The sequence below is a fragment of the Sarcophilus harrisii genome, chromosome 1 (genome assembly GCF_902635505.1).
Source record: "Sarcophilus harrisii chromosome 1, mSarHar1.11, whole genome shotgun sequence".
In the NCBI taxonomy this organism is placed as follows: domain Eukaryota; kingdom Metazoa; phylum Chordata; class Mammalia; order Dasyuromorphia; family Dasyuridae; genus Sarcophilus; species Sarcophilus harrisii.
This window is the reverse complement of record NC_045426.1, coordinates 99,347,437-99,419,525: the sequence shown is the minus strand read 5'-3', so window position 1 is coordinate 99,419,525 and position 72,089 is coordinate 99,347,437. Positions and strand designations below refer to the sequence as shown.

At 36.3% G+C, this 72,089-nt stretch overlaps 1 protein-coding gene across 4 annotated transcripts; it reads right to left on the bottom strand.

Moving 5' to 3' along the window:
- Positions 1-11,757: 11,757 nt before the first annotated feature.
- Positions 11,758-17,855, bottom strand: KLF4 (Kruppel like factor 4). 4 transcript variants are annotated; one of them, XM_031961343.1, is made up of 5 exons: positions 17,234-17,855; positions 16,857-16,977; positions 14,437-15,493; positions 14,173-14,337; positions 11,758-12,813 (listed from the first exon to the last, which is right to left on the bottom strand). In XM_031961343.1, exons 1-5 carry the CDS (start codon positions 17,236-17,238, stop codon positions 12,638-12,640), a joined length of 1,524 nt encoding a protein of 507 aa, XP_031817203.1. In that variant the 5' UTR covers positions 17,239-17,855; the 3' UTR covers positions 11,758-12,637. The 4 variants fall into 4 exon arrangements, with proteins under 4 accessions (XP_031817203.1, XP_012398839.1, XP_031817207.1 ...); XM_012543385.2 differs by having other exon boundaries at positions 14,173-15,493; XM_031961347.1 differs by lacking the exon at positions 14,173-14,337.
- Between the last annotated feature and the right edge of the window lie 54,234 nt (positions 17,856-72,089).

Below are 72,089 nucleotides of genomic sequence, written 5' to 3'. Positions count from 1 at the left end.
CAGGGGGGCAGCATGGTATAGAGTTAAGATGTGCAACTACAGACTAGTCTCTGCTCACCCAAAAGAATGACTGTATGACCTTAAGCAAGTCACTTAACTTATTGGAGTTTCCATCACTTCCTACATCAAGTAAAACAATAGATTGAATAATGATGGTTAAAGTGCAGGTCAAATTTAAAATTCTGTTATTCTATGACTTAAAATGACTCTCAAAGTCATTTATTTGTTCATGCCTAATGGAGTCATAGAGTCAGGCACAAGTGAACAAAGCTCTGAAAAGAATGACCCAAAACCAGATCTTACTTTAGATAGGAATCTAGTATCTAGGAAGTGGTAATTAGTCTTTAGTTTTTGACACTAAGTGTGGAATATTGGCAAAGCATTGTCAGAGACTACAAAGAGAGGAAGGAAGCAGTATTTTCTAGTTTTTAAAGCAAGTAAGATAACAGGGATCTACACCCTAAGGAGCAATACTTTGCAGGGTGCTTAAGGAGAAAATGGTCTGAGTAACTATTTTAAAGCATGGAATTGGGAATAGGAAAATTTAAACTTAGATCCATTCACTAAGGTTGAGAAAAAATTAGAATAAAAGAAAATTGAAATAACATTATCACCAAATGGATGTTATCAGTCATTGAATTCAAGGTATTGCTTCAGCTTGAAGCTCTCTACAATTTCTCCATCTTTAAATTGCTGCGTATAACTGCCTGTCCAAATTATAAGTGTTGGTAGATTTAAGTAATGTAAAATGCTGAGCTCCATAGATGAGAAGTCGCACATAAGGACATTTAAGATTTATTGATTGAGAGATTATGTATTATTAATCCATAGTCATTCTTCCTATCCCCCAATTTAAAGATCTCTCATGCACACAGATGGGAATGTTATGAGGAATCTTCTCAATCTCCTTTCTTCAACTTTTAGTCAAAATGAAATCTCAAGAATTTTTTTTTTTCTTAACAGCATGACAAATCTCACGACTGTTTAAGTTAAAAAAAAAAAAAAAAAAAAAAAAAAAAAAAAAAAGCTGAGTCAGGCCAATCTGGCACATACAGCTTTACATGTCATCACAGACATCAATTATAAATTTTGCTTTAAAAGAAAACCAAAATACCCTAGGGAGGTTAGACTAGGAGAGGTCCCCCTCACCCTCAATTGTGCCTGCAGCAGTTTCCCTTCCCTTCACAGGTTCTCCCTTCCCCCACATAAGTAGGTTCCAGGTTAGCGTCCCCTGTGGATTAATAATTGAACATATCAAAGGCTAGAGGAAAAAAGAAAGAGAAAGGGAGACTTTCTAGGAGGTTCATTTTGTTATCGAGGCTCCAAGATGGAAATGGAAGAGTTAAAAGGAAACCTATGTGCCCTAAATCAGGCAATCTGAGGGATTGTCTCCTTACATGCAACTTTTCTTCCAGGTTTTTGTGTTTCAAATATGGGAACCTTGACAAAGCAAATGTTAGTTGAAAACTGTTTACCAAAGGAAAGGTAGTTAAACATCTTGTACAGATGACACTATTATTATCACAAATTTAAAATAAATTTTTGAAGCCTTTTCAATTCACAATTGAAGACTGGTAGAAGTTGTATTAGTAACAAAATAATATTGAAATGCTTTTCTGTTCCCTTTTCCCTACCCTCTGTCCTACTCCACCACTGACATAACATTACTTTATTCCAATCCAGCAAAGAATTGAAAAAATAACATCAATTCTGATTAAGGAAATAAGGATTTTTAAAAAGTTATTTGCTGGTTGCCCACAGATGACTGACTCAGTATTTCTGAAACTCTGATAGGCCTTAACTTTCACTAAAAAAACTAATCCTATCACACTTCCTTAATCAGAGCAAACATTCAGCAGAGAAGTTTATCAATGTCTTAACATACAATATCAATTGTGTATCAGAACAGGAAAATGAAAATAAAGGAGCAGAACTATAAACCTGGATGAGGTCATGCATTTCCAAATGCAAATTGAGAACCAAACATTAAACAATAGGGATCTACTAATCCTTTTACAAAGGCACGAATTGCAAATCAGACTCCCTAGCCAGGGTGGCTTTGACTAACAAAGTGTATAATGCAAAGGATCCCTGAGGCCAAAAGCCTCCCTGGTTTCCACAAACTCCCGCACTTGGTAGCCATGTTAAGTCAGACACACTCCCGAGCCATAAAGTTAATAGTATTTGCAAACCTGCCTAGATTGGCGTGTGTGGTTTGACTCTTTGCTCTAAGCTAGAGCCACCAAGGGGTCTTTTTCATTGGAATCCAGCCCCATTATAAGCAGAATCCTTCTTTTAATTTTTTTGCACCTTAACAGACCACACTATTTCATGGATTATGACTAAATTCTCAAATGTGGGACTTCCATAACAAGGTCCTGCAAGCCTTAATACATACAAGATACGCAAATTGAATGTATTCAAAATAATACTCAATCAAGAAAATTATATATATATATATGTATGTACATATATATACATACATATATATATATCTATATATAAATTAAAGGCATTTCGGGTTACAGCTAGGTGGTTAAGTCTTGCACATAAAAGTCCTTGCTCAAGAAAGGGAATTTTTTTTTAATCTAATAAAGATGCTGATTTTTAAAAAAACTTTATGTATCCCAGGTGGGAAGGCTGAAGTAAACACAAATTGCATATAAACAATGAATTTAATGCATGTGAATTTATATATATACATATGTAAATATAATAAGATCTAATATTTATAATATACTTTAACATTTATAAAGGGGTTTTAAATTTATGTTTATTTCATCTAATCCTTAATCCTAAATAGGGACTTTTATTACTATTTTACAAATGAGGAGGCTGAGGCTAAGAAACTAAGTGGTTTATCCAGATCAGATTTTGATCAATAGTATCTGTGTCCAGATTTGAACACAGGGTTTCCTTATTCCAAGGCCACTGCTTTAATTACTATACCACCCAGGCTCTGCATACTCATATGTGTACCTACTTTTTTTATTTTGGACCGGATGTGTGATTTCATTGGTATAGAGAGTTCCCAGTGAGAAAACTTCCTCTAACTGTGAAGATTGGTACCTACTCTATAATTTAGTCCTAAAGAGTTGCCTGGAGCCCTGAAAGAAAATATGTGATTTACCCAGCGTCCAGAGCCACACACAACATTATTATGTATCAGAGATGGTAACTGAATTCATGTCTTTTTGATTCTGGGACTGGCTTTTTAAACAATGCCAAGGCAAGTTGTGTGTGTGTGTGTATGTGTGTGTGTGTGTGTGTGTGTGTGTGTGTGTAAAACTCCCTCCCTTCCTTCCGCTCTCTCTCTCTCTCTCTCTCCCCTACACAGTGTTTTTTCCATACATACAAATTCATACATATTATTATGTAATGATAGCTAGTATTTATAATAGTATTTTAAGGCTTACAAAGGGCTATACATATGTTTCTCTCATAAGATCCTTAAAACAATCCTGAAAAGTAGGTACTTTTATTATTCCCATTTTGTAGATGAGGAAACTGAGTCTGGATAGCCTCAGGATCTGTGTGGTTATCTATCTCTATGTGTTCATATTTCAGTGGTCAATTATTTCACTAATGTGTATACCACTTTGTTCTTCAGGGTCCCCTCTCCTCACATTACCCCCATATAGGTCAGAGTTTCTCTATGCTTTTGTAAATAATCTTTATGAGTTGATAACAAGAAGAAAAAAGAAAGAAAAACCCATCACTTGTTTGGCTGTCCCTGCTGATGCCCTTCTTCAAACATAAATAGGTTTATCCTTGCACTGAAGTCAACTAGCCTGGCTGAACTTAAAGCCCTTACCATTTGGTAAGGCGTTGCCAGCTGGCATAGCTTTCAGGAGCCCCAGGTAGCTACCCGTGTCTTGATGGAATGAGTGATAGAGCATCAGAATAGGATGTTAGGACACAGTGGCATCCAACAATCTCCAGTTTGTTTTCCATATAGTCATAATGTATATGTGTATGAAGATATACATGTATGCACACATAGATATATACATTCAAATAAGTATGCTCAGACTGTAAACCTAGAGGATCTGAACATGCTTTGGGAGTTTTACTATTGATCTGGTACCTCAGAGAACTATTTGTGTGTCCACACATGTATAATTACCTACCTGGTTATCTAATTTGATAAGATGGGAAGGCAGTGTTTGGAAGCTGCCCCATATATTTAGGTGGGATAATTTTTGCTGATAATATTGGATCGCATGTACCCAATCTACAACATGCAGTCATTTGCAAATTCCAGGTTCTGCTTTGGCAAAATAATGTCAGAAGTCCAAAGGATGCTATCATTAATGGAAAGAAAGGGGTCCAAGTTCAAGATTTATGAGAAGGGAAGTAGGGCAACCTGCTGTTGTGTGGTTTCCTAACCTCTGACCTGTACATAGCTATTACCTTGCAAACACTAACTGATCTAAGGGAGTCAGTCACTTTCTCTTTGTAAGGCCAGATTCTTTATAATCATTGCTAGTGTATCTTTCTGCAAGGCTTTGAAGTGTAATTATTCACATTGAAGGCATCCTCATTTCCAAGATACTTGTGCCCTCTGCCTAGAAAGAATAGTCTCTGCTTCAGGAAAGTGAAAAACGAGTTTCTAAATTCCCAAATGTTATTTGCAATTATAATCAGTATCCGGAGACTTTTGCAAATTTGAAGACCAGAAAAAGAAAAAAAGAATGATTCTCAAGCTTTGACTACCTTCTATTTACTATCCTCACCATTCCCAACCCATGTACATTCACAAAATTCAGGAAAGGATTAGCAGTCATTTTGGCTTCTGAAGCCTCAAGTAAAAGATGGTTGGTTTGGTATGAGTACCCTCAATTAATTACCAATTCATGTCAGATATGGTAGATGGAACCCTGACCAAACACAGAAAACTTGGGAAATGGCTTCATAATGTATTAAATGAGTCTGTCATCATATACAATATTCCACCTCCATGGTGTTTCATTCTACAAAGGAAGGAAGGAAGGAAGTGTATCGTTTCTTCTCCAAGGTCAAATTCAATCATTATCCTTCCATAGATAATTCTTAGTTGTGTGGCTCTAGAAAAGTATCTTAACATCTCACAGACTCAGTTTCCTTTTCTAATAGTACATACCTAACAGGTTTGTCATGAAAATCAAATGAAGAAAAATATACAATGTAAACTTTGAAGCTTTATATGAATGTTACTACTATTATTTTTGTAATGTAGTATTCTTTCCAGTTTACATAGTTGCAGTCATTATGTAGATTATTTTCCTAATGCTGCTTTTCATTTGGCAGTTCATTCCTCTTTGTAGTCTTCACATTTTTTTTTCTTACAATGTAATATTCTATTCTATCACATTCATTTATCACAGTTTATTATAGTCCTTCTCAAATGGATGGAGGACAATTGACTTTGTTTCCAGTTCTCTGTGACTCAGAACTGCTCTGAATACTTTAGTGTATATGGGACCCATCTTTGTCTTTGGTTTCATTGCATATGTCTATTAATGGGGTCTCAGGATCAAAGGAGATGGACATTTTAGACATGTTATTAACCCAATTCCAAATTGCTTTCCAGAATAATTGGTCTAATTCCCCGATCCACTAACATTATGTTAGTGTGCTTATTTTTCCAGATTCTCCAGTATTGATCACTGACCATTAGTGAGACATGCATTTTTATCATTATTATTTTTCAATTTTAAGTAGGAAGAAAAACATTTTTAAGCTTGATATGCATTAAACTCTAAACTATGTCTCTTTAAACTTTACTGTCATTTTTGTTAATGTGAATAGCATTTTAAAATACAGCTATGATCTGTTTGCCCTTTCTTGGATTTTGCCCTTTTAACTTATCTCTATGCATTTCCATGTAATAACATATTTGTCATTTTAATAGCTAGGTAGTATTTATTCCATGGTGTAAATATAACAGAGCTTGTTTAGCTGTTCCTTTTCTAAGGAACCTTTGAACTTTTTTTTTTTTTTTTTTTTTTTTTTTTTTTTGCCTTTGTAAATAGCATTTTGGTGAATATCTTCAAAAACTTTAGATGTCAACTTGTTCAATCTCCCCACCCACCCCCCCCCCTTTTTTTTTTACATACAAGGAAACGGAGACATTAAGATATTAAGATTCAAACCCAGGTTTTCATATTCTAAGTCCAGTTCCCTTTCTCCTGTACTATATTATTCCTTTTTACTTGAAGCCATATTCTCAAATGAGTGATTGCTAAATCTGGTGATCTAATGATTGTATTATTATGATTGTATATGATCAGACTGCTTTCCAGAGACAATAAGCCAATATCTAGTTCGATGCACATCATTAAACATACCTATTTCTTCATAGCACTGCCAACATTGAATTTTGATAATTTTTGTTTGTTTTACTAACCAATTTGCTAACTAATGTTTTGCTAAACAATGGTACCTTAAAGTTGTTTTATGTTGCATTTCTTGTTATTGAGTTTCTCTGTTTTCCATGTATTATTACTTACATTTTCTCCTATATCAATCTCTATCCATTTTTTTTTTAAGGATTTTAAGGCCAATAGTTGAGTTTAACTATGTATAATGTTTTGGATAGTAAACATTTACCTTATATTTGTCACATGGATTCAATTTTTCTTTTGTTTTTTTTTTTAAATAATTTTTCAACTAGCAAAAATTTGCCTCTTTCCACCCCTCCAATTCAAAATAAAACCAAAAACACCACCAATCTGTATTTTTAAAAAATTATATGTGTTCTAAAGAAAAAAACAAAAAGAGAGACCTTATAGGCGAGGCAGGTGATCTTCAAACTCTTGAGTAGCATTGTTATAATTATTGTACTATATTAACCTTGATATAATGTATCTATTTTGTTGAAGTTAAACAACAAACCTGAGAAACCAAAATGAAGATCCCTTAACAGTTGTCAGTTTTATATAACTAGATTTCCATTTGTTTGCATTCTTTGTTAAGAATGATACTTAAAAGCAATTATATTGTATATTTACTCATATGGGTTATTCTTTTGAAAATTATTGTTTTAATTTTTCTAGTTAATGTATATTAATTTTTTTAATTAAAGCTTTTTATTTTTCAAAACATATACATAGACAGTTCTTCAGCATTAGCCCTTGCAAAACCTTGTGTTCCAATCCCCCTCCTCTTTTCCCACACCCTCCCCTAGATGACAAGTAATTCAATATATGTTAAACATGGAAGAAATATATGTTAAATCCAATTATATTAATTTTTTAAAATGCACATTTCTTTTGATGAATCATGTTGGTAGAGGAAAAATCAGAACTACAAAGAAAAAAAAACAATGCAGAAAAAAAAACCAGAAAGAAGAAATGAATATAGCATGTGTGGATTTACATTCAATCTCCATAGTTCTCTTTCTGGATACAGATGGTGTTTTCTATCCAAAGTTTATTGGGATTGTCTTGGATCACTGAACCACTGAGAAGAACCAAGTCTTTCAGCTGATCATCACACAGTCTTATTGTTTTTGTGTGCAATATATTTCTGGTTCTGCTTATTTCATTCAGCATCATATAGGATATCCAATCAAATAAAAGGGGAAAAGTGATTAAAAAAAAGAAATCAAGAGCTTCCTGAGAAACAAATGGAGATAGAGAGATTTTACATCAAAGAAAACAATGTTTTCCCTCTACCTCCAATTAATTGATTGATTCAAGATAGAATAAAATTTTAATTCCATTTAGTTTTGTCAGATTTGTATGTGTTGGTAAAGAAGTAATGAATCCTTATTTCATTTGGTCATTTGAGAATATCTTAGATTGTCATTGGCTTTGGGAACATGTTGCTTTTAAAGAATTTAAAAATTCATCAGTTTCCTGATATTCAATGTAAGGGTCCTCAAGGTTTACTTCTTAGGGGTCAACACAGAGTACAAGTTCAAGATGAAAGTTTCCAGAGCTTGGGATCCTTTTGATTTTTTTCCCTTTGTAATTCACTTTTAAAATGGCTTCCATTTCCTCCTGTACAGAACATTTTGAAGATGAAATACATGAAAGTTACTCTACAGCAACTTTTTTGAAGTCCTAAATTTAAAAAGGCAGTGATAAATAGCACAGCTTTTCACCTCTAGGAAGCACTTTCGACCTTTATGCTTAAACTTGCTGAATGAACTTGGCTGTGAAAAATCAACGACATTATCAGATGCAACCTATAGGAGGCAGGCCACAACTAGCATTTACTTAAAAGCTAGCTTGTTTTAAGAACAATAATTTTTTAAAAACCTAGAACTTGGGGAAAAAAGATTGTGACAATACAAGGAAAAAAGGCTTGAATATGCCCTGGATTCTTGCTTTATAATTCCTTGTGTATTCTAAATACATTTGGACTTGCTTTTTTTTTTTTTTTTTTTTTTGTTAAATGTATCTTTAGGAATCTTGTATAATACAACAGGTGGCTAAAATAGAGCAGGTTATTTTTAGCTAGATCTGTATATCAAAACATGATTCCTTGCCTGGGTGTTTTCTCTGGAGACGGCCAAAAGAACAAGGAATAGTCTCACCTGGGCTTTTCTGCACATAGCAAAACTTGTTAGCCTGCACCTATCCCCAAATATGACATAGCATTTTGTGTCTTTGAAAAAGGAAAAGAATCATCCAAACTACCGCCCCATTTGAGAGAGTTAAAGAACCGGTTTTGTTTTTGCATAGGATTGCAAGAGTCAGATGTATCTTTGTGAAGGACTTTACTAGACCTAAGGAAGACAAGAAGGAATGAAATATTATTTATATAGGAGAAACGCTGTTACTCTTATTTTTTTTTTGACAAGTTAAAATCTAAGACATATAAAATTAAACATCATAAAGAAAATAAAAGACACATTAATAAGTAGGCATCTTTCCATTAGGTTGTTATTATACAGTATAAAATGCTTTGTTTCTGAAATGATAGTAGTGCCCAGAATTCAAAACAGATATGAAATAGCATCAATGAATAATCTATTTCTGCATACTTAGTGGCATTTGTTCTGCAACACTTTTTTTTTTTAATGGAGTAAGGATATTAATTATAAATATAGTTATATCACTTTTTAGCTTTGAGGCAACCTATAGACTTTCCAATGACTATCAGAAAAAATTCTGGATGGAAAATGTCATAAGTACGAAATGAACTCTTTTCTAATTGTTGAAATTATATGTACTCAATATATGTATAAATAAATGAAGGTAATTGAGACTAGCCATGTCCTATATATCCACAAATGATTACAGGATCATAGATTTAGAGTTAGAAAGAGCCTCAGAGGTAATATACTCCAATTTCCTCATTCTATAAATGGCAGAACTTGGGTCCATACCTCCTCCACATAGATCTCCCCCCATATACAAACATAAATATATAATCAAAAGCAAAAATAAAATACTTGTGACATCATCAGTGTCTAGAATTCTGTATTTGGAAAGTCTCTTCACTGATACAAATGGATAACTCCTAAGAAACTTAAGAAAATCACTGAGAAACATAGGCTCTGTCACTAGTTAGCTACGTGATTTAGGAAAAATTATTTGCTTGTTCTGGGTTTTTGATTCCTCCTCAGCAAAATGTAGGGCATTCAACTAGGTGGTCTTTTAGATCCCTTTTAGGTTTCAAAATTCTATTCTAAACTTTCTCCACTTCATTTATATAAACATATATCTGGATCTTGGAGATTACATAAAGTTATATAACTCTTTTTGAAGGTCCATCTCCATTTGTCCTGCTCTATACCTTGCTGCTGGACACAGATGACTCTAGAGGAGAAAGTGAGACTGGTGACCTTGTATAGCCCTCCCTCACTTAAATCCAAGTCTCTTACATGTCATGGCATCACCTCTTTGAGAACTAAGGACAAACAGCAACAAGTAATTCTTATTAAAGCATCTAGAGTAGGGTGCTGAGAAGTAAAGTTGTGGAACTTGCCTATGATCACATAGTTGACATATGTCAAAAACACAAAACATAGACCCAAATTTTCCTGACTTTCAAGGATGGTCCTCTATTTTCAATGTGCCTTTAACAAAACAATACATATTTCCCTACTCCCCACCCCCCCAACCTTTCAATGGTCAGAGCTTCATGTCACCCCTTTAAAAACAATTATTTTTAAGCAAAGGGCAGTCTGTGCTTCATTCAAACCACATATACAGGGCTCATTGAAATGGAAGAATATATTTCTTGTTGATTTAAGGCCTAGAACTAAGACCTCTCTGAATTACTAATTGCCAGGGAATGACCATGATCAGGAAAAATGGACTTGCTAAACTAAAGCTCATTTCCTGTACTCTAGAACCCACTGTAGAACTTTCAGCTGGTTGTTTTGAATTATTTTGCTTTTAAAGGGGAAGGCTTGTGGCAGAGTAGAATACTAACTTGAGCACAAGGAAACATTGATCCTGAACCTGGTAGTCATTAGCCAACTTGGGGCAAACTGTTTCCTCTCCTTGGACTTTTATTTCCTCTTCAGCAAAATGTAAAGATTTGAGGTAGGTAATTTCTAAAGTTTAAGAATTCTATTATTCCATAATTTCTACAATTTAATAAACACTCTCCTGGCTCCTGGGATTATATATAGTTATTAGCACTTTGAAAACTCCTGTCCTATTTACAAAGATATCTTAGTAATATTGGTTATTCATATCACCACCAATCTCATCAGAAAGGCTAATAGGACATTAATAAAGTGATTGCATTTTCTAATTTCTCCATTTGGTAACTGTAAATTTAAACTCTAACACATCTGCTTAGCAGCACACAGTTTTCCACATTTAGTTTTATATTCCTCTTGGTAATAAATTCCCGTTTTTATGGTACCATAAAGAGTCACAAAGTGATTTACTCCTAATAGTCCTGGAAGGACAGGTAGATCTTATTATCATCCAACTAGATTAAAAATATGAAATTGCAATTGCAATTCATTTTTAAAAATATCCCAAATTCTAAATTCACTACCCGATCAATATCATAGGTGCCAACTATGGTTTAAAGGGATACCAAATATGGTTTAAAAATCCTGGAGGGATTGACTTCTAAATCTGAAGTATCAAAATGTGGAAATTAAGCAATGTCATTGCTGAATGTGTACATTGAAGCAAGAATACTGTAGCTATTAATCCTCAGGAGGGCACTATTGAACTAAAGTCTCATTACCATTCTAAATGGGAAGGGTTATGTTGTTATTGTTAGCTGATGTGTTTACTTGTTTCATGAAGACTGTAGGTAGGCCTGAGCTGCAATCTGCCTATTTTTATTGCATTATAAGAAAAACACCAGATTTCATCACACTGCCTGAAAATAATGAAAACTGAACTGAAAATTGAAAAACGAACATCCAGCGTTGAGCAAATAAATGTGCTCAGTTCACTATCAAAGGATCAAAAGTTTGTGCTCTGGGTCAAACCAAAAAGCTGGATTCCTGTAAGGCAACCTATTTGACTTAAAAGTCACTTATTATTGTAATCCAGTTGATATTCAAGAAATTATTTTGCCAATTAGCCTAGATGGCATGGAAGGATTAAATAAACTTTTAAAGTTTTAAAATATATTTGGAAAGAAAGAGCCCAAGTAGTACTGTACTAGGTGAAGACCAGTCAAATCTACAGATCGAAGTGGAGAGGGCGCCTTATAGATTTAGACTTTATTTTACAAAATGATGTTATATCCCAAAGAACTTAAAGAAAAGATAAACCGTACATTTAACACAGAATTTTCAATCTCTGTCATATAATTGTAGGTCCAGAAGAAGACAATGGAACAGTCATTCATTTAAAATATTATACGTTTATTTAAAACTTAATTCTCAACTTGAGTATGCAAAATACAAACTCCAACAAAATGTTCATTTTACTTTGTAGTTTACAAATATACAAAATAGAAGTTTGCTTAAATTTATATTACATATTTATTAAGTAAAGAACTATAGAAAAAACATTTGTTCTACTTAAGGCATAATTGGGAATAAAACATTACAAATTATTGCACATTGAAACCACAGTGCATTATAGACTGTCTGCATAAATTTTTAAAGAAATAAACCAGGTTTATTTACCTGACTTAGGTCATAAATGTAGATCGGAAGACAAAAATATATTTCCTTGTCAAATATGCAGCAGTTTGAGAACTTTGGCTTCCTTTTTTTGGTACCTTTAGAACCAACAGTCACTAAGCACCATCAATTAGGCTTTCAAAACATTTTCTGTACCTGAATTTCTTCCTCTTCTAATGTAATAATGGCTTTTAGAAGGCAAAAAATACAAGATGATCATTATACTTATATTGCATTGGAACACAATTCAAGGGAATGTAGTCTTCCCTCCCCCATACACAATCTATTAAACCCTGATATCCGTGACTTCCAGTCACTCCTTGGCATCTTGTAATCCAGGCATATTCAAGTTGGATTCAGAAATGGAATGATAAGATCCAGTCACAGACCACAAATCTGTCCTTTGATTTAAAGTTTCTCATTTCTCTTGATTATCCATTTTCTTTTGACTCTTTGGAAGACTTTTTTTGTTTTGTTTTGTTTACCATGATTCCTTGTATATAGTGCTTTAGCTGGGTTCCTCCCTCATCAGGAAGACAGTCATGTGAATACTGAATCTCCTATGGCAGTATGGGTAAAATCCTCTGCTTTGGATTAAAAATGCCTTTTCATGTGTAAGGCAAGGTGGTCAGACCTGGAAAATGCTCGGTCACATTTCTGGCACTGGAATGGGCGTTGACCAGTGTGCTTCCTGTAGTGGCGGGTAAGTTCATCAGAGCGGGCAAATTTCCATCCACAGCCCTCCCAGTCACAGTGATAAGGCTTCTCACCTATAAAAAGAACAGATTTTAAATCAATGTGAATTCAATGATTGAAGGACAGTCTACTTTCAGTCTGTCTTAAAGATAGGAAATTAATGAACTAGTTTGGAACAAGGCATGAAGAAATCATCTGCTCAATATTGAAGATTTTTTTTTCTAAATGTAGACAATAAAGACCTGTTTCTAAGCAAGTAAATAAGAAGCAAAGTTTGTCTTTAAAAAAAATTCCCTATCCTATGCCTGCCATGAGATGACATAATCTTATTTATATATCCAATTTCACCTTTTCAAAACTTAAGACATACATCAAAAACTCATTTTTAGAAAAAAGGCACCACTAGAGTCCTGGTTTTATCAAATTGAAAACAAAGAGATTATTTTTATAATCATTCCTTTAGATTAAAAGTAAGGACAATTCACAAAATTTCCAGGTTGTTTATTAACACTCCCCCTTCTCATGAATACAGAATCGGCTAGCCAACTAGTACTACACACCAGGTACGTGATAGAAATTACATTCTGTTTTGCAGTTGAGTTTAGTTGGCACAGGATAATATATTGATTTTGTAAAAATAAAGCCCTTAGAAATTTGAAAAAGAGCGATTTAATTTCCTATAATTTGAGGTCTTCTTTATTCTAAAGCCAAAATTCTATTCTGTAGGAATTAGATCTAGTGTATAAAGTCTTGAGGAGGAATATTTTCTTCCATGCCTGTTTTCAAGTTCTTCAAACTTAAACTCTTTTGAGTTACACTACCCTACATTCTGGGAATGTCCCTTATAAATGAATTTTTTAACATAACTACTTTCATCAATTCACAATTACTAAGAAAGTATATTTCAATAAGCCACAATTTTCTCAACAAGGTTAAACATTAATATTTATGTCTTTCACTATCCTTTATATAATGTTGAATCCTGTTCAAGCTTAAATGTAACCTGATAAACAAACACAAGCTGAAATATCACCTTATAAACAAAGGAAAACTGAAAAATGAGTAATTTAGAAAGTCTGAGGCAACTAGAGTTAAAAATTAATAAAGAAAAAAAGGCTTGAATCATCTTTAAAAGAATTCAACGTAATTATGTATTAAAGGGATACAATTTCTTGATTACAAGGATCAAGTCAAGATTTAGAAAGGGGAATCAAGACTAACTACTTATTTTAAGATATAAGTAGGAAAAATTAAAGAGTTACAGTTGAATTTTTACAATGCCAACAAACCCCAAGAAGTTCAGAAGTGTGTGATTGTCACTTAACCATCAGGATGGGGACAAAAACTGGGTGAGTCTATGTTTATCAGATTGTCACTCATACCTGGATTAGCCAGGTCAGAGATTTTTCCCTTTCCTTCCTTCAATGTCCTACCTGTGTGGGTTCGAAGATGTGCCTTGAGATGAGAACTCTTGGTATATGTTTTCCCGCAGCCTGCATAATCACACGTGTGGGTGGCTGTCCTTTTCCTGGGCCATGACCTTCGCCCTCTCTTGGGTTTGGGTTCTTCTGGCATGCAACTCCCGGATGGTATAAGCTCTAAAGGTGAAGAGGGTGGAGTCAGCATCACTCCTTGTATCAAAGGACGACCTGTTAAAGAAAGCTCTTCGATGAGAGCCATATAACCCTTAGACTGACCTTGATATTGGAGTGGAGGAACCTGGGGCTGCAGCTGGTCCGGCAGGAAAGGAGGATAGTTGGGTCCATGGTGGTACCCAGGGGGTATTGGCAATGGATGGCTTATCCCCTGAGGTGAAGGGTGGCAGTCCCTGCTGTTCATCAATTCCTCAGCAGTCAAGGAGGGGGTAGTCCTGCTGGGAAGAGGCCGCCCCAAGGAGAAATCGTGGGGCTGCGCTCTTTGGCCATTGCTGAGAGGTGGGCCACTGCCCAGGTGGGCCTCCAGAGGCCTGCCGATAGTGCAAGAGGAGACGGCTTCTTGCTTGATCTTGGGGCACATCCGAGGCCCTGTGCTATAGGGGGCCACTACCACAGGATGGCTACCATCTGGGCTGCAAGAGGAGGGGTTGCCTTTGTTAACACTGATGATAGACTGACCATTGTACTCCCCCATGTTCAAGGTGGCTTTTACAACAAATTTCCCGTGCAGGCTGCCACCCGGAAGCTGCTGTTGTTGAATATACACAGGGTCCAAGTCAGGTCTCATGAGCTCGGCTACAAATCCACCTGAGGGGGACACGTCATTGATGTCGGCCAGGTTAAAAGGGGCGGCGGGAGGGGGTGCAGGCTCCCGGATGTAAAGAAGGCCGCCGCCCCCACCGTTACTGGTGCTATTGCTGCTTCCGCCCGGGGTGGTTGGACCGCCAGATGCCCCACCCGGGTCCCCAGGACCCCGCAGCGGGTAAGTGAAGTTGCAGTTGGCCGGAGGAGCGCTCGCAGGACCGCTGCTCGAAGGGGAGGACGAGGCGGAGGCGGACGCTGAGGCTGAGGACACCACGGCGGCCGTGGCTGGTTCCTGATGGATGAGGGAGTTGGAAAGAATAAAATCAAAGTCCAGCAAATCGTTGAACTCCTCGGCCTCTCGTCTGGCTAGGAGTGCGGGATTGTTGTTGCCGCCGCCGCCTCCGTTGCTCTCCAGGTCGGCCGCCGCCACCGCCGCCGCCGCCGCCAAGTCGTAGGGGCGGCCGCTGAGCACTGAAGGAAGGCGTTTCATGTGGGACAGCTCCTCCCGCCACCGCTGTGGGAACAGAGGCAGGAAGAAGCGCGCGTTACTGACCACCCCTGGCCCCGCAGGTCCCAAGACCAGGACCCACAAACGCGCACTTAACTCCAAAACCCTACATTTCCCTGCGGTCCCGAGGAGGCGCGTCCCCGCCCTCGAACTCTGGCCCGGGAGGGGACAGAATCCCCTTCAATTGACTTTGCGCCCCTAGCCCTAGAAGCAAGACAATCCTTTCTGCCAAGTCTCTCGCTCTTTTTCTTTCCCACCTCCGCGGAGAAATGAGGTTAGATAAAATTATCTTTGTTTCTAGCAGTTAGTGGGAATTCCCTGGCACTTCGAAAACCCAGGGCACCCACAGAGGCCGCGGAACGAGTCAACATCCGGGCCGAGGGCCGCAGCGTGCAAAGATCCTCTCCAGCCTCTGCTCTCCCTTGCTCTAACCTTTTACCACATGGATAGCGTTTTCTTGCCCACCCGAGGGCCACCCACATCCCGTAGTCTTTTGGGTCCTGGTTTGTAGAGCCGGACCCGTTTTCGCCCAGTTCCGTGCTTCCTGGGCTCGGGCGAGACTCGGCTCCCGCTGTACTCTGGAGTTAGGAAGCTGACCTAGCTACCTTTCGCCTTAACGCCCACATAGTAGTGCACCGATGACTGTGCAGGGTACTGGGAAAGTCTCAATATGCTCGTCTTATATGGATACCCAGGGCATACGTTCAACTGAGACGTGTATAAGCACTAAAAAGCGCAAAGAAATTCAGTGTCACTTATTCGTAGGGGGCCGGCGGGCTCAGACCACACACACACACACACACACACACACACACACACACACACACTAGCACTCGCAGACCCACACATCTCAGCCCCACAGTTGAGGGTCTTCCCCCGGCCTAGACCACGGACCGAGTAGTAACTCTCTACTCCTCCCCCCCATCCCTCTCTCCACCCCTTAGCTAGAGACCCTCGGAGGCGGGACTGGTTAAGACGAAGGGAAGCCCCACAGGCCTCACGTATCCCCCGCCTTGGAGTCTCACAAGCCCGGTACTATTCCTCCCAATCCCGGGAAGAGCCGGAGCTCCAGGGCGCTGAGCGGGCAACCCCTGCCAAACTTAGCCCGCTTCCTCTCTATGTTCTCCAAAGCCCGGCCCAACCTCGCCGCATCGTGGCAGACCAAGTCCCTTTCCCATTGGCGCTCTGCTGAGCGATCAGGTAGGCTTGGGACTCGAGCCCCGAATCCTCTCCACCAACCAGACCCACTTGCTCGCAAGCGCCTGTAGTAGTGGCGGCGGTGGCGGCAGAAACAAGCTTGCAAAGCGCACCTGGCACCTTCTCTGGCCCATAGCATTAGGGAAGAGGGCAAGGGAGTCGGGATACTCACATTGTTAGGGGCACCTGCTTGTCTCAGGACTTTCTCTTTGCCTGGCGTACCCGCTGCGAAGGTGGAGATGGAGGGTAGCAGAGTGCCGCTGAGAGCCATGTCAAACTCACCAGGTGGCTGCCTACGATCGAGACAAGGGAAGGGGAGCGGGATGGGGATGGGAACGGGATAAAGGGGGGAGAACAGCGACAGAGGGATCAGCATCAGCCCCGGCCCTGAGGCTCACGCGCGCGCGCCTCTCCCAACCTCGGCCACTCTTGTCAAGCTCCGCTCCGCCCCGCCAGAAGTAGCAACGCCAAAGTGCAACCGATTCCATTTCCTCTTCTCTTCACATCCACCTTCCCCTTCCCCAGGGCCCGGCAGCCCGGCATACATACCTCATTAATCTAAGAGGGGAGGGAAAATCTCCCGGAGTCCGAAGCAGTTGGGGCAGTCAAGTTACCCAGTACAAACAACAACAACAACAAAAATCTCCCGGAATTCAAAAATGTAAAAATTAAAAACCAAGGAAAAAAACGACAACAACAAATAAACAAAGACCAACAGCTCTCCCAAGAACTTGAAAAATTTTGTGAGATGAGATAATTCTTTAAAATTCTTTAAAAAAACAGACTAAAAAGTTGTAAACTTTAAAAAAATCCTTAATAAACAGACGCTCGGCTTCTCCTCTGTTCCTTGGCCGGTCGCCCTAGATGCAGAGATTGTTTGTGGATGGGTGGGTGATGCCTTTGAGTATTAGCAGGGGCCACCGCTGCCGGAGGTGCCGCACCGGGACGACGCAGCCAGGTAAGGTAGGCTGGAAGAGGAGGCGGTGGCTGTCAGCAGCGGGACGGGACTCGCGGCGGCGCGAGGCGATTCCCGGGGACTGCGAGCTCGCGCGGTTGGTGGCTGCCCCGCTGCCATGGGGAGCCGCGGCTGCTGAATGGAGAAGGCTGTGCAGGCGGAGCACTGGGGTGCTCGGATGGGAGGGGTGGGAGGTGTGGGGCGGCGGCGGGGGCGGGGGGCCTGGGAGGGGAGAGAGGGTTAAGAAAAAAGGAGGGGGTTTGGGAGGCGGGGGGGGGAGCTTCTCCGCGGGGCTCCCTATCTCCGCCGCAGCCGCTGCCCCGGCTCCCCGCGCGCACGCCCTGCACTTGGGCTACTCCAAGGTTGGGAACTGTCAAGCCCGGAGCTGGTCCTACCTTACTTATAACTTTCTAAAATGCTCCTCCTCCCTCCTCAGGAGCATGCCCCACCCCCTTCCCCTCTCTCCCCCCGCCTCCCCGCCCCCCCTTTCCATCTCCGCCTCCCCCTTACCCCCCCAACTCCGTTGCCATTGGAGCTAAATAAACAAACTATGAACACGTGGGAGTGGGGGAGGTGCGAGCTAGGGGCTGGACGCGTGACGCCAGTGCAGCAGCTGGCTTGCAGGCTGCCGCTCTGACGCCAGCCGCTCCGGAGCTAGCGAGCGAACGAGGGAGGGAGGGAAGGAGGGAACCCTGACGGCGGACGGCGGCGGAGCTACAGAACCGGGACCAGTCCTGGAGCTGGGCGCGAGGTGGGGGGGACGGATATTAGAAGCGCGGAGAAGGAGAGAGTGCCATTTCTCGTTCTCTGGTGGGAAATGTCCAAGGAGCAAATCGCCCCAGACGGCAAAAAATCTCCGCCGCCCTCCTTTCCCCAACTTCCCCTGTTCTCCATTCACTCAGACCCGGAGTTAGATGGGCACCGAACCGACGGTGCCCTTGTCTCTGTCCCCGCTACCCCTAAGCCGAACGTGTGTTGCCAAGATGCCCGCTCCTGTGCTAGTAAACACACACACTCTCTCACACACACACTCACATACTCACACACACACACGTCCGTAGCGAGCGCGCTCCAGAGGTCCGTGGCGTATTCTATCTGTTTAGAAAACCCGCATGATTCATTCTGTCCGTCTCTTCCCTTCCCCCCCAAAAAACCCTCCACCAAACCTAAACAACAACACTTACCCCCTCCGTGGTAAAAGGAAGTATGAGTTTTCTTCATTTGTTTGCTCAGAAAATTGCGTTGCCGTTGATCACTCTTGCTTTCTTTGGGAGTTCGTAACGTTTACTTCTGTGCAGTGTGGTCCCTGGGTGCTCGAGAGCAGACCAGAGTGGAAGACACTCAGTGTCGGAAGAGATCATCTCTGGCCAGATGTCCTTTAATCCTAGAGTGTCGTGTATTCTCAACCACACCTGAATAGGAATTCCTTCTATGATATCGTGCGGAGAAGAATACGGGATATCTGCTTCTTGAAATGGGGAGAGGAGAGATTGGAAACACAGACATTTTGAAGAATGTACATACACGCACACACACATTTAGGCAGGAAGAAAAAGGAAATGACTTCTTCGTTAAAGTGTATTCGAGGTAGAGAGGACGATTGATGTTCATGAAATGCCTTTCCATCTAAGCATCACAAAGCACTTTACAAGAAAAACAATTCTTTTTATTTAAAGATGAGGAAATTGAGTCACAGAGAGGTGAAATGTCATACTAACGGTCAAGTAACTCACTGGCAAAAATGGAAAGTGGCCCCCGAATTCCTCAGTCTCCAGGCCAATCTATTCAAGGATCCTGCCACTAGGAAGTTGCCAGAAGCTGATTCAATGAAATAAAGAAGAAGAATTTAATTCTGAAAGATTGGATAACTGCTAAGTCAGTGATAGCAGCCTGGCCAGGGTGACGATGGCAGCAAGCAAAAACAGCCATTCAAGGAAGAAGGAAAAGTCCATGCAGACCACATGAAGAAAAGGAAAACGAGATCGTTATTGCTGCCTCTCAGGCTGCCTTTTCTCTGGGTGTGATCAGTAATTTTCCAGTCAGGAAATGTATTCGCTAGCATCCTCTTCTTTAAACACAGTCTAGTTATTTATTTATTCATTTATTTATGGTCTGCTCTGTCTGTGGGCTGCCTCCAAGTGCTCGCTGGCTGCCCCTGACATGTCAAACATAGGCGAATTCACTTCTCTTTTGCAATTAACCCCCTAACAACAGATTGTAAATAGCTGGCAGAAGTCCAGTTTAAAAAAAAATAAATAAAACAAGTTCTAAAAAGTCTTGGTATAACACATAGCAAAGTATGAGATCATCCTAAACTTTTGTTGCATTTTGTTTTCACCTGCTTGCTTTTTGTCCTAGATTTCTTGTACTTATTGGATTTCCTTCTAATACTTGTTACCTTTGTTTTCCCACTCAACCACAAAAGAATTCCTGGAATTCATCATTATCTGCACCATTTTCTGCTCTCTGCCCTGGGATCTCTATAAGTCCAGCATTCTTAGATGATCTTTAGGAAGATTTTATGTACTAATTGTGTCAAGTTATATTTCCCATGTATACATAGAGTTTCAGTGGAAAGTAGAATATTTGGGAGGTAAGAGTGCAGATAGGCTTAAAGTAGTTTGTATGGGCTTAAGCTTTTTGGAATTCTGTAGTCATTGAAAGAGAATGCGGATAGAAGAGTTCATTTATTAGAAATTCAACTATTCTCCAAAGGTGGATTGGCTTGGAGCAGGAAAAACACTGAATCTTTTTTAGAGTGAATGTAGAAAGTTTCTTGAAATGCTTAGAATTTCTAGAAAGCATAAAAAAAATTGTCCTTAAGCAGGCAATGGGAACGCTTTTTGAAGTTCAAAGTTCCAGAGCACTGATGAACTTGGAAAAAGTCCTTGATTGTCAGCATTAGCCCTTGGAATGTAAACAGAAGACAGGACTTGAAATTCCTGACTTAAGTAGCTAGAGCCTGATGATTTTGTATTCTTTGGTCTTTTGTCCTAGACAAGTCCTCTCTGAAAGAACATACCTGATTGTGCTTTAGAATGCCACAAACATGATTTGTAAATTCAATTAAAAAAAAAAAAAAGAACCTAAACTTCTGATATAGCATTGTTTCATAACTGTGTTGGGATAGCAGGGGAAGCAGCTGTTATTTCTTGCCAGTCAGCTATTTCATTACCCAGCAGATTGTATCATAAGGAAAAATCTTGATTATTAGATGTGCATTTTTGAAAGGGCTAAGGATTTTAGAATTCAAAAATCATCTTCTTTTATGGCAGGTCCCAGGTGCTCCAACAGGGTTATGAACCTCCCTTCCTGAGCCCTTCAAAAACAGGTAAGTCCAGAAGAGCTAAATCCCTGCCCTATATAATTTATAAACATGAGAATGAGTAAACCTTTGATGACTAAATTGAACTCTAAAATAATAATAATAAAAGACACCCTTTAAAGAAGAATTAAATGCTCAGTGGTGACTTTATTTCAGCAAACTGATATTACAAGTTTTGTGGTATGAATGTTAATTATGAATGTCCTTGGAGCTATAAAATAGATTTTTTTTTTTTAGCCCAAATTACATTGCTTGGCAGAAGATGTGATGGAAAGCAGTGCTAGGGGATTAATGTGCAAACGTCAAGGGTAATGATACACTGAGGAACCTATATAAATATTTCAAATTGAAGAAGATGTGTGTGTATCTGTACATAAAACCCGTATTGAGGGTACCTAGGCCAAATCCTGGCCTAAGGTATCAGAACAACTCCCACTGACGTCAGGGAAACCTGTGAAGTAAGAACATGAAGGCAAAATTTGGCTTCAAGGATTTAAATTAATTTGAAGTGAAACTAGTAATGACTAACCATAAAGGAGGTGCTCACTGACACAGCCCCTTTGATATTACTAAGTACTAAGATATCAAAATTGCCATATCTTTCCAACCAGCCTTTAGGTGAAGTATATGGTAGTTCTCTTTATCAAATGCCATTAGAAGAAAATTGAAGACAGAAAACTGGTATCCATTGGAAGTTTTTTTTTTTTTTTTTTTTTTTTTTTAAACCAAATTCCAAAATTAGAAGGGCCTTGAAGGCTATTTAATTCATTTTGTACCTGGTCCAGAATCCTTCTTACCAATTCCTAACAAGTGGTCATCCAGTATCTATGTAGATCTTTAATAAGAGAGAAATTCACCAAATTTTTGATACTTATTTCTCTGACTAGAAAGCAGTTGTATGGATGTTTTACAGGTGTGATTATTAGACATGAGTAGGAATAGAGGACTTTAGCACTGATAGAGACATTGAGGACTGCACAGCTAGAGAAATAGAGGTATAAACTAAACAGAGAAATGACAATGAATGGAGCCAGAAAGTGAGATCTAGGAGCCCCTGCCTTAGAATCAGGAAGCTTATAGAAACACTCTTCCAGTGCTGTGTTGTCACTCATGCTCCACAGCTGTTAACCATAGTCCTGAAACATTTATTTAGACCAATAACTTGTTACCTATCTACCTTTGCTTTTAATCCCTAAAATGTGTGAAGCAATGTGTTTTTTGTTTGTTCGTTTTTGTTTTGGCAATTGGGGTTAAGTGACTTTCCCGGGATCACACAGATAGGAAGTGTTAAGTGTCCGAGATCAGATTTGAACTCAGGTCCTCCTGACTTCAGGACTGGTGCTCTATGTACTGTGCCACCTAGCTGCTCCTACGATGTATTTTCTAGAGAAATCATGGATATACAGACCTTCCTCCATTAAGGGAAACTCTGAGTTTCTATGAACTTCCTCTACTTTCTGTGTTTCTGTTTCCAGCTCCCTAATTCTATTTGTCACTATGTAATTCCTTTCCCTTTAAACTCTCAAGTCCAAGTTCTGTTAAAGGTACATATCCATACCTTCAATCACTCATCCTTAAAGCTTTTGCAAAAATACACAGAGTTGAGTTGGTTGTGCTTCATGAAAAAGCTAAACTTTTTGAGGGGGTCTAAAACTTCTTAAAACCTCTTTTTTAGGTATTTGGAAGCACTCTTCTTGGATATTCTGCATAATAAAACTTTTTTTTTAAAAAAATGAAATCATCTTGTAGACTCTTTAGCTTTTAGTTGTAAATAATGTTATTTTAAGACCCTCCCTCCCCCATTGCTTTTGAAGTTCCACAAGAAACAAAGTTATGTTCATGTTATTATTTTAATTCGTTTATTTTGGTTAAATTCAACAAGCATTTATTAAGAAAAAATCTTCTAAAAGTTTATGATTTCAAGGAGTTTACATTCTCATTTTAGAGGAAAGGTAACATGTACAAATATCATGAAATGTAAAATATTTGAAGATGACAAATGACTTTTTAAAAAAATTAAAGCTTTTTATTTTCAAAACATATGCACAGATAATTTGACAACATTGACCCTTGCATAGCCTTGTGTTTTGGATTTCCACCCCCTTCCCTAGATGGCAAGCAATCCAATATATGTTAAACATGTTAAAATATATGTTAAATCCAATATGTAAAACATTTATACAATTCTCATGCTGCGCAAGAAAAATAAGATAAAAAAAAGTAGAATGAGTAAGAAAATAAAATGCAAGCAAACAACAACAAAAAGAGTGAGAGTGTTATGTTGTGATCCACATTCAGTTCCCACAGTTCTCTCTCTGGGTGTAGATGGCTCTCTTCATCACAAGATCATTGAAACTAGCATCAATCATCTCATTGTTGGAATGAGTCACATTCATCAGAATTAATCGTTGTATAATGTTGATATTGCCGTGTACAATGATCTCCTGATTCTGCTCATTTCACTCAGCATCACTTTATCTAAGTCTCTCCTGGGCTCTCTGAAATCATCCTGCTGGTCATTTCCTATAGAACAATAAATATCCATAACATTCATATACCACAATTTATTCAGCTATTCTCTAATTGATGGGCCTCCACTCATTTTCCAGTTTCTAGCCACTACAAAGAGGACTGCCACAAACATTTTTGCACATACAGGACCCTTTCCCTTCTTAAAGATCTCTTTGGGGTATAAGCCCAGTAGTAACACTGCTGGGTCAAAGGGTATGCACACTTTGATAATTTTTTGAGCATAGTTCCAAATCGCTCTCCAGAATGGCTGGATGTATTCACAACTCCACCAACAATGTCCCAGTGTCCCAGTTTTCCCACATCCCCTCCAACATGCGTCATTACCTTTTCCTGTCATTTTAGCCAATCTGAGAGGTGTGTAGGGATATCTCAGATTTGTCTTAATTTGCATTTCTCTAATTAATAATGACTTGGAGCACCTTCTCATATGATTAGAAATGGTTTTAATTTCTTCATCTGAAAATTGTCTTACATATCCTTTGACCAATTGGAGAATGACTTAAATTCTTATAAATTTGATTCAACTCTCTATAATTTTAGAAATGAGGCCTTTATCAGAACCCTTAAATGTAAAAATGATTTCCCAATTTATGGGCTTTTAAAGAAAGTTTATATATATATATTTATTTACATACATATTTGTACATGTAAGTATATATATGTGTATATATATATACCTTTTTGTTCACACATATTGTACTAATTTAATAATCTTAAAACTGTACTAAGATTTTTAGGACACCTTGTATATATTTCAATGACCATTTCTTATCAAAAAAATGAAAATGTGATACCAACCATGAATTAATGCAAACTTTGGCAAATAAATATATGTGCAAATTTTCTATACCTGGCATTAAAATTGTGAGAAGAAAAAATCAAGAATTTCAGTTTGTTATTGTTGTAATCTGTTGCTAAAAATAATTGCTACATTTTAAAATGGGGGAGGAATCAAAAAAAAGTATTTAAATATTGAAAACAAACTTCTCCAATATCCTTCATTTATGATGTTAAGACTCAGATTGTTTTCTTTGGGAAGACTAGTAAGGTCTGAAAACTTAGTGATGTTAACTATTTCTCAGTGGCCTGAAATTTCTGGAGTTATCTCAAGTTCTGATAGGATTTGGCTCTGGAAACCTTTCTAATATAAATACAACTATTTACTGGAATCTCAAGACATTCTTGAGAATTTGAAAGCTATAGATTCATGGTCTGAGAAGATGAAATATACACATATAACTCCCCCACCCAAAAAATCCCTAAACCTAAACCCCCAAAACACACTCAAACAAACAAATGAACAGTTTTGTATTTAATTCTCTGATGGGTTTTGTAAACTCTACAAGAGGATTATTTTTGCCAGTTTGACATTATAACACTGAGCTAATGGAAGATTTCAACAACAATTAACAATGCTTTTGATTAGAGAAAGCTGATTGTTTTCCACAAGCATTGTGTTCATCTCTATTATGAACTGAAGAAATAGGGGTGAGGGCAGGGGATAAAAAAAGAAAAAAAATACCAAAGTGTTCCCAACATAGTTTTTTTTTTTTAATTGTTGTTGTTGATTATTTATTTGTTTGTTTGTTGAGGCAATTAGGGCTAAGTGATTTGCCTAGAATCTCACAGCTAGTAAGTGTTTATGCTCAAATTTGAACTCAGGTTTTCCTGAGTCTAGCCATTAGCTGTGCCATTTAGCTGCCCTCTGCTGATACAAAATTTTGAAAGGTAATATTTGAACTTTTCATGATGTAAAGAAAGAGTAAAATAGTGAGTAGATTTTACAAATAGATTATCAGCAATTAAAATGGGTCAGTCCCTTCTATCATAATCATACTCATACTACTGGATTAGATTCTTATCCTATCAAAGTACTAGAAAGGCATGATTTTAGAAGAGGAACTTTTATCATTTCAAGGTTCTAGTTTGTTTTATCTTCTGGGGTCCTTAAAAACCAATTGAAATTAAACAGAAGGACAGCCAATATGATTAGGCTCCCTTGCATGCTAGCTATGTTTTGGGTTACTGAATAATTCAGTTGTGGGAAAGAAAGAGAAGATATTTTAAACTCTTTCTCCTCCTCCGCTCTTATGTACTACTCCCCCTCTCCCCAAGTTTATTTACTTCAAACCTTCCTTCAGTTTATGTATTTTATTTCCATATTTCAAACCACCAACTCTTTTTGGTGACTCATTCATTCTTCAAACTTCAGCTCATTTGCTTTTTCCACTAAGTGGTTGTTCAATAGTTTTTCAGTTTTGTCTGACTCTTCATGAGGGTTTCTAGGCAAATTCTGAGTGGTTTGCCATTTCCTTCTTTAGCTCAATTTTACAGACGAGAAAGCTGAGGCAAATGGAGTGATTTGCTCAGGGTCACACATAGTAAATATCTAAGGTCAGGTGTGAACTCTGTCCACTGCACCATCTGGCTTTGACATCACTGAGTGCTGTGAATGTTCCCACATTACAACCTAATTGCTGCTTTATCTGATGTCAAAAAAAGAATTTTGCATTTTTTGTGTGTGCCTATGATGCAGAATAGGTAATATATTCTTGGATCTAAAGTCAAATTTACGTTCTTATCACAAGGTAGTGGATGGAAAAGTGGTCTTGAATTTAAGAAAACCTGGGTTATGGTTGAATCTGACTAGATTATTATGGAAAATCACTTCACCTCTCAATGCCTCAGTGTCATATGTAGCAAAACAGTTGCTTATTACCATTGTTGAAGATTCTCATTAGTGGGAGTCCTCAAAATAAATGAAGTTCTTGGAGTAATCCCCCTTCCCAAATGATTCTATAAAATTAGATGAAACTTAAATCAGAATCATTTTTTTTAAAGGCAGGGGCCATGTCCATTCATTTATGTATTTTCCTAGGTCTGATTAGCATATTTCTAATTCAGGATCATTTGATCCTTCTATATAATGAATCCTTAATAAATGTTTGTTGACAGTTTATTGATTGAATAAATGAGGGGAAAAAGGAATAAGTAATGATATTAAAAGAAACTCACTTGGTATTAAAGGGGGGAAAAGAAAAGCAAAGAATTAGAACTTAAAGGGGAGTATCTATTTATTGGGGTATGATTGAATAAATTGTGGTATGTGAATATAATGGAGTATTATTGTGGCATTAAAAAGTAACTTGTGGAACTTATTATGTTCTTTAAACACACACACCCAATATGAAAAGAGTAATGGTTTCCCACACAATCCTCTTTTTGTGTTCTGATATAGTTATGGAAATGCCTTTTTCTGGGGGGTATTTGATATATGCTATATACATATGCACATATGTGTGTGTATACACACACAGAATATCCACATATATACATATGCAAACATAAAAAAGCAAGATTCATTCTACCTCTAAAGCAAGAATTGGAAAAGGAAAATGGCATATCATTATAGATATAAAGCTGATTTTAGGCCTAATCTCCATGATTTTACAAATGAGGAAACTGAGGTCCCCAAAAGTCAAGTAACTTGTTCAAGGTCACTTGGTATTAAGTGTTTAAATTCAGGTTCTTGGATTCCAAATCTTTACACTATATCAAACTGCCCCTCAAGAATGAAATGATGAATAGTCTATAGGGCATTGTTCTATGTCTAAAAGGTTACTATAACCTTAATAGAATTCAAAGAATTCTAATGAGCATGCAAGTAGAGGCTTTACTCCAATTGGGAATCCTTTATGTTTTTTAGTGATTACTTCTACTGATAAACTTCATCTGATTATCAGATTTATATAATATCTCCTGTCTCTCATTCTGCTGGAAGGAATGTGCAGACAAAGTAGAATCATAACTTGAAGCCTTGCCCATGCAAACCCCAGGTAATTTGGATTTCTTTTCCAAATAACAACTCAGTGGAGGTTGTTTGAAGGCCAGAAAGTCTCTAGGAAAATCTAAGTTCTCTTAGAATATAATGCACTTTTGGCCTTGAGGAATTTTTTTTTTTTAATGGAATTGGCAAGGACACTTTATAGATATCACAAACCTCTTTTGTTACTTTTGTGACGGTGGGCACTTCACTTAATCTCCCTAGGTCTCAGTTTCCTCAACTATAAAATGACAGAGTTAGATTAGATTCTCCTCCAGCCTTCATTTTGCAGTTGAGATACTGGAGAGGCCCAGAGATGCTTATCAATTTATATAAAATGTAATAGATCCTTTCCAATTTTAAATATGTGAACTATACACAATCGAGTAAACACATAATAATAAAAAGAAAGTATTAGCAAATAGGTGATCAGGTAAGCCTTTACAATAATCTGAGAGATAGGTACTACTACTATCCCCATTTTACAGATGAGGAAACTGAGACAAACTTATTCGGGGTCACACAACTAGTATAGATACTAGTGTATCTGAGGTCAATTTTGAACTCAAGTCTTTGTAACTTCAGGTCCAGCACTCTATCTACTGCATCACTGGCTGATTGGATAAATAGAAAACCAGAAGAGAACAGTTTCATGAAAACCTAAAAAGGTATATAGAAGGAAATGATGATTGACAATGTGAAATACTTCAGAAAGATCACTTTGGCCAATAAAATTTCAGTTGATGAGGTTGGAAACCAGATTGCAGGAGATTTAGGCATGGATAAAAGAAGTGGAAACACAGATTGTATAGATGACTTTCTCAAGAGTCTAACCGAGGAATGGTTTGAATGGAGTAGAGACTAGAAGCAAGGATATCAATTGAGAAACCATGAGAAGAATTCAGATGAGGTATGACAAAGACTGAAACCAGGAGGCTGGAGAAGGAGAAAGGAGAGGGATTTGGGAAATGTGTGGAAAAGACATAAAGAGTCAGCAGCCAATGATGTGGGACTCGGGGAGAGAGATTAACTCAAAGTACCCTGGTTGGGAAGGAGGGCTGGGAGTCAGCAATCTATGCAGGATTACCATTCCGGGTGACTGGAAGCATAATGAAACAGTAGAAAGAGGAAACTTACTATATAAAAAGATGAGAAGGTTTAGGGAGAAAGATAATAAATTTCATTTTGGACATGTTTAGTTTGAGATATTTTGGGATATCCAGGACAGAGATATGCAGCAGGCAATAGGAAGTATGAAAACTGAAGCTCAATTGACAGATTTAGATTGCAGCTAGCAGCCATCTGCACAGAATTAATCAGTCAGTCAATAAACATTTGTTGTGTCTCCTATGTGTCAGGCATTATGCTATGGTCTAGGATAAAAAAAAAAAAAGGCAAAAGATAATTCCTGCAACCAAAAATCTTACAATCTATTAGGAAACAGCATACAAACAATATGAGCAAACAAACTATATTCAGGAAGTTTAGGAAATAACAGAAGGAAGGCAAAATAAAGGGGGTTGGAGAAGGTCTTCCTATAGAAAAAGGGATTTTGGTTTGAATTTGAAGGAAACCAAGGATGCCAGTAAGCAGAGGTGAGAGGGGAACAGAGGACTTTCAAAGGAAATTCCCAGAACTGAGAGATGGAGTGTTTTGTTTTAGGAGCAAGGAGGCCAGTTTCAATGACTCAAAAATATGTTGCAGGGAATAAGGTATAAGAAGCCTAGAAAGGTAGATGGGGACTAGTTTATGAAAGACTTGGTGGGACTAAGTTATGAAAAACTTTGAAGGAGTCACTGGAGTTTGTTGGGTGAGAAGGGTGGTGATGTGGTCAAAACTGCAAATTAGAAAAATCACATTAATGACTGAATGGAGGATGGATTGGAGTGGCAAGAGTCTTAATAGCGAACTGCTGAGGGCAGAACCTAGACTTATTAGGAGATGGAACATGGCTGAAGATTCATCAAATATACTAGAAGGAGTGGCTAAGCAGGTAGAAGAATCAGGAAAACAGTATCATAGGAGTCAAAGAAACCAAGAGATGTCTGGATACAAATATATGCCTTCTTCAATGGTGGGGAAGAGGATGGAATGCTAGAACTGGAATCAGGAAAAGGAGTTCAAATGTAGCCTTTGTTTGACTCAGTTTCCTTATCTGCAAAATGAGGATTACAATAGAATCTACTTCCAAGGGTTGTTGGGGAGGACCAAATGAGATAATAATTGTGAGGTTTTTAGCACATGTCTGGCACATAGTAAGCTATAAATGTTAACAATTATTATCATTATTACTATTACTTCTCTTCTCCTCCTCCTCCTTCCACTGCTACTACCACCATCACCACCACTATTACCACTATGACTATGACTATGACTATGACTACTACTACAAGGATGAAGTGTCTTTGAGTCTGTTTTGGATCCCATCTCCTTCCAAAATGAGCAGCAAACAGTGAAACTGACTTAAGTTTCTTATAAGAGCTAACTTCTTTCTCCAATTTTAAGTGGTAGCTTTTGCTTTTCAAGATCTTTTTTTTTTTCTTATGTGACATAAAATTTTAGAGACTTGCTTGAGCCCCTAAAGAGTCTGAATGACATGGCTATATTCGCATAATATAATCTCCTTTTGAGAAGTTAACTCAAGGTACCCTGGTCAGGAAGGAGGGCTAGGAGTCAATAATCTATCCAGGATTACCATTCTGGGTGACTGGAAGCATGGTGAAACAGTAGAAATAGGAAACTTACGATATAAAAAGACGAGAAGGTTTAGGGAAAAAAATGATAAACTTCATTTTGGACATGTTTAATTTGAGTTATTTAAAGACATCCAAGACAGAGATGTGCAGCAGGCAATAGGAAATACGGAAACTGAAGTTCAATCGACAGATTTAGGTTTAGATATCGTACATGGCAACAGCAAGATTATACGATGATCAATTCTGATGGCGTGGCATCTTTTCAATCATTAATGAAATGATTCAGGCCAGTTCCAATGGTCTTGTGAGGAAGAGAGCCATCTGCACTAAGAGAGATAACTAGGGGAACTGAATATGGATCACAACATAATATTTGCACTCTTTTTGTTACTGTTTGGTTTTATTTTGTTTTCTTTCTCATTTTTTTTTTCCTTTTTGATCTGATTTTTCTTATGCAACATGATAATTGTGGAAATATGTATAGAAGAACTGCACATATTTAACATATATTGGATTACATGCTTTCTAGAGGTGGGGGTGAGGGAAGGGAGGGAAAAATTTGGAACACAAGGTTTTGTAAGGGTGAATGTTGAAAATTATTCATGCATGTTTTGAAAATAAAAGATATTTTTGGTCAGTGTTAATACTATTCAGGTGAAGAAAATCCTAAAATCTTACTGTGGTATAAATTATATAATAAATAAACATTTCTTGGCTAATAAAGTTATTCGTTTGTCTTCTAGTTAAGATAGAGACAGAGACTAGTTAAATTGTTTTAGAAAAGTGATAAGGACCAGAAAATTTCCTAGGGTATTTACATATTAAATTGTCATAATGAAATTATGCATTTCCCTCAAATAAAAATCTATGTGTAGTTTATAGTAAATTGTATTTTTAAAATTTATGCAAGCATGATAATTGTGGAACTATGTATAGAAAAGTTGCACATGTTTATTGGATTACTTACTGTCTAGGGGAGGGGATGGGGGGAAGGAAAGGAGAAAAAATTGGTGCACAAAATTTATTTTTTTACTTTTTTAATTTTTGCTGAGGCAATTGGGGGTAAGTGTCTGAGGTCACATTTGAACTCAGGTCCTCCTGACTTCAGGGATGGTGCTCTATCCACTGCACCAACTAGCTGCCCCTGTACCCCAGATTTTGTAAGTATGCATATTGAAAACTATTTTTGCATATATTTTGAAAATAAAAAAAACTATTATAAAAAAGAAAATAAAAAGCTTTAATAAAAAAATTAAAAATTAAAAAATAAAAAAAGAATGTTGCATTCATTGTCAAATTCATGCAAAGGATCACTTGGTTTTGCTGAACTGATTTTCTTTGTTAAAAGGAAATGTTCATTTTAGTGGTATGTATGTTATATCCAGAAAGGATAGTTATGTGAAAACAAAAGACTTCTATAAAACATAGGCCTCTATATTCATACATATAAATGTCATGCATGACTAATCTCAGATCTAGTTCAATTGAGAAAACAGGGATTTTCTAGAGGAGTGAAGTGCAGAAATAAGTGACACATGATAGAGTTGAATGCTTACATAGCTGTCTTGACTCCTGGTCTAGTATGGCCATACCAACCAGCCCTTGAAATGATGATGGTGATGATGATAATGATGATGATGGTGATAGTGATGGTGGTGGTGGTAGTGGTAGTGGTGATGGTGGTATAATAATATATTATGTTTAAAGGGTAGCTAGGTGGCAGAATGGATAGAGTGCCAGGTCTGGAGTCAGGAAGACCTGAATTCAAATCTGATCTCAGATATTTACAATCTGTATGACCCTGGGCAAGTTGCTTAACCTTGTTTGCCTCAGTTTCCCCATTTGTAAAATTTGACAGAGAAGAAGATGGCAAACTAGTCTACAATGTTTGGCAAGAAAACCCCAAATGGGGTCATGAAGAGTTGGATATGAGTGAAATGACTGAACAATAGCAACAAGTGTTTTTGTAAGTATTCTTTATTGGATAAGTAAATTCCAAGTTCCTTAATAATGGACTCTATATCTTATTCACCTCCATATAAAGTTAACACAGTACTTTTCATATCATAGATACTTGATGTGTTTCAGTCTGTTGTATTCAAAACAAGTTCACATCCATTATCCTACAAATCTATAAAAGATTATTTATTATTCTCACTTGCAAGGTAATGAAACTGAGGCACAGAAAAATTAAAAGATATAATTAATTAGTGTCAGAGCCAAAACTACATGTCAGATGGCTTGGTTTCCAGTTCACTTAATCTTCACCGTTTTTGGAGAGAATTATTTCTAGGAGCAGTTATGAGTCCCAAATTTTGAATGCTCCATAAACCTGAGAAAAAGTCATAAAGCTTTATTGAAATGGCCTTTTACAAAGTAAATTCTATTATTCGAGGCATTTTGTGAGGGTAAAGATTGAATACAATTACAAGTAATTATTGTTAGCCAAAGTTATCTGTTGTGCTAAGAATATGCTGTCTGAGTGAGTTAGTACCTCACAATTTAGAAATACAAAACAAATGTAAATATGATTTCGGTCATTGTGTTGGAACCATTTGTCTTAAATGTTCCAGTCTGCAAAAAGAGAAGAAAAAACCTCTACATTTATAGAAAAGGTCTTCTATAAATTGAACAATGAATGGTATTCATCAGAATCTAGGAATGAGAAAAAAAAATTTTAAATGCACTTATATGTTGCAAAAAGAAATATATACATTTTGTTCAAACAACTTTTAAAGCAAAACTTTCAGATGAGGGCAGATTTTCCAGTAGATCATACTGAAGCAAAGTTATACTGTTAGATTTGTGACTCACAGTCATCTCCATGTCAATAGACAGATGGAGTAAGCATAGCATTATGACTTCACTGGAGGATGAAAAAGAAGTAGGTGGAGAAAGGATAGACATCACAGAAGTAAATCTTGGGTTCAATGAGGCAAATGCTGAACACTGATTAGCTAATTTAGAACTTCAGTTTGAAATTGACTTTGACTTCTTGTTATCATAAAAAAAAATTATAAAATGAATTTCCAACTGGGATAATACATAAAAGCACATTTTCGTATTGGGAACATTTTAAAAGTTAAGTTGTAGAAAAGTAATTAATGCTAAGTAGAGGAAGGTACCAATAAGGTTTGCTGCTGTTCATTTTCCAATCATGTCTGAGTGTTCATGACTCTGTATGGAATTTTTTTTTAATAATTGCTTTTTATTATCAAAATGTGTGCAAAAATATTAGCAAAATATGTAGATCACTTGCTAATTGGGGGAAGGAATGAGGGGAAGGGGGGAATTATAACACAAGATTTTGTAGGGGTGAATGTCAAAATTTATCCATGTATGTATTTTGAAAATAAAAAGCTTTAATTAAAAAGATATTTTAAAAAAATTAAAAAAGAAAAAAAATCATCTGCAAAGATGATTTTCAATATTCACCCTTGCAAAACCTTGTGTTCCAAATTTTTCTCCTTCTATTCCTCTACCCTCTCTTTTAGACAGCAAGCAATCCGATATATGTTAAACATGTGCAATTCTTCCACATATATATTTCTACAATTATCATGCTGCACAAGAAAAATCAGAATAAAAAGAAAAAAAATGAAAAAGCAAGCAAACAATGTCAAAAAAAGTAAAAATACTATGTTGTGATCCACATTTAGTCCCCACAGTTCTCTCTCTGGATATAGATGGCTCTCTCCATCACAAGTCTATCAGAATTGTCCTGAATTACCTTGTTGTTGAAAAGAGCCAAATCCATCACAGTTGATCATCTCATAATCTTCTTGTTGCTGTGTACAATGTTCTCTTGGTTCTACACACTTCACTCAGCATCAGTTCATGTAAGTTTTTCCCGACCTTTCTGAAATTATCCTGATGATCCTTTCTTTCTTTCTTTCTTTCTTCTGATGCTATTGGGGTTAAGTGACTCACCCAGGGTCATATAGGTAGGAGGTATTAAGTGTCTGAGATCAGATTTTAACTCAGGTCCTCCTGACTTCAGGGCTGGTGCCCTATCTACTGCACCTGCTGATCATTTCTTACAGAACAATAATATTATTGTACAATACTTATTTATCCACTCTCCAACTGATGAATGTCCACTCAATTTCCAGTTCCTTGACACTACAAAAAAACTGATACAAACATTTTTGCACATGTGAGTTCTTTTCTCTATGATCTCTTTGGGACTACATGGGATTTTCTTGCAAAGTTACTGGAGTGAGTTGCCATTTCCTTCTCCAGCTCATTTTATATATGAGGAAATGGAGGAAAACAAGGTTAAGTGACTTGCTCAGGGGCACGTAGCTACTAAGTAGCTAAGGCCATATTTGAACTCATGAAGATGGGTCTTCCTGGCTCTAGGCCCAGTATTCTACCCTTTATGGCACCTAGTGGTAATGCAGTAAGGTTTCTGTTTAATCTTTAAATGAGTTCTTGGTAAATCTCAGTAATAGAGTAAGAGGAAAGGAATAATAATATGTATATGGGTTAAGTTAATGTCTGCAAAAAAGTTTAGAAGTTAGAAGGCTTCAATTGAAATCCAGCCTCACATGCCTATGATCTTAGTAATTTCAGGCAAATGTCTTAAACTTGTTGTACCCTATTTTCTCATACATAAAATGAGTGGGTTGACTCTGCCTGGTACTGCAGGTCTGTGGATGTAAGTTGAAGCTTTTGGATCCTTTGAATTTGAGAGATGTATTAAGGCAAAGGTACAAACTTTCCCTTTCCCTTCCTTCTCATCTGAAGGCAATCAGAAAGCCTTAGTGTAATATTCTTCTCTACAATGTAATCTTCTCTTGTTGGTGAACTAGCCTGTATTAGAAAAATAGAACTGGTTAAATTTTCCATGCTGATTCTTATTGAAATTATTCTATGAAATACTTCCAGCCTGAGCAAGATAGAGAAAGTCCATATCAAAATGCAAAAAACAAAACAACTACCATCATCACCATGACTAACAAACAGTGGATTGGGCTAGATAACAATAAAGATTTTCTTTTAGGTTTAAATCCATCATCTTTACTCAGTATTAAAGTTACACAGCAATATATAATATATATTATACACTATCAAACACTTTATACATATACATTATTCTTATTTAATCTTCATAATATCTCTTTAATATAAGTGTAAGTGTTATTATTCCCATTTTAAAATGAAGTAATTGACAACAGTTTTGATAAAGGCCTCATTTCCAAAATATATAGAGAATTGACTCTAATTTATAAGAAATCAAGCTATTTTCCAATTGATAAATGTCAAAGGATATGAACAGACAATCCTCAGATGAAGAAATTGAAACTATTTCTAGCCATATGAAAACATGCTCTGTCATTATTAATCAGAGAAATGCAAATTAAGACAACTCTGAAATACCACTACACATCTGTCAGATTGGTTAGAATGACAGGGAAAGTTAATACTGAATGTTGGAGGGGATGTGGGAAAACTGGGACACTGATGCATTGTTGGTGGAATTGTGAATACATCCAGTCATTCTGAAGAGCGATTTGGAACTACGCTCAAAAAGTTATCAAATTGTGCATACCATTTGATCTAGCAGTATTACTACTAGGCTTATATCCCAAAGAGATTTTAAATAAGGAAAAGGGACCTGTATGTGCAAAAATGTTTATGGCAGCCCTCTTTGTAGTGGCCAGAAACTGGAAACTGAGTGGATGCCCATCAATTGGAGAATGGCTGAATAAGTTGTGGTATATGAATATTATGGAATATTATTGTTTGGTAAGAAATGATCAACTAGATGATTTCAGAAAGGCCTGGAGAGACTTACATGAACTGATGCTGAGTTAAATGAGCAGGACCAGGAGATCATATATACTTCAACAATAATACTATATGATGATCAATTCTGATGGACATGGCTCTCTTCAACAATGAGATGATCCAAATCAGTTCCAATTGTTCAGTAATGAAAAGAACCCGCTATACCCAGTGAAAGAACTATGGATAATGAGGATGAACTACTACATAGCACTCCACTCCCTCTGTTTTTGTTCACTTCATTTTTGATTTCCTTCTCAGGTTAATTTTACATTATTTCATAGTCCGATTCTTCTTGTGCAGCAAAACAACTGTATGGATATGTATGCATATATTGTATTCAACATATACTTTAACATATTTAACATGCATTGGTCTACCTCCCATCTGGGGGAAGGGGTTGGGGCAAGGAGGAGAAAAGTTGGAACAGAAGGTTTTGCAAAGGTCAATGCTGAAAAATTACCCATGCATATATCCTGTAAATAAAAAGCTATAAAAAAATGAAGTAATTGAAAATCAGATTGTTTAATAGTTATAAACATATCCAAACTAAACTAGATAGTAAGTGACCCTATGTGCAGCTCTCGATCTACTACTGTTCTCAAAATAGAACTATTTGGGTAGAGCAGCCCATTTTTTTTTTCTACACAATATGGGTTTTATAGACATAGACATAGAATTTAGAGTGGTTAGGGACATTAGAGATCATCTATTCTAATCCCTTTATTTTACACAAAAGAAAACTAAGATCCAGAAAGGTTAAATGATTTGTTAAAATCACCCAGTGAATTAGTAACAACATTACTGTAGATGAAATGAAGTAAGGTGTTCCTGACTCTCAATCCAAAACTTCTCTAAAGCTAGGCTGCCTTGGATAGCTGACTTAATTTTCTAATTCTTTATCTGAACGAGTTGATGTTTTGTCAACAGTAGTCAAAACATTCTCTAGAGGAGAGAAAATTTTAAAATTCAGCTAGTTTACAACCATTTGCCCCCAAGACCTTTCCTCTGCTTAAAATTTTCTTCCATTCTTCTGAAATTACAGCAGACAAAAAAAAAGAAACAAAAAACAAAAACAAAACAAGCCTTTCCCCCTCCCTACCACAGGTTTAGTATATTCAAAAGTATACTCAAAGCAACTTTAGTTTTATTTTAATACAGTATTAAATCTCCGCCCCCCCCCCCCCACCTTTGGATTCTTTTCTTCCTGATTCTAAGAAACTGCCAGCAACCAAATCTATAGAATCTTTCATTGATAGTACCTATTCTTTTTCTGTCTTCAAAAATTCTTTCTAGTCTGGAAAATTTTTATCTTGGCCCCTTGCTAGTTGTGAAGCCCTTTTAGACACTTGCCACTGGGATTTCCCTACCATTTTGAAGTTTTTCCCTTTTTAAGTGGGTGGGGTTCAAATATTGTCTATTGTGGTTTGTTTGTTAAACAAACAGGCTGTATTCTTTTAGGTAATTCTCTGCATATCTCTCTCTCTCTTCAAAGGTCTTGTAGTAGTATTACTACTAGTATTAATGTTTGTCTTTCCTACAGGTAGAAAATCAAAATCTCATCAAGACATTGGGGTCAATACATGCACAAAAATGCCTGTAACAGCTCTTTTTGTAGTGTCAAGGAATTGGAAACTATATAGATGCCCATCAATTGGAAAATAGCTGAATAAGTTGTGGCATATGAATGTAATGGAATATTATTGTCCTATAACAAATGATCAGCAGGATGATTTCAGAAAGACCTGGGGAGACTTACATGAACTGATGCTGAGTGAAGTGATTGTACACAGCAACAAAATTATGTGATGATCAACAATAATGAACTTGGCCCTTTTCAACAATGAGATGATGCAGATCAATTTCAATAGACCTGTGATGGAGAGAGAAATGTGGGGACTGAATGTGGATCACAACATAGATTTTTCACCTAAAAAAAAAAAGATGTTGGGATCAAGGTACAATGTGTTTGACTGTGGCTGATCAAACTAAAACAAACTCAAAAGGCTCTACCACAGGTCAAACATAAATAATCCATTTGAACATTTGAGATGGAGATGTCTCTAGGTTTGCATATCTCACATTACTTTTGTAACTTCTGCTTAACTCATATAATGCTGCATCTTCTTTGATGTACACACACCATGCTGGATGGCCCTGTCATCATTTTTCATGTCTCATAATTGATACTAAAGTTCTTCAGAGAGACCTTGAGAGTGTCCTGGTATTACTTCTGACCTCCATGAGAGTGGCTGCCTTGGGAGTTCTCTTTAAAATACTCTTTTAAGTAGATATATGTTTGGCATTCAAATAACGTGGTCAGCCCATTGGAGTTGTGCTCTCTGCAGTAGGATTTGAATGCTGTAGCAATTCAGCTCAAGAAAGACCTCAGTGAAACATTGTACACAGTAACAGCAAGATTGTGATCAACTTATAAACTTAGCTCTTCTCAGCAATGTTGTGATCCAAGACAATTCCCATAGACTTTGGATAGAAAATGTCATTTGCATCCAGAGAGAGAACTATAGAGACTGAATGTAGATTGAAGCAGAGTATTTTCACCATTTTGTGTGTTTGCTTTTCCTTTCTAGTTTTTTTCCCCCTTTGGTCTGGTTTTTCTTGTACAATATGACAAGTATAGAAATATATTTTTAAAAATTAAAAAAAAAAAAGACCTTAGTGTCTGGTACCTTGTCATACCAGGTGACTTTTTGAATCTTTCCAAGACATTCAGATGGAAGAAGTACAATTTTCTGGCATGACTCTGGCATACTGTCCTGGTTTCATAGGCATACAACAATAAGGTCAGCACTATGACTATGAAGACTTTTAGTCTGGTAGGCAGCCTCTGCTCTACCACATTTTCTTTCAGAGCCTGCCAATGCTGAGCTTGCTCTGATAACATGTGTTTTAATCTATTATCTATATGTACATCCCTGGATATTCATCCCAGGATTGTTCAGGGAGGACTGGTAACTCTGGTATGAAAACTTGCTGATTCCTTTTTAGGGCTGCTTATCCACCTTTGGTGTCCACTTGTTCCTCAACTTTTCCTTGTGATATGAAGAAGCTGCAGGAGGTATAGCATCCATACCTCAGTAAAACTGTCTTATCAAATAAGCATGAGTTAAGACATCACCCTGTGATGTCAGTGGTCTTTGAAAATGAATGAACAATAACAACCAATGCCATGAACAGGAGTTTCTGTTCCTTGCTCTTGCTATCTGACCAAATCATCTTTTTGTTCTTCTGCCAGTTATACATCTTACTGATGACATTCTCTATGTCATGATCTTTTATTTTATATCCTGCTCACTCCCTATGTTTCTCCTTTGACTTTGAGTTACCCAAGTTTTAATGCAAATCTTGAGAAATACATGCACTAAAATCTAAAAGATGCACCTCCACCTTTTAATATCATTAAAAAAAAAGTTATATTGCACCACTTTAAAAATTCTTTAATTGACCTAGTCATCCAAAAATAATCTTTTAAAAATTATCATTTTTTTTTTTCTTTTTTTTTTTTTTTTTTTTTTTTTTTTTTTTTTTTTTTTAATTTAATAGCCTTTAATTTACAGGATATATACATGGGTAACTTTACAGCATTAACAATTGCCAAACCTCTTGTTCCAATTTTTCACCTCTTACCCCCCCCACCCCCTCCCCTAAATGGCAGGATGACCAGTAGATGTTAAATATATTAAAATATAACTTAGATACACAATAAGTATACATGACCAAAACATTAAAAATTATCATTTTTAAGAATACCATGGTAGGAAAGGATAATCACTGTGAATGAATCTTCTCTTGCCCTCATCCTTCATTTTTTACATTTTATCTTCCAACAAATTTCAATTGTTTTACCTCCATTAGGGGAAAAAATATGAGTTCAATAACAAGCCATGCATGTATTCCTCACCTTCCAAGAGTCATATTACTTCTTAGTTATTATTACCCTCAGAAATTTGGCTTTTTAATAAATCAGTAAGCATTTATTAAGTGCCAGGCATGTGCTAAGAGCTCTCAAGGAACTTATATTTTAATGAGACAACATATACACATACAAAAAAAATTAATAAAATGTATTTTGGAGATGGGAAGGAAACAAACATTTATTAAACACCTACTATATGGCAATACAGAAAAATCTTCATACAGAGGAAAGCAGCTTGTGATATCTAATCAATGATGGTGGTAAACCTCTGAGGGAGGAGCCCTAGTCTTGGAGTTGGAGGATCTAGATTCAAATCCTGCCTCAGTTATTACTAGTTCAACTTTCAGCAAACCATTTCACTTTCATGGGCCTTCATTTTCACAGCTGTAAAAGAAAGGGCTTGGATTGGTTGGCCTCTGAGGTTTCTCCCAGTTCTAGATCTATGGTTTACAGAACATTTGAATATTTGTAAGGGGCTTTACATATACTATCTATGTAATGGAGGACCGGCCCATGATGAAAGGGGGTCATTCTTTGCAAATATTCCCTTTCTGATTCCATTCCTTAAAGCATGTACAGACACTCTCAACCTGTTTCCAGTCTAGTTCATCTCATAAGCCTACTTCTGGCCATGAATAATGGAAATGTTATAGCTACATAGAAGAATCTTCTGGCTGCTTAAGAATAACTGGTGACTCAAATTTCAGATACAAATGTGAGTATACCCCCTAAAGAAGCCATCCATCCACCTTTCTGTTATTCTTTCTCTTCATGGTAGTGGGTCAATTAGAAGTGCTGTGAGCTGCTGGGTGGAATGAATGGTGTCTGCCCCATATCCCATGTGGCTACTATATGTCCATGAACAAATAGTACCTCTTTCTTTTATATTCATTTCTTTCTTGATCACGTGTAAATGATCATACTAAGAGGGGAATGCCTCTTAGGCATCACAGGAGATACATCACAGCCCTCAGAGATCTCACAAACAACTGGAGGCAATAGTAAGTCTTATGGGGCAATAGTGCTTGTCAACAGACAGCAGAAGTGGGAAACAATACTCCTGAGGACAGTGGCAACTTTAGGTATCATTACTCCACATGTAAAATGTACAGAATTATACAATGTAAAGAATTATTGATTATGGTTTCTAGAAAAGGACTGATCCTTCGAACTCTGGGGATTATTAAACCTAAAGGAAACCTTCTGATGACTCCAGAAAGTAAGAAAAGGACTCACAGGCTCAAGAATTAGGAGATATCCCTTAACCTCATGTGTTAATTACAATGTGTTTCATTATCATTGCACTTTAAATTTGAGTCTACTTTTCACATGATTTTTGTATTTAAAGAGGAGAGAGTACTTCAGTTTAGGGATAATTACTATAACTATTACTCTTGCTAGACTTTCTTAGTAAATACTTTTCTTAAAAGCTAATAATTTGTTCGGTATTTATTAAGCACCTACTAAGTGTGAGGCAAAGTGTTAAACTCTGGGGATACAAATCAAAAAAAAAAAAAAAAAAGACAATCCCTGATATTAGAGTCCTTACAGTCTAATAGGAAAAGACAACACACTTAAACAATATAGAAAATTCTGAGATCTTTATAAAAGAAAGCTTCTAGAGAAGTTTATTGTTCTTCATTCCTCCAGAGAAAAGAGGCACCTGAAGGAGTTGAGAAAGTGTTGGGCGTAGAAGATTGTGTTAATCTGCATGTTGACAATGTTTTGAGTGATCTTTTTATTCTGAAGGAAAAGTAATGTTCTTATGAAGTTAAAGCAGAGCTGCTATTTGAAAATGAAGCTTCCTTGGAGATTAATTATTAATGTTGTTTGTACTTCCTTGTGAAGAGGATTTGTCTTGACTCTCTTGCCTGTGAATTGGATTTAAAGTGAGGCAAAATCATCAGACTCACTTTCCCTTCAGGAGTCATCAATATCCAATGGCAAGGCTGAAGTCAGGTAGATGAGTGATTGTCTGGATGTGGTGGATGACCTTTGCCTCTTTTATGTCTGACCAAGCATTAAGACTAAATACTCTAACAGAACCTGCTTCAGATGCCTTTATGACTATTGAACAAATTGCTCTCACTGGCCCATTCCAAGTGGTGGTGGGGGGAAAGAGGAGATGTATTCATATGCTTGGGGCAGACATCCTACTCACTCAAACCTCTTAAAGGGTATGAGCCCTGTCAGTTAGTATCAAACTTGTTTAGCCCATATGCCAAGATGGTTTTACTGGGACGTGGTATGACTACTATACATGCTACAGTTTCTTGGAGTCACATGTAAAAGCTAGGAAACAGGTGAACATCAAAAGCAGATAAACAGTCCTGAAAAGGACTTAACAAGTTCTTACACCAGAGGTGCTAGTCCTTCCTGAACATCCCATACACTTCACGTTACCTGGGAGATTAGTTCCTAACAAAGTTGTCAATTGAATAATAACAGAAAGTACATTGGCTATGGTCTCTAGAAAACCACTGATCCTTGGAACTCTGAGGAGATCTAAACCTAAAGGGAACCTCCTGATGATGCCAAGAAATAAGAAAAGGATTTACAGCTCAGGAATTGGGAGATATCCCTTAGTCTCTTGTGTTCACTACAATGTGCTTCACTACCATTATAGTGCTAGTGTAGGGAAAATAGAGATAGTAATTGAAATCTCATCCTCTCAGTGTTATCCCTACAACCTTGAGTTTAGAAGTCATCAATTACTTTTTGGATGTCCAACCTGCCAATATTAGTGAGAGTTGGGTTAGTTAGCCTCCTAAGAGGGTACTGCATTTCATTTAATCTAGTAAAATATGTGCCAATTATCTTCATTTTGTAAATGAAGAAACTATGTTATGGAATATTATTGTTCTATAAGAAAGGATCAGGATGATTTCAAAGAGACCTGGAGAAACTTACATGAACTGATGCTAATTGAAGGAGATCGCTAAGGAGATCATTGTACATGGAAACAGCAAGATTATATGATGATCAATTCTGATGGAAGCAGCTCTTTTCAACAATGAGATGATTCAGGACAGTTCTGATGATCTTGTGATGAAGAGAGTCATCTACACCTAGAGAGAGAACTGTGGGAACTGAATGTGCATCACAACATAGCATCTTCATGCTTTTTGTTGTTGTTGGCTTGCATTTTATTTTTTCTCATTTTTTCTTTTTTTATCTGATCTTGTGCAGCAAGATAACTGTATAAATATGTATGCATAACATATATTGGATTACTTGCCATCTAAGGGAGGAAGTGGGAGGAAGGGGGGAAACTGAAAGACAAAGTTTTGCAAGGGTCAATGTTGAAAAATTATCTATGTATATGTTTTGAAAATAAAAAAGATTTAATAATACAAAAAACTTATAGTACAAAACAAAATGAAAAAAACTGATTCTGAGAGAGGTTAAATATCTAGTCTAGGGTCATGAAGTAAGTAGTTATCTAAGGGAATATCAATTTATCATGATTCCAAGTCCAGTGTGCTCAATCTACTTCTCTATCTAGTCACCTACTTTATAGTTGTAGAAAAGGAAATGCATGTTGTCTCTTTTGGGACTCTCTTAAACTTCTTCTACTCTAATCTTCCTCTGATATATATTGGATTCTGAAAGGTTTATGAGTGCAAGGTGTGGATAGTTCTATAAGATAGAAAACGTTTGAATATATATACGTTGATGAATTGATATCTACAAACCAATCAGGCTGAGTATGGAGAAATTTATCACTAGAAAGTTGACTACTAGATATTTAAGCTTTTTGGTCACAATGACCAAAGAAACTTTTAACAGAGTGGAGGTGTATGAGTATAAGGAGCACCTAGCCTGACATCATCATAGAGATATCAAAGAATTTAACTTAAGTTTTGAATTCAGAAATAAAATTGTATTCTTCTGGAAACCTTATTCCATTCATTGAAGTGAATATTTCATCTTGGTGCTTGACGCAAAGAAACCTGAATGAAATCTTTATTAAAAAGGACTAATTTTCTGCTTGGACATTGTCTAATTCTTCCAAGACAGCTTTCTGATGAGTTAAACGAAAATGAATCAGAATCATATGGATTACATTTCTCTGGAAATACCCGAACCAAAAAGGAAGGGAAAAAGAACTTGACAGAATGTGTCTCAGATTTTGCCAAACCCAAAGTATTTGAAAAATCACAAAGACACTTGTTGAACCCAATACGTGCCTGACCTCGCCCACCTCTAATTGCAGCTGCAGCCATCTCACATAATGAATTGTGTGTAAGAAAATGGTGTCTGAATGGAAGAGCATCATCTGGGGAGGATGACTGATGACAGTGGTTAGTCATTTGGCCTTGGGATCCAACATCTCTTATATGCGCTCTCAGAGAAAGACAGTTAATTTATAGTTTGTTGAGCAAGCTATTGAATTGAGCCTTCTTGCACAATAATTACCATCCTTTATTACTTAAGTTTATTGTATCATTAGAAGAAAGAACTCAATATCCTGGTCTCTTTCTCTTCTGTTTTTTTTCTTTCTTTCCCCACCCCCACCTCTCAATTTTACATTCCAGGATATAAAATTGAAAAGAAACCTGTTTTCCATCAGTCTCTATTCACATGAGTGGAGCTCCAGGGGAAAGTGGGTGAGAAGAGAATATCCATTTGTTTGCTAGTCATTTATTGTTCAAAGCCACTGAGCAGAAACTTCATCTGACTGTGTTATGGGTAGCATCTAAAACATTTTTCTGAGGCTTAATAAATGATAATTAAAAAAAAAACTGAACCCTGGTTCTAAAAGTTCATAATGTTAAAATGAAAATTCCTGAAAAAGAGAATTTGGCTGCTATTTTGAGACAAGTAATGTCTCCGAAAAAAAAAAATTAGTTTATAATGCAATCAAAATGGCATATTTGGCAGAATTACTTTAGTAAGTCATTTCCAACTATTGGCTTCTCCATTAACAAGGAGGACAAAGAGAAGATGAGAAGGAAGAAGAGGGAAAAGGAAGAAAAAGAAGGGGAAGAAAAGGAAAAAGAAGAATAGAAAGAAAAGCAGAAGAAAAAGGAGGAAGAGAAAGAGAAAGAAAATGAAGACTAGAAGTGGTAGTAGCACTAGAAGTGAGAAGATAAGGATTGTTTGTTATTTGTCCTTCATTCTAGAACAAGACCAATAACATTAGGAGAGTGATTTCTTGACTTGCAAGTAAATTGGATTTAAGTGAGACATGGTCGTGCAGTCATCAGACTCACTTCCTCCTCAAGAGTCATCAGGAGTCCAGTGGTAAGATATAGGTTAAGACAATGGGCAACAAACTCCCAGATTCAGACCATGGCCTTTTTAAAGCTTCGGTCTTGGATTTCATTGTGTCTGAGATAACACCCATTCAATAATTAAAGATTAAGTAAGAACTGAGGCAAAAGATGGCTTTGTATGCCTTCACAAAAAGATAAAGAGAAGTAATATAAAAAGAGGAGAAGAAGGAAAAAGGAAAGAAAAAAAAGTAAAATGTTTATCTAAATTCTCTCATTTTATATTCCCCCAAATTAGAAGACTTGATGAGTCTGGGTAAGTCACTTTACCTCAGTTTCCTCATTTGTAAAATGGGTATAATGGTACCTGCTTCACAGAGTTGTTGTGAGAACCAAATAAGACAGTATTTGTGAAATGCTTTTCAAACTTGTGGGTTATGTAAATTTTAACCATCACCATCACATTCATCATCATTGTCATCATACACTCTGTGTGTTATTTTTCTCTCATTTTCCTGCAGTTTTTCAGGGGGCCAGGTCAATTTTGCTGTTGGCCTTGTATTCCCAGAGCCAAGCACATTACTTTGTGAATAATAGGTTCATAGTTAATGTTTACTGAACTGGAGGAAAAAGAGGAGAAAAAGAAGGGGAAGAAAAAAAGAGGAAAGTGAGAAATAATATTTTCATGTTGATATTTTCAATTTCATTGTCCTATCCTTTCATTCTAAAGTCAGGAGAGGGGACTAAGAGAATTGTTGGCAAGCTCATGGTTGCCTTTGATAAATCTGTTTTCCCAGGGCTTCTTTACCTCTTACTGTGCTCATAAGAAGGTCATTTTCCTATGCCAACCCTCTGTTTCTTCATCCATAAAAGGAGGTGGGGGCTTGCAATAGTATCACTAAAAAACATGTTTAGTGGAAAGTCAATGGTCTATGGTATGTGAATTGGGGTTCCAGGAGAAAGTTTCCCAACTAGCAAAAGAATTGTGGTATAGTTAGGTTGGTGTTGAAAGGGCTGGGTGGGGGAGGTGCTAGTGAAGAGCCACATAGGAAGTAAAATAAACCCACATTGGCCACCGTGGTGGCTCTCTTGGTGAATGTACAACCCTGAACTTTTGCTGTCCTGCTTCTGTTAAGTGGGAAATCTCTGTATGCACAATTCATGTCACACTGTTCTAATCTCTTTTTGAAGTTAGGTTCATAGAAGAATGGTTGTAAAGAAAGAATTCTGGAATTGAGGTTAAGACATCTGAATTGGGGGCAGCTAATTGGTGCAATGGATAAAGCATCAGCCCTGAAATCAAGAGGACCTGAGTTCAAATTTGACCCCAGACATAAGGCTTCCTAGTGACCCTAGGAAAGTTACTTAATCCCAATTGCCTCAAAAAAAAAAAAAAAAAAAAAAAAGACAGCTGAATTGAACTTCTATTTTCAGTACATACTGACTATAATATGACCTTAGCCAAATCACATAACAGTCTTTCTGGCTCACTTTCTGAGCCTCAGTTTCCTAGTGTATAAAATGGAGAGTAATAATACATGTACTATTTGATTTACTGGGTTGTTGTGAAGAAAGCTTTGTGAACTTCAAAGATGTATAAATATTAGGGGTTGGAGGAGTTGTTGTTTCCATTCCCCTATCATGCAGCCCCATCTTGACCCCCACGTAGTGGATTTCTATCTTTATAACACAGATATGAGGGTTTCTCCTCATAACCTATGTTATTTACCCATAGATTTCTTTCATATCATTGTGTTCTGTTTTCTTCTCTTTCTCTTTCTTTCTTTCTGTTTCTCTTTCCCCCCTTCTCTTTCATATACCTTCCAACACCTAAGTATACCTTCCATCATCTCCTTTTTCCATTAGAATATGAACACCTTGAGGATTAGCAGTGTTTTGGTTTATCTTTATGCTGTCAGTGCCTAGTATACAATAAGTATTTATTTTGCTAAATAAAGTTTTTTTCACTCTAGTTACTGACACCCCCTGTTATTCCCCTTCCACCCTTCTTGAAGTAATACCTTAGATATATTTTAGTACATCTATGAAATGAAAATTATGTAGTCAATTTAGAGAGAGGGAAAGGGAGACAGATAGAGGGATAGAGACAGAAACCGAGACACCCAGAGATACCCAGAGAGGGAAACAGAGATAGTAAACACAGAGAATCAGAGACAGAAAACAGAGAGAAATATAGAGACAGACATAGAGTAAGACACAAAGAGGCAGAGATAGAGACACAGAAAGAAAACAGAATAGAGGGAGATGGAATTATTTAAGGTCACAGTCTATGTGAGATTCAGATTTAACAAGCCATCGTCAATAGTCAAATTTGAGAAGAAAGAAAGAAATTTTTTTTAAAAGAAAGTCTTTTAAAAGTTACTTAAGCTTAAGAAAAATCCCAAACAATATGATTTTTCTCCCTCAGGTGGGGGCTAGTGTGTGTGTGTGTGTGTGTGTGTGTGTGTTTTGGTAATTCAAAATCAGCCAAATTAAATTTAGTTAAACTGGGCCAAACAAAATTACATTCAGATGGAGACAAAGTAGGGAAAGTTTAAGCCTGAAAGGATTATTATTTTCCTGAAGTTATTACTGTTTCAAATAGCTCCTCCCACCACCTCCCTCAATCATGTAAATAGAGTCACTTTCTCAAGCCTTTTGGTAACTTAGGAGAGTGTGACATTAGGATACACAGAGTACAGAGACCAACATTCATTGCTATTTCTGGACTTGGGGTTCAAAAATTTATGCACAGATAAAAATAAATTTTTACTAGGGGCCAGATTTTTGTTGTTTAAACCCATATTCTTAGGTTGACATGGCTGATCACCTATGGGAATTTGGAAGACAACTTAGAATTGGGTTAAACAGCCCCACTCATATTTCACAACAGGAAGTTCAGGCAGTAATTTTTACTTTGGACAAATGGACAAGATCATCTCAGCTTGTTTCTTATTGACTGGTATTAGATAAGGCATTTTCATTCTCTAAAGCTCAGTTTCCTTGTTTATGACATGATGGATGATAGTAATCTAGGGACAGCTATGTGACAAAGTAAATGGAATGTCTGAGCTGAAGTCAGAAAGATTCACTTTCCTGAGTTCAAATCCGGTCTCAGATACTTATTAGTAGTGTGACCCTAGGCAAGTTACTATTTGCCTCAGTTTCCTCATTTGCAAAATGAGCTGGGAAAGAAATGAAGAAAAGATTCTCCAGTATCTTTGCCAACAAATGGGATCACAAAGTGTGAGATACTACTGAATAACAACAATACTCAATCCACCTACTTCATTGATATATTTTTTTGGGGGGGTAGAAAAATATTTTGTGAACCTTCAAGTTTTATGGGAATGTAAGATGTTATTATTCATTTCCCCAGGGTATCAGATCTAATCAATCCCATCAAAAGTCTCTTTGACAAGAAAGGGAGATCCATGAAGATAATCCAGAAATGGCCTCATAAAATACTTGTAGAGGCTGGCCCTAATCTACATAGTACCCTCTTTTTTATATCTTTCTATTCTCCTTCACAAACTCCTTGCTGTCCTCTGCCCTATAACTATATCTCTTTATTTTTCATATTTTGTATATAACAATCTCCTTCCCTCCACTCCCATTCCTTCCACCCCAACTCTTCTTCCTGCCAAGCCCTGCTCTGTGCCTATTGAAATCCTTCCTAGCTATTCTTCAAGGTCCAGCACAAATGGCACTTCCTCCAGGAAGTCCTTACTGATAAATCATCTTCCCACCCCCAGCTAATAATAAATAGTCTTTTCGTTCATTCATTTATTCATTAAAGACTTATTGAGATTTAATATATTTGAGGCAAGAAATATCATCAAGTAGTTCAGGGATTGTCAAACTATGGCCCACGATCATATTTAGACCACAATCTATTTATTTTTGCACAGTCTAAGAACTAAGAGTGGTTTTTATATTTAAAAATGGTTGACTAGAATAATATTTTATGACACATGAAAGATTATATGAAATTCAAATTTCAATTTCCATAAAATTGTTTTATTTATGTTTATCTATGTAACAGCCATGTTCATTCATTTACATATTGTCTGGTATTGAGTGGTTGCAATGGAGAGTATGTGGTGTTTGTTTTCCTTGCTTTGCATATCTGCCCTCAGAGCTATAAATCACAGTTACGAACTGAGATCTTTCAAAGTATCCAGTGTATCACCACACTCTGACATTTTGTTTTATTTTTTTTTGTTTCTGGTGGCTACCCATCTTGTCAAAATCAGAAAATAAAATAAAAAAAAAATTTATGCTTTTTTAAAGTTCAGAGTTTAGATTGTAATTTTTCTGAAAGAGAACTGTCCTCAACCACTATTTTTGAACACCACAATGCTTTGAAAATTAGTTTTTACTAAAGACTTGATATTGTTTTAAAATAAATTTGACCTAAATTTACAAGGGAAAATGGTGGTTATATGCAAAATCTTTACTGCAGTAAAGTCATTTTGATGAAAAATAACCTTGTTCAAGTCACAAGTAATATTAAGCTGTTCTATACATTTCCCATGTTGTAAAAAGTTAAGAGAAAAAGCAAGATCTCCATTCCTAAACAAATTTATTGGGGATGTGTTTTCTGAAATGAAACTACAGTTATAGCAGATTTCCCTCCCCAGATTTTAAAGCAAGTGCAAAATAGATTCCCATGTTTCAAAATCCTTTTTATTGTGGAATTGAGATTTTACCTAGTCTTCAATTGAAAATGATTAATCTGCAATGTAATATCATTCCAAAAAGAAAAAAAAAAGTGGAAGCAAAGATTCTAATAGAATTCTATAAATGCCTTCCCAGATTTATTATGCTCAATTAAAGTTATAAGTTTATAGATTAATATCAGTATTTGGCAGCATCTATCTGGGTAAAAAGACATTTTCAAAGATGAAATATGTAAAATCTCATTATAGATCAGAGTAAACAGATAAACATTGGAAATTGATTTTAATGATAGGGAATACTAACTTTAAAATGTCATCTCCTCCCATAAGAATTCCTTTTTTTCTCATTAGTGGAATTACATTACAAAAAAATTTTCCCCTAATTTTAATCATGCTCTAAATTTCATCAACACAAATTTATGAAGAAAGTTTGTGGAAATTTTTTCTCTTTTATTATATAAAATAAATTAAATTTATTAAATTTTGTCAGTTGGCCCACACAGCTTAAATATATATATATATATATATATATATATATATATATTTGATTATTGTTCAGTCATTTTAGTCATATCTGACTGCTTCTGACCCCATAGGGGATTTTCTTGGAGAAGATACTGGAGTGTTTTGTCATTTCCCTCTCCAGCTCAGAAAAACTGAGGCAAATAGAGCTAAATGACTTGCCTTTGGGTCACCTAGCAAGTGTCTGAGACCAGATTTGAATTTAGGTCTTCCTGATTCCAGGCCCCAAACTCTTATCTACTGGACCACCTAGCTGTCCTAAAATATTTACTATTTGACTCTTTCACAGAAAAAGTTTACCAATCACTGGTGTAGTGGAAAGACAATTTGGTCTTGGAATCAGGAAAAAATGTTCAAGTCCCTGCTCTAATACTTAGTGGATATAAGATCCTGGGCAAATAGATTAATCTCTTGGTTCCCTAGGTAATTAAGAACAATAGAGTTGGGCTGTAAAGATATAAGGACTTTCACAGAAAAGAAGCTTCATTTTAGCATGCTCAGCATGGGGTTATCCAGCCTCGACATCTATAGCTTCTGGTTCTGGTGTCTGAGGTCAAATAAGAGCCAATTGGTGCTCCATGTGCTAGCCCATCAAATCCTAGGAGATTTATCATATTCTCTCTTTCTCTCTCTCTCTCCTCCCCCCGCTCCCCTACCTCCTTTTCTTCTCCAGGCTAAATAAGTCCAGAGGGAGTTCCCTACACATACTTCCTCACAGGAAATTCTGCACATCAATGAAATCACAAGTCCTGACAAAAACCAAAACAAAACAACACCCTACCCTCAACCCCCTTCCAATAACCTAGTGAGCAAGACATTACAGATTCAAGAATAAAGACATAAACCCTGTTCTCAAGGAGATTACAATCTAGTAGTGGGAAAAACATGTACTAAAATTATGCTGATATAGGGGAGAGTGAGCTAAATTTAAAAAAATCGATCAATTGATTAACCATCATTTATTAAATGCTTACTGTATGCTAAGCTCTGAATATATAAATATATAATATATATGTAAATGTATATATACATTTAAAATATAAGAATGAAATAATTTCTTTTCATAAGTTTAGACTCTACAGAACAAGTATAAAGATAATAAATACAAATAAATTCAAAGTAGATAAATATAGGGCATTTTGGGAAGGAGTGTACTAGCAGCTGAGCAAGAGAACAGGAAAGGCTTCATGTAGAAGATGATATTTGAACTATGTTTATAAAGAAGAGAGGGGAAAAATTAAAAAAAAATTGAAAAGAATAAGAAGATGAAAGAAGAAGAAAGAAGAGGAGGAGGAGGAGGAAGAAGAGGAGGAAAAGGAGGAGGTAGAGGAGAAGGAGAAGAAGAAGAAAAAGAAGAAGAAGAAGAAGAAGAAGAAGAAGAAGAAGAAGAAGAAGAACAATAACAACAACAACAACAACAACAACAACAACAACAACAACAAGACTCTGTGAGGCAAAAGTGAAGAAATATTGCATTCAAGCATGGCAGACAGCCCCTGTAAGAGCATGAAGATAGGAGATAAGAAAGATCAATTTAATTAGAATGCCTGGGGAATAATGTACGCTGAAGTTGTGGAGAGAGGTTGGTCAGGCGGTGAAGATCTAAAAAGTCATGCAGAAAAATTATATTTTCTTCTAGAGGTATTAGAAAGCCACTGGCACTGGTGTTAGTTTAGGAGTCACATGGTCAAATTTGCTTAAGGAAAATCATTCTGACACATTTGTGTAGGATGAACCCGAATGGGGAGAGAATTGAGATTGATGGAACAGTTAAGAGGCTGTTGCAATAATCTAGGCAAGAGGTGATAAAGGTCTGAGGAGAGAAATGGTTGGTTGTGAGAGATATTGTAGAAGTGAAAATAGAAATATTTGGCAATTTATTAGATATGTAGGGTGATGGAGAATGAAGAATTGGGGATAGTGCCAGGATTACAAAGCTGGTTGCCTGAGAGGATGGTAGTATATTCATAAATAACAAGGAAGTTTGGAAAGAAAGAAGGGTTAGTGTGTGTGTGTGTGTGTGTGTGTGTGTGTGTGTGTGTGAAAGAGAGAGAGAGATATAGACAGAGAGAGACAGAGAGACAGAGAGAGAGAGAAAGAGAGACAGAGAGAGACCGAGAGAGACAGAGACACGGAGAGACAAAGACAGAGAGACAGATATAGAAACAGAGACAGAAACATACATACAGAGAGACAGAAGCACAGACACAGAGACAGAAAGAAACAGAGACAGAGAGAACAGATTGGGAGAGAGAGTCAGAGACACACACACAAAGGCACAGAAACACACAGAGAGAGACACACACAGAGAAAGACAGAGATTTAGTTTTGTGTTGAATTTGAGATGTTTACAGAATATCCAGTTTGAAATGTCTAATAGTAAGTTGGTGATATGGGACTGTAACTAAGATATAGATAAGAGTTAAACTCATGAAAGTTGATAAAATCATGGTGAGTATGTAAAGAGAGAAAAAGGTCCAGGTCAGAGCCTGGGGTAAAACCTACAATTAAGGAATATAATATAGTTGATGTGTTGTAACAGGAGACTGAAATAAGAGGTCAGATAGATAGGAAGAGAAATCAAAGAAGGTAGTGTCATAAAATCCCATAGAAGAAAGAGTACACAGGAGGGGGGGAGGGGTAGTCAGCAGTATCCATTCAGCAGATGGGTCAAGAAGACTGAGGATTAAAAAAAGATCAGCAAATCTGGCAGTTAAGATATCAATGGCAATTTTGGAGAGAATTGTTACAGAAGAGATCAAAAGCCAGATTATGAAGAGTTGAGGAGTGAGCAGAGAGCAAAGAAATGGAAGCAATAAGGATAAATATCTTTTTTTTTTTAATGGGGTTTAGCAGCTCAGTTTAAGGGGATACTATGGTCCAGTAAAAGCTTTTCAAGGAAGGGTGAGACTTTGTCGTGCTTGACAGTAAATGGAAACAAGTAGAGAGAAAGACTGGAAAGAGTAGGAGTTTGGAAGAGGGAGCAATCTATTGAAGAAAATAGGAGGCAAATGTAGACAGGTTTGATTTGGCAAAGAGAAGGAATCTTCTCATTATTTTAGACTAATGGAAAGGAAATGAGAATGAAGAATGAAATTGAGGAGTTTAAGATGAAAAGAAAGGGAGAAGAGGAAGCTGACAGAAAATGGCCTCAATTTTCTTTAAAAAAAAAAAAAAAGAAAGAAATAAGATCTTCAACCAGGCGAGCAGAGGAACGTGGAAATGTGGGAAGTTTGAGGAGATAAGAAAAGGTCTGGAATAGTTTTTGTAGAGAATGTAACAGAGTCTTCCAATTAAGGAAGACTAGAACTCTCTCTCTCTCCACATCTCTGTCTCTTAGATTCCCTGCCTTTCTTCAAGTCTCTGCTAAAGTCCTTCCTTCAGGAAGACTTTTCTGATCCTCTTTAATGCTAGATAGAGCCTGCTCTCCATTAATTACCTCTACCTTGTCTTGTATACATCTCTTCTGTATATAGCTATTTGAATGTCTCCTTATTAGACTGCATAGTCTTTGAGATCAGGGTCTCTATTTTGTTTTTCTGTCTTCTCAATGATTAGTACAAATATTGGCAGATGCTGGTGGACTGACTGGTTGATCAATTGAAATGAGGTTATTTGTAGTTAGATAATGTAAATTTATAGTATTTCCAACCTTCTCCCAGGTCTCTTTAGCAGCACATAGAATAGTAATGAAGGAGGTAGATAGAACAATATAAGTCTAAGGTTTGGCAAAGGATGAGCAGCACAATGTTATAATACTTTAGACTTTGCCTACCCAGAAAAGGCTCTGGACCCATTGGATTTTCCTTAGAGGACTTGGTATTAAGAGACAAGTGGAAAGAACAGAATCTCTTGAATTTAAGAATTCATTTAGTTGTCTATTTTCAATTAGGCTTAACAAACCAGTCTTGATATCTTTGATAGGCTTAGGAACCTTTTGTTTCCGAGCATTTGGTGTTATCATTGTAATGAGACTGAAAAAGGAGAATATTAGCTAGAAAATATATCCAGTGCTGTGTATTTATAATGCTAATTCAAAATAATCACTCACATTTACATATTGCTTTAGAATTGAAGACCTCTAAGTTCTAAAATTCAGAGTTTACGATAATGAAAACTTAGATGATTCATAATTATATTGTACTTAAGATGCAACCCTAGCTTCAATAGCTCCTTTTACAGATTCATTACTGTGCCTTTAAGAGAGAGGGAACAGAATCTTGGGAAGAAATAGAGGAAGTATCATCTGGAGAGACTTAATTGTCATGACTGAGAGACTGTATGAGGTATAGAGAGAAAAGACTAAAAGAATTTCATTCTTGGGACACTATGTTAGTTAAGGGGGAAAAAAAGAGTCTGAAAGGATCTTTCCTAAAAGAACTTAATCTAATCCTGTAGAAATTTCCTTTGGAGAAAATATTCTATAGATAATTCTGGGAAAACTATGGCTGCCTTTTATCAAGAGTTGAAGTTGATGGTTAGCAGTGACTCTGGTTGAGATTTTTCTCAGTAGATACAATGTCAAAATATTTAAATGTTAACTGTAGTGTGTGTTACACATTTAATAAATTGTGTATCTATCAATTCTGATGGCTCTTTAAACCTATGAGACTAAGAAACAAGAGAAAGAAAGACTGAGACAGAGCAAGTTTATGGGAAAATATACTTCTTTACTTTACTTAGAGACTGGGTTCAGAACTAATTCATTAATAGGAAAGAAGGTGCATTTCTTTTAATTCGTGAGGAAAATATGAGAAAATACAATTTGATTACCTTAAAACCATGCAGAGAACTAATATGAAAATGAGCCAGTAGCTGGAAGATAGGGATGAAGATAATTATAACTATATAATGTGTGTGTGTGTGTGTGTGTATCTGATTCCACCTAGGCTACATATGGATCTGTAAAGCCTGATATTTGACCCTCCTAATAACCCTATGAAGTAGTTTTTACTCTTAGTAAAAAAGCCATGGCTCAGACAAGTTAAGTGACTTGAACAAGATCACACAATTGGTAAAATGTTGAGCATAATATTCTAATCTAGATCTTCTCAATTTCATGTCTAAACTTTTGCCTATGATACAACACTCACAATGATACAAATAGTCAATCATATTTTTATGGGTCTTTAAGGCTTGCAAAGCCCTCCATGGACATTATCTCATTTGATAAAACAATCTTTTGAGGTGGGTAATACTATATCTTACTTTCACACATAAGTGAGTGAATGTATATCAGTTAGACGGAGCAATGGCACAGACTTAGTGACAGGAAAATCCAAGTTAAAATCCTGCTTCAGATATCTACTAACTCTGTAACTCTAAACAAGCAACTTAGCCATTGTCCCTCAGTTTTCTCATCTGGAATATGAACATAATAAGTCTTCCAGGATTTTTTTGAGGGTCAAATGGATCAACATATATAAAATGCTTTGTACATTTTAAAGAGCTATAGAAATGATGTGTTATTATGACTTCACTTGAGAAGATAAATGACTTAAAGTCACTTGCATGCAAAGTACAGACTCCAAGTTCAGGAGCTCTTTTTATCCTATAACTCTGAAATGAGCCTTCTTTTTGGGAACAAATTCATTGTTTTCTTCTCCTGGATCTGAAGTGCCCTTGTAAGTGGATTGGCTGACATCAATACCTCTAATCCAGGAAAACCTTATTGAAAGCATGTACTTCTATAAAGATGAGCTGGTCTGTTTCTCAGGTGTACTGAAGAAGTTCTTGCTTGTAATTTTATAGGGGGAATTTCTTGATAAATTAAAACTACTAGAATAAGGGAATCATAGAGGTGTATAATTCTGTGAAGAAGGGAAAAAACAGGATTGTGGAATAACTCCTCAGAATATGAGTTCATTTCCTAACTGATCTTATGCAATCAAGAGGAGGGGAAAAAAAAAACCTAATGAAGCCTGCAGAACAGAATGTCCCAGGAGAAGTTCATGGGATCATAGTTCTATGTAAGATAAAGGAATGTAACCTAATAACTGGGCAGAAGATCATAAAGCTAGGGCTTCTGAAATGCATGCACAGTCTACCTATCTACACGTATAAGTTCCTCCACATACAAATACACACACATTTGTACCAGACATGTGTATCACACACTTCATTTACTAACTTCCCTGACTTCCTTTTAGTCCAAATTAAAAACTCATCTTTTTCAGCAAACCTTTTGTGTAAATAGAGAGAAATGATTAAATGTTAAAATGCTATTCAGATAGAAATGACAAGATTTGGCAATGACTGACTATATAGGGTGATAGAGAATGAAGAGTACAGGATAATACTGAATTCATGGACTCAGACACTGGGGGCATAATGGTGTCTTCAGAAGACATAGGGAAGTTTGGAATAGATAAGGGCATTTAGGGAAAGATAATCATTTTGTTTTGGACAATACTGAGTTAGAGACACCTCCAGTACACCACCATATTAAAAATGTCCGATAGGAAATTGGTAGTACTGCATTAAACCTCAGGAAAAAAGACTGAGGCTGCAACTAGATCTGGGAGTCATCTTCATAGAGATGATAATTAAATGCAAGGGAATTGATGATGAGGGGGAGAGAGAGAGAGAGAGAGAGAGAGAGAGAGAGAGAGAGAGCGCAAGAGCAATGAGGGAGAAAGCCCAGAGCAGAACTTTGAGGAACAACCATTAGGGAAGAATGATGTGGATGATGATCCAGCAGAGAAGACTGAGAAGAAGCAGTCAAACAGGTAGGAAATAAACTAGGAGAATTCCACATAGCCAGTCATTGCCAAATCTTGTCATTTCTATCTTAATAGCATTTTTCACATTCAATCATTTCTTTCTATTCATTAGTGTCATAAAAACCCAGGGAAGAGAAATGAGCCAAATTACATGGGCATATTTCGCCAGGCTCAGTTCTTACATCCAGCTGAACAGATCTCATATGAATCTCTGCCAATAAAATAGCATGCAGAAGAAGCTCTGACTAGTCTTTTTTTTTTTTTTTTTTTAATTCCTTCTCCAATAGAAACCAATCTCTAGGGGTAGAAGGTGACAGTAGTCATGAGATTCAGAGATGGGAAAGACTTTAAAGATTATTTCATCTAATTCCCTCATTTGATTGATTGTTTAGGGGCAGGAGTTCTTAACCTGAGAAAAATGAGTTACTTTTTTTTTTTTTTTAAATAATTTGATAATGATTTCAATTTGATCAAGTTCCTTTGTAATCCTATATATTTTGTTTTAGGCACTGAAAAGCATTATTCTCAGAAAGACTCACTGGGCTTTCCCATATTGCCTAAAGAGTCTCTTCCCTTCCTTTCTCTCCCTTCCCCCAGTTAAGAACCTTTGGTATAGTAAAAATAAGACTGAATTTGGAATCAGAACACTCAAGTTTGAGCAGCAGTTTTTATAACAACTAGTTGTGTAGAGTCAGGCAATTTATTTAACTTCTCTGAACCTCAGTTTGCCCAGATATAAAATGAGAATAACACTATTTAAATTGCTACTTCTTCAAAAGAAAAATGCCAATTTATATTTATATTGTACTTTAAGTTTTACAAAGTGTTTTCTTGACAGCTTCAAAGGGTTATTATGATGTTCAAAGGAGATATTTAGAGAAGCACTTTATATACAAAGTACCATATAGATATATGTCAGCTATTATTATCATTACTTATGGTGCTTCCCTTTTTGGAAAGAAGGAAATGGAACAGTGCAATTTTGTACATGGGACATCATCTAATCCATTTCCTTTAGAAGAACATTGAGTGTAATGTTAATGGCACAGTATTAACAATGATCTTTTGGGAATCCCTAGGAGAAGGAAAAAGCTGGAACTGAAATTGGATAGTGACAATCTGTCTACCAAGAAGGTTTGTTAAAGTGATATTTTGGAGGCAAATAATGGTACATAATCAGTGAAAGCACAATCAGGAAACGAATAGAATTTACCATAGAGATTATTGAGGAGGTAATGTGATATGGTAAGTGAAGATCAAGGACTTGTTCTAAAATCATGACTGTCATTTAACTGTATGAACTTGGGAAGTAATTTCCTTTCTCCAAATCTAAATTTCCTTCTCAGTAAAGGGGAAAAGTTGGATTAGATAAGGTTTAGGTACCCTCAGGTTCCAAATATTGGGATTCTGGGAATCCCATTGTATTCTATTCCTTTCAGAATACATATGGAATAATATATTTAGAAAACATATGGAATAATAAATATATAATAATTGTCCAGTGCCATATTTTAAGAAGGTGTTGATAAAGTGAAGAGCTACTAGAAAAGCAATTAAGATGGTGAAAGTTTGATGATCAAACTGGAAATGGCTCAGTTGAAGGAATAGAAAGATGTAGCTTGATAGATATGAGAGCTGACTTTACCTATTTTAAGGTCTGTCATGTAAAAGAGGGGAAAAAGAAGGAAGAAAATAAACATTTATATTGCACCAATTATGTATTAGACACTGTGCTATGTGCTTTATGAATATTATCTCATTTGAACTTCACAATAATTTAGTAAGGTGAATGCTGCTATTGAGAAAAGGCATTAACTCTTTTTCTGGGATCTCATACCTATGAGCAACAAATGAGTGAAAGTTTCAGAAAGGCACATTTAGGTTTTAATGCAAAGAAAATCTTTTCCAGAACTGAAACTATCTGAAAGTGGAATTGTTTGCCTTGGAAGCAGTGAGATCCCCCTCACTTGAGGACTTCAAGCAATGGCTGAATGATCGCTTTCTAGGGATGTTGCCAAGAGGATTTTTGTGCAGATACAGGTTGAATTAGAGGTCTATCCCAGCTCTAAAATGATGATTTTGTGAATGAGCAGTGTTGGGCACAATTATGAAAGGGTTCATTCTAGAGATGCACATGGGTATCTGTCCAATTCCTAGACCATGAAAATCTAAACTGATAGAATAGATCAGTGAGGGGCTTACTTGTTCCAAAAAGAAATTCTATTCTCTCACTGCATTCTGTCCCTACTGCAGCCATTAGGTTGAGTGCCTTCTTAAGAGCTAGAATTAGAAAAGCTCAAAGGTAAGAGATTGCTGCTCTGTTGCAGATCCTCAGTCATCTCCAGAAGGGTAAGGTTGGCTGAAAATTAATGACTGGTTTATGTTTGGGATTCATCTGCAAAATGGATTGAAGGTCCCAGACAAGGTACAGGATGATTTAAGATAGTCTTAGGAGTTTTCCCAGTCATTTGTCAGTCAACAAGCATTTATGAAGTGCTTATTATATGGTAGGCACTAAGTTAATTTGGATATTTCCCTGTTTTTTTTTTTTTTTCCTCTTCTCCCAAGAAGTTGGAATTTATGTCAGATACTCCCTCCAGCAAATGAAGAGAATTGTAATTATATGCTATAGAACTTCAAGGTTTATTTAAAAAAAAAAAAAAAAAAAAAAAAAAAAAAAAGCAAACCCAACAACCCTTTCCTTACCAGACCCTTGTAAGGTATAGAGTAGCAGGGATGTTAGGGAGCTCCAAATTATCTTGATTTTACATGAGAAGAATGAAGCACAAAGTGTCTAAGGTAAATATTGGGGAATACTTGTTAAATATTGGGATAGGGATTGAGATTAGTCCAGGTCTTTGGACTTCAAAGTTAAGCACTCATTCCACAATCCCTGAGACTGCCTCCATGCACCAGGTCTAGACCCGAAGAAACCGTGTGCATGCATTGATATATTTAAATCAAACTCCATTGTTATAAACATTTAATTTATATATAAACTTGGTGCCCTGAATTGCTATCTGCAGAAAAGACATGGCAATAGCAGATAGAATACTGGACTTGGAGTTAAGAAAAATGGGACTGGGTCTATGATTTTATTACACAGGGAACTCCTGATCAAAAAGACTGTCTTTTCTGATGCTAAGTGAAGTGAGTAGAACCAAAAGAACATTCATTGTACACAGCAACAAGATTATGTGATGGTCAATTGTAATGGACTTGACTCTTCAACGATGAGGTGATTCAAGGCAATTCCAATAGATGTGATGAAGAGAGGCATCTGAATCCAGAGAGAGAACTATGAGATTGAATGTGGATCACATCATGGTATTTTTACTTTTTGTTATTGTGTTGTTATTATGTTTGCTTGCTTGTTTGTTTGTTTGTTTGTTTTCTCATTTCCTCCCTTTGGTCTGATTTCTCTTGTGCTTCATGATAAATGTGGAAATAAATTTAGAAGGAAAAAAAAGAGAAAGTTCTCATTACTAACATTATTTAAAAAAAAAAAACAAAAAAAAAACAACCTAGCATTTATATAGTGCTTTAAGATTTGAAAATGAGCTTTACAAATATCTCATTCAATTCTTATAACAACCTTGGGAGATAAGGTACTATTATTATTCCCACTTACAGATGAGAAAACAGATTAAACGATTAAGTGACTTGTCCAGGTCTACACAGCTAGAAAGCAGAATTTGAACTCTGTTGTTCCTGAAAGAAAGTCCACTATTCACTGCACTGAGACATCTAGGTTTAGTTACTTCTGGCATTGAGAAATTAAATGACTTTCCTTAGAGTACCCAGTTGTAATCTGTCAGGGGTAATAATAAAACCTAGGTCATCCTGGCTCTAGAGCCAGATTTGTATTCACTACAGCATGCTCTCTTTTGGAATTAGGAAGACAGATTCAAATCTGACCTTAGATATTTACATGCTGCATTATTGTAGGCAAAGTTTAACCTTCCTCATCTGTGAAATGGAGCTCATAATAATTGCTGTATTTCAGAATTAGTGCACAGAGTTGTTATGAGGATCAGAAAAAGATAACATATAAAAAACACTTTCCAAATCCTAAAATAATATCTGAATGTGAGTTGTTATTATGCTCAGGTTTCAGCTGCTAAACTGAAGAGTGAAGTTTCTGAAGTCTAGCCAAGGTGTGTGTGTGTTTGTGTGCACGTGTGCACTGGCAGGCCCACTAGAACTCCCTGAGAATGCAGGGATTGGAGAAGGGTGCATCTTAGCACATTTGGCAAATTGGTTTGGAAAAACTTCTTTTCTTTTTTTCAAGGAAATTAACTTGAAACTTCTGCAGCTCAGTGACTATAAAGAAGTACTAACTAGAGAATGTAGAATTTCAAAGCTGTCTTGGACTTTTTAAAAGATCACAAAATGAGGCAGAATTGGTTAGCTTCTTGTCCAACTCATTCTTTCCCTAAACTCTCAGCCTCTTTACTGTCAAGGATCTGAAGGAAAAATGAGCAGAAGGTGGCTAAGCAAAGGACCAGGGCTTCAAAAGCAAGGTGCTTATGTAATTAAGTACTACTTCCTAGACACTCACCAGCTGTGTGACCTTGGGCAATCACTTAACTCTGTTTTCCTCAGTTTCTCATCTGTAAAATGAACTAGAAAAGGAAATGGCAAACCACTACTGTATCCTTGTTAAGAAAACCCCCAAATGGACCCATAGAGAGTCAAACATGACTGAAATAATTAAGTTTTATGTCCTAGGCTCAGTGGTAAGTACTTAAAACTCCTCTCCCCCATCCCCCAAAATCTCCCTTTTTTTCTCCCACTCGATCCTTATAAGAACCTTACAAGGTAAATGATCTCTGTTTTGCAGTTGGAGAAAATGAGGCAAAGAGAGATTAAATAATTTGATAAGAATCACACAGCTAACACTCAGTGAAAGAACTCTGGGAAATTAGTGTGAAACTTACATAGAACTTCCAATCCCTCTGTTTTTGTCCACTTGCATTTTTTAATTTCCTTCTTCAGTTAATTTTACATTATTTCAAAGTCCGATTCTTCTTGTGTAGCAAAACTACTGTATGTATATGTATATATATTGTATTCAACATATACTTTAACATATTTAACATGTATTGGTCTACTGCCATCTGGGGGAGGGGAAAAGTTGGAACAAAAGGTTTTGCAAGAGTCAGTGTTGAAAAATTAGCCATGCATATATCTTGAAAATTAAAAGCTATAATAAAAAAATAAAAAAAATGCTTTCTTTAAGCTATTCTATATCCCCCCCCCCCCCCCCCAAAAAAAAAAAAAAAAAGACTCACACAGCTAATAGAGTCTCAAATAGCCAGAGTCTGGCATTTGAACTCAGGTTCATCCTGACTCGAGGCCCATCTGCATAGGATCAAAATGATGCAATGATCAGAAGAAATTTCCCATTCATAGTTTGAGCAAGAAATTAGCTATTACTGGCTTCCTTTTGTATTTAGCCTTTAAATAAATAATCTTTTTGTGCCTAATTTGTAAAGATGTAAACAATAATCACCAGCTCCTTAAAGTTAACTTGAGGTCTTTCCTAATCTAAAACTTTGTGTAAGCACCAGATTGGGTAGATACTCACAATTTACATTTGCAAAGTGTTTTAGAAACACTTTCACATTTTTTTCAGTTTATCCTTTTGCTGGGAGCCTTCTTGAGATTAAGAAGTTTTACTAAGAAATCCCTGTTTCCAGTCACTTTCTTGTATTCTAGGTAACTCACCAAGACTTACAAATAATTCTATACACACACATTTATAGGTATATACATATATATGCATATCATATTTATGGGTACATAGAAGTATATGGATTTATATCTTTTGTTTCTATATCACTTTCATTTTAAAAAAAATTTACAGTTCCATTACTGCTCATTGTACTTGGAAAAATTCAAAGATTACATGAATGCATTGTTTGTTCACTAAACTATATCACCAAAAACTTCAGGAGTACCTTCTTTTTTAGATACATTAAGAAACAGTTCTTCAGTGCTTACAATGCAAATGACATATTAAAAACTGCAATAGAGTCCAAAGCACTTGATCTACTATCTTTCTTTTTAGGTAAATGATTGCCACATTAGCACATGATGAGATCCAACAGATGGTTTTTAATGTATTGATGATTCTTCCACTGAAGAATTTTCCTCTTAAAATAAAGAAAAAAGCTTGAAAATCTAATTCAGTTTATTTGTTTTGATCCCTCCCCCCACCAGAGGATAACAAATCTCACAGATCTTTTTAAACAATGTCAGAGCATCTGGTAGATGATAGAATTCCTGCTTCTTTGAGCAGCAGCTGGAGAGTAGAAGCTAAAACATTTACACAAGATTGTGTGTTTGCACATCAACTATGCAGTAGATGACTGCTGTTTTAATATATTATTTTGAAATAAAAACAAATAAGCATAATATATTAGGAATAGCCAGGACAAGTGCTGTACTGTATCTTCTTTATTCCAGGATGAAGCTCCTTATCCTATAATGAGGAGAACATAAACTCTTGAGTGGTTGGTCCTGCAGTGGGAATGGATTATACTGAACTGACCACACTTTCTAGCTTTGGATTCCCTTCTGCATAAATGGGTTTCTTTGCAAGGAATGATCAGGGTGAGGAACATAGTCTGTGGTAGAAGAGCATGATGTCTGCACTTAGAAATGACACAGTCATGAACAAGTATTGTTTTATATTGGTTTTAAAAATGAAAGTGATCTTAGGCTTGAGCCATGATGATACCAGAGCACATATTTCTCCTTCTATTTATCATTCCTCATAGGGCTTTCTTGGCCAGAATCAGCACTTCCTTTCCCCAGAAGAGGGTGGGATGTTGGTGTGCATCATGGTAGTCTCTGGCCTCAAGCCTCAAGCTGGGGTTTGATGGCATGTCTGCATCTGCACATCAGGAGGTCATGGAGAGAGGAGAGAATCTGGAAGGAGAAATGGAAAATTCTGGACAAATCTATGCTAATATCCAGAGATCGTCTTTTGATTGAAACCTTCTGGAAAACAGAATTTTCACTGACTAGGTTATCCACAGAGTAGGAATTTATGGTTTGAAAATGAATACAGGTGTGCCTTGCTTCAAGCTGAAATGAAATGAAATGAAAATGGATATTTACAAAATAGATTGGTTTTTGGAATAGGGAGTGATAATTCATATTATATATGTGTGTCTCTCTCTGTATATATACATGAATATGTATGTGTGTATACACACACACACACACACACACACACACATTCACTTTGCCAAAATGATTCTCCAAGGGATTCTTTGAAACAATACTTTTTCAATATAATTTTAAAATATTTGATTTACACATTATTGTAATTAGCTACATCTAATATTGTTAGTTACTTTCAATACATTGAAAGTGGGGTTTACATCTACTAAAATATTCTAGACATTTTGATTTCCTGGGAAGAAGATTTGGGATTAAGGAACAAGGTGACAGAAAAGCCTGTCATGTAAATAGAATGCTGGTCTTGAAGTCAGGAAAACCTGGATTCAAATCTCACCTTAAACATTTACCAGGTGATTAATCCTGATTAAGTGACTTAATTTTTCTAAGCCCAAATTTGCTGTCTGTCAAATAGCACTTACCTCAGAGAGTTGTTGGGAGAATCAAATGAAATAATGTATTTAACACACTTTACAATCTTAAAGAGTAATATTTTTTTCAGGATGATTTATGGAAGAGAATTTTTATGGGTCACTTTAATAGAGATTCTTACATGGATATCTCCCATTCTAAATACAAAACAAAATTAAAAACAAACAAAGACACACACACACAAAAAAAACCCTTTTACTAGATCTGACCATTTCCATTAACAAAATTAATTTTTTCCTCCCCTTTTCAACCAAATTGCTCAAAAAATAAAAGTTATCTACCCTCTTTGCTTGTCCCCTTTTCCATCTTTGAAAACCTCTTGAAATTTGACTTTTGATCTCATCACCTAGCTAAAACAGTTCTCTCCAAAATTATCAGTGATTTAAAAATTGCTATTATTTCACTTCTCTTCCTGACTGATCTATGTTTTTGACTCTATTTCTTGTTTGCGATGCCTTTTTCTTTTCAGACACTGACCTATAGGTGCCTAACTTTGTTTTGCCCAAAACACTTTTAATTCTCTGGCCATTTCCTCCTCCTTACCAGATGCCCCTCTCCCTTTCCTTTTCCCTTTTCTCTTGTCTTTCCTTTTCCTTTCTTCTGATAAACTTTCCCTTTTCTCCTTTGCCTCATTCTGATGTTCTCCCTGTCTCTGTCTTCCTGTCTCTGTCTCTCTCTATCTTTTTCTTCTCTTTACTCTTTCCTATCTCAACCTCTCAGCCCTTCTCCCCAGGCTGGAGCTATGAACCATAATCAAACCAATTCTGTCATTCATTATTCCTAGATGGGAAATGTCAATCTAATAAGATTTACCAACTTTGTGATTGTTCTTGAATGTGGATATGGCAATCTAATCAATTTTCTCCCCACTTTATCTTTTGGGTAACTTTGTGATCAAAGTACTTTTTCCTGTTCACTAATACTTTTTATCTCGTCTCCACCATTAATATGTAAGTTCTTTGAAGGTAGGGACTATTTCTCCCCCCCCCCCCCCTTGTGTTTGTATTCCTGAAGCTTAATAGCATGGTTGAAATATATAAAAATTTAGATTTTCAGTTCATTCATTTGTTATTTCATCCATTCAGATATTGATCTTTGGTTGTATGACCCAAATTTGGAAATTTGATACTGACTCTCTATTGCTGTGTTAATTTGATTTTTGGGTTTAGTGTTCCTTTTGATTATCCCATGATAATGAGAAAAGAGAAAGTCCTACAGCCTTTTTCTCTGCCAATTTTCCTCTTTCCTTTAACACATAAAATATTTTGGGGAGTATCTGAGTCGTAACCAAAACATAATTGGTTGTATAATGTATGAAGTATTCAAAAGAAGGAAATATGTGAGCTCTTATTCCTCAGCATGCATCATTATGTTCTTGACATTTCCATATATTCCTTTTTAGTTTTAATATTCTATGAATTTTCTATCATAATCTTTTCCCTTTAGAATCAATGCCCTTCATAAATGTTAATTCAATAATCTTAATATTATCTATGAAATGATTCAGAACCTCAGTGTTCTTGTTCTACATTTGGAGGCTGGGGGAAAAAGTCCAACTTTATCCAATACCTCCCTAAGAGTTGGTATCAGACCACAAGGAATCTGATTTAGGACATCTCCTTTCCTCCCCACTCTCCATACATACACACTTAGACCCACCCTGCTAAATCTCTGAGCTGTGGACCATTTTTTCAGGGACAGTATTTCTATTCTATTTTAAAAGGTCTTGAAAACATTTCTGTACCAGGTACAAATCTTTAAAATTAGTCATAAAGCTCAGGGCAAAGAAGCAAATGCCCCTTTAGAGTCTCCTGGATGAATACTGAAAATGGATTCAAAGAGCAGACATGATTGGTGGTAGTAAACATTCATTTAGCAAACAACCTTAGTTAATTTACTAACTATATGTAAGAGTCTCCTTTAACAATATAAAACTGAGGCCCTCTCCCCTCCCCAAACCTCTGAACAACCCCAAATCTGAGATATTTGGAGAAACATCTGGAGGTATAGGGTAGAGGGGGTATTGGGGGCTGTCTTTATTAGAGACACTTTCATCTTCCTGACTCTCTGACATTCCTGTACTTTGATAACCAGAAAATTCAAAGACTTTCCCTTGGCCTCTTTTCTTTTCTTTTCTTTTTATGGCATATTGTGTGCAGTGTATCATTAGGGGCCGCTTTGTTCTGATACTAACATGAAAGCTCATAAAAACTTTGAGTTGAAGGTATAGGTGCCTTGTACGTTCTCCAACAAGCTATAACAGCTTACCCCAGAGTCTGATGTGGCAGATGGTTACTAGTATATATGAATAAATTGCATGTGATTATGTAAACATTTAATTTAAACAAAATTTGCAGATTCCAATATGATTTTTTCAAAAGATTTTTATTCATCTTTATTTTCAGTTCTAAATTTTCTCTGTTCTCTTACCTTCACATTAAGAAGGCAAGAAATATAATGTCCATTATACACATGAAATCATGGAAAACATATTTCCACATTAGCCGTATTGCCAAAAAAAAAAAAAAAAAAAAAAAAAAAAAAAAGAAAAGAAAAGAAAAAGAGAAAGAAAAAAAAAAAAAGAATGCTTCAATCTGTACTTAGAACCTATCAATTTTTTTCTCCAAAGGTGGATAGCATTTTCCATCTTGAGTCCTTTGGAAGTATCATAAAGCTTTGTTAAGTATTCCATAGTTGATTACTGTTACAATTTTGCTGTTACTATATGCAACATTTTCCAAGTTCTACTCACTTCATGTTGCATTAGTTTATGTAAATCTTCTCAGGATTTTTTTCTTTCCCCAAACCATCCCCTTTACCTTTTTTTAGAGTACAATAAAATTCTATCACAATCATATACCACAGCTTGTTCAGCCATTCCTTAATTGATGAACATCTTCTTGGTTCCTAATTCTTTGCCATCACAAAAAGAATAGCTATAAATTTTTTACACATATGGGCCTTTTTCCTTCATCCTTGATCATCTTGGGGATATAGACCTAATAGTAGCATTGCTGGGTCAAAAGGTATGGATAGTTTTATTGCCCTTTGTGCATGTTCCAAATTGTTCCCTAGAATGGTTGGATTGGTAGCGATATGGAGAAAGGCAAAAGAGTCCCTGCCCTCAATCAGTTCAGGTTCTAATTGGGGGAAACAAACAAATAATGTTGTGTCAAAAATTATAGTCAAGATAAATAGAAAAAAAAAATCAATAGAAGGAAAGCACTACAATTAAGAAAGATTGGGAAAGGTTTCCTGTGGAATTTTTGCTGGGATTTGAGGAAGCCAATAAATCCAGATTGAGATGAAGAGGGATAACCTCTTCAGGCATGGAGAAAGAATCAGAGAAAATGCAGAGTGGCGTAGTAGGGAGATGGAGTGTCTTGTATGGGGAAACAGCCAGGAAGTCAGGATCACAGGATTGAAGAATATGAGGCACAGGATTGAAGAATTATTATAAGTGTAAGAGGTCTAGAAAGATCAGGGCAGGGTGGTTAAGGCATTACTCAATTCATTTCAATTCAAATAACATTTACACTACTGAATCCTATAAAGTGCTATGCTAAACTGTAGGGATACAAAGTTGGAAACAATATAATTTTTACTGTCAAGTTGCTTATAAACTAATAGAGAGTTAAACCAGAATACAATAATTATATATATATATATAAATTATTAAAATTATAACCTCAATCTGAATATATAATTGCAAATCTGAACAATAATTTTATACTCATACATTCAAATAAATATGTGAATTAATTAATTAATTGATCTGTTTTGTCCAACAATGAAGATGATAATTCATTCATGCATGTTCTCTCATATATCTTCCCAAAGTTCACTAGAGAGCGTTCACTTAATATACCAGAGGTCTTCCTTGATTTTCTTTGAACATTAAAAGTATACCAGTGGAACACTTTGACTATCCTATTCTTGCAGGTAGATAATCCATCTTAACTTTCTTTTATATTTATTTTTGATAATGCCCTTTACTCTTAGTCTTTGCATTTCCTCTTTGATTATGTCCTGTGTAGCCTGTTGTACCTATATGCCTTTTCCATTGCTCTCTGTGTGATGTCATTGCTCATCTTTAACATTCTAGAGGCAGTTAATGTTCCTGGTTTTGTTGTTATAAGAGCAATACTAACTACTAAAATGTTTGTTTTGAAAGATAGGGTTTTGCTTTCTTGGGAAGCTTGGGTCAATAAAGGAACTTTGCCATTTCCTAAAAGCAGCCCAACCTGCTCTCATTATACTTTTCAATTTTGGGCCAAGCTCATTATTCATTTGTATGTGTGATCGTAAAACACATACTATTAGATGGGCTTTTTAAGGTACTTTTTATGTTTATTGAAGGGTGAACTTTCAAATACATGTTGAAGTATGGGCAATAGGCATTCTTCACCTACTTGGCCTTTCCCGTGTGGATTGATACATACCTTTAAATGATTATAGATCTCTTCCAACATGTTCTGCAATATCCTGGGACTTGATGTAATCAGCACTATGTCATTCATAAATGAAAGCATCTGGAGAACCTCATGATCCATGAGGATTCTTCCTTTAATCTGGAATCTGTGTTAAATCTTCTCCGTCATCTTGATCAAAAGTCAACATACTAAGACCTGTGGGCTAAATCCAGCCTGTTGCCTTTTTTTTTGAAAGGGTGAGCTCAGAATAGTTTTTACATTTTAAAATAAAATTTTATATTTAAATCTTCAAAAACATTCTTAGCTCATTCACCATGGAAACAGGCAGTAGGCTGGATTTGGCTCTCTAAATGTAGAGTGCAAACTCCCGAGTTCTCGATGATGCCTTTTACATATATTTCCTTGTGTTATGCTTTGCCTAATATTTACCATCAGAGGATCACTGAAGAGCATTTTTGCCTTTCTATTTTTCTTTTACATCTTCTAAGGAATCCTGAATGATTTGATGTATAGATAGGAGATACCTTTATATTAAAAAACTCAGTGCTTTTTCATAGTCATCAAATAATAAGTACAATAGGATATTATATTTCCTTCCTTTTTTTAGTTAATTGCATGGCTAATTTATTGAGTTTTGGCACATAGTTCCAAATTGCTTTCTTGAATGGCTAAACTAATAATTCACAGCTCCAATATTGTATTAATGTCCCTGTTTTACCATAACTTTATTAACACTTGGTATTTTCCTTTTTTCATCTTTACAAATTTGATGGTTATGAGGTAAAAACCTTAGAGATGGCTTAATTTGTATTTCTCCAGTTATCAATTATTTGGAATATCTTTTCATATATTTTTAATAGCTTGGAATTCTTACTTCGAAAACTGTGAGTTTGTATCTGTTGACTATTTAACTCCTAAGGAAATGTTTCATGTTCTTATAAATTTGAATTGGTTCCTTATATATGTTGGATGTAATATGTTGGATGTAATAAGTTTCTTAGAGAAATTTATTGTAAATATTGTCACTCCCACCTCAATTGTTTCCTTTCTGATTTTAACTGCTTTGTTTTTGTTTTTGCAAAACTTCTTAAACTTTATATAATAAAAATTGTTCCTTTTATTGTTTTTTAAATCCTTTTTATCCCTTGTTTAGTCATGGATTCTTCCCCTATCTGTAGATCTGAAGTACAGTTCCTTCTTTGTTCCTCTAATTTGTCTATCATACGATATAGTTTTTAGTGGTTAAATCATCAGTCTATATGGTGAGAGAAGTTGATCTGTACTGATTTCAGCTTTCCCAGCTCTTTTTGTTGATTCCTTCTTTCAGTAACTGGATTTGGATTATTAAATACTAGGTTATTATGTTCATGAAATATGAATGCCTGGCTACCAGGACAACTGGATAGTTGATTAGATACTAGGCTGACCTGAACTCAAATCTGACCTCAGATACGTATGACTATGTGACTTCAGGCAAATCACTTAATCCTATTTACCTCAGTTTCCTCATCTGTAACATAAGCTAAAGAAAGAATTGACAAACCACTCCAGTATTCTTGCCAAGAAAATCCCAAAATGGGTCACAAAGAGTTAGATATGACTTATTGATAAAAACAACTATGCCCATTTGCTTCCTTGTATATTTAATATATCCTCTGATTGACCTATTTTTAACTAGTACAAAATAGTTTTGAGAATTCAATTGTCATTCTCTCCAAACCCTCACATTTTTTCCAAAACTATTATTGTTGAGGGTTCTACCATTCTTCATATCCTTCACAACTTCAGTGTCAATCTTGATTCCTCTCACTCATCCCATATGTCCAATAAGTTGCCAGATCTTATGATTTTCTTTTTTTCTGTCTCTCTAAGGTGACCTTTTAACTATGGCCAATTACCACCTTAGTTTGGGTCTTCATCACCTCTTACCTAGACTATTGCAGTAACCTCCTAGTTCAGTCCCCACCTCAAATCTCTTAATAATCTTGCCCCCTTTCTATAGTTCCAGTAGTTCTACATTACTTCCCTCTATACTCTACAATATAATTATTCTGATCTAGTTGACCTTTCTTTAATATGATGATCCATCTTCTACCTTCTTGCCTTTGTCCTGACTATTCCTTACATACAGAATGTTTTCTTTCTCAAACTTCATCTCTGGCTTTCTTTTAATATTCCTTTATATAGATAGATAGATAGATAGATAGATTTATTAATAACTTTTTATTTACAAGATATATGCATGGGTAATTTTTGAGCATTGACAATTGGAAAATCTTTTGTTCCAATTTTTCCTTTCCTTCCCCCAACCCTCTCCCCCAGATGGCAGGTTGACCAAATACATGTTAAATATGTTAAAGTGTATGTTAAATACAATATATGTATACATGTCCATGCAGTTATAAGCATTCCTTTTTTCAGGAAATCTTGGTCCTTTCTTTCAACTGCTAATGCCATGCCCTCTAAGGTTATTTTCCATCTATTTTTCATTTGCACTTTGTATTGCTGATTTACATATTTACATAGTATATTGTAAGTAGTAGAATGTAAATTCCTGGAAGACTGGAACTGTTTTTGCCTTTTCTTTATATTCTCAGTGGCACAGTGACTGACTAAGTCATTAATAAATGCTTGTTTAATGGTTGATGGTACTGTTTTATTTCTTGTTCCATTAACAGGAAGTGTATGTATATGTGTGGGGGTGGGGATGGGGGAGGGATATGGTATTTTTGCATTAAGGAAGATGACTAGCCATCCATGATGGACAGGTTCTATTTTCCTGGTGGATGGCTAGGCTGAATATGAGTCATAATCTGGAACCAACTCTTTTTCTATAGTGAGGTTGAATTTTCACTCATTTATCTACCAATCAGGATAGCTTAGACATGAATCCTGTGGTGCATGCAATCCAAAATGGAGTGGATTAACTTGGTCAGTTAGTCAGAAAGCATTTCTGAAATGCTTAAGATATGCCCGTTCTGGGACTACAAAGAGAAGCAAAAGATAGTCTCTGTCCTCAAGGAGCTCACAGTTTAATAGGAGAATCAATATGTAAACAACTGTATAAACAAGCTATATATAAGATAAATAAGAAATAATCAACAGAGGGAAGGCACTAGAATTAAGAAGAATTGGGAAAGATGTTTTGT

Coding starts and splice junctions, on each gene's coding strand:
- KLF4 (XM_012543385.2), bottom strand. Junction 15,494..16,856: donor AAGCAGGTGCCCCTAACAAT/GTGAGTATCCCG, acceptor CTGTTCCCACAG/CGGTGGCGGGAGGAGCTGTC. Junction 12,814..14,172: donor ACATCTTCGAACCCACACAG/GTAGGACATTGA, acceptor TTCTTTTTATAG/GTGAGAAGCCTTATCACTGT.